This window comes from Pelobates fuscus, chromosome 8 (assembly GCF_036172605.1).
Source record: "Pelobates fuscus isolate aPelFus1 chromosome 8, aPelFus1.pri, whole genome shotgun sequence".
NCBI lineage: Eukaryota > Metazoa > Chordata > Amphibia > Anura > Pelobatidae > Pelobates > Pelobates fuscus.
In genome coordinates, this window is record NC_086324.1 from 178,278,129 (window position 1) to 178,331,340 (window position 53,212).

General features: G+C 46.0%; 1 protein-coding gene across 1 annotated transcript; it reads right to left on the reverse strand.

Moving 5' to 3' along the window:
- Positions 1-11,299: 11,299 nt before the first annotated feature.
- On the reverse strand, positions 11,300-41,223 carry BICDL2 (BICD family like cargo adaptor 2). Its single transcript, XM_063429118.1, has 10 exons — positions 41,148-41,223; positions 27,729-28,051; positions 24,954-25,169; positions 24,057-24,173; positions 22,197-22,343; positions 19,307-19,483; positions 15,414-15,536; positions 13,814-13,944; positions 13,360-13,480; positions 11,300-12,116 (listed from the first exon to the last, which is right to left on the reverse strand). The coding sequence occupies exons 2-10, from the start codon at positions 28,017-28,019 to the stop codon at positions 11,955-11,957; spliced, it is 1,485 nt and encodes a 494-aa protein (XP_063285188.1). The 5' UTR covers positions 28,020-28,051; positions 41,148-41,223; the 3' UTR covers positions 11,300-11,954.
- Between the last annotated feature and the right edge of the window lie 11,989 nt (positions 41,224-53,212).

The following is a 53,212-nucleotide window of genomic DNA, read 5'->3' on the forward strand; positions in this document are numbered from 1 at the left end:
GTTAGAGGACGGACAGATGGCTGGGGATTTAGGAGCAGTTGTACTGGGGGATCGGTTAAGCCCACAGGAGCGTATCGAGGTACAACAACTACTGCAAGAAAAGCAGGAGACCTTTTCTAATGTACCTGGATACACCCCTCTGGCTACCCACCGAGTAGAAACCCCTGGCCAACTTCCCATGCGCCAGACTCCGTACCGCATCCCTGAAGCGGTACGGGAGAATATGCGCAAGGAAATTGAAGAGATGATTCAGTTAGGAGTCATTGAGCCCTCCGATAGCCCCTGGGCCTCTCCAGTAGTCCTCGTACCAAAGCGGGACGGCACGACCCGCTTTTGCGTGGACTACAGGAAATTGAATGAGAAAACCGTATCCGACGCATACCCGATGCCTAGGATAGATGAGTTGCTGGACCGGATGGCCAGGGGTCAATACCTTACCACTATTGATTTGTGTAAAGGGTATTGGCAGATTCCCTTGGCCCCGGACGCCATCCCTAAGTCCGCCTTTGTCACCCCATTCGGCTTGTACCAATTTAAGGTCATGCCGTTTGGGATGAAAAACGCGCCGGCTACCTTCCAACGGATGGTGGACCGCCTCCTAGATGGGTTCCAAGACTATACCTGCGCGTATCTCGATGATATTGCCATATTTAGCGATACCTGGCAGGAACACTTGGCCCATATAGGAGCGGTTCTAGACAGGATCAGGGAGGCTGGCTTGACCTTAAAACCAGCGAAATGTAGCATTGGGATGGCCGAGGTACAGTACCTGGGCCACAGAGTGGGCTGTGGTAAACAAAAGCCGGAACCAGCCAAAGTAGAGGCAGTAGCACAGTGGCCTACCCCGAAAACTAAAACCCAGGTATTAGCCTTCCTAGGGACAGCAGGGTATTACCGGAAGTTTGTGCCCAATTATAGTGCCCTGGCCAAACCCCTCACTGACCTGACCCGTAAAAACCTTCCCCGCCAAGTAACCTGGACCCCGGAGTGTGAGCAGGCATTCCAACACTTGAAAGATGCACTTGTTAATGCCCCTGTCTTGGCCGCTCCCAATCCAACTAAACGTTTTCTTGTTCACACAGACGCTTCTATGTTTGGATTGGGGGCAGTACTGAGCCAAGTCGGGGCCGATGGCGGAGAACACCCCGTGGCTTACATCAGTCGCAAACTTTTACCTCGGGAAGTAAGCTACGCCGCCATCGAGAAGGAATGCCTGGCTGTGGTGTGGGCCTTGAAGAAATTACAACCCTATTTGTATGGACAGGCTTTTTCTTTGCTCACGGATCACAACCCGTTGGTCTGGCTGAACCGGGTGGCTGGGGACAATGCCAGGCTGCTGCGCTGGAGTTTGGCGCTGCAGCCCTTTGACTTTAACATTCAATACCGCCCGGGTAAGCAAAATGGGAACGCCGACGGGTTGTCACGACAAACTGATCTGGAGAAATAATCCGTGAGCACCCCGGTCATCCCCAAGCCGATCCGTGTGGGATCAGACTGTGTATGCCGGCTTGTGGGCAAGGGGGAGCAGTGTAGCGGAACGCAGTAAGCCTGTCCTGCAAAATGCCTGTGTGACTGTAATTGTTATATTTTTACCTATGTTGAAATTGCTATTCGCCTATGTAATATGTGAATTGTATGTTATTCGGTAGTTTCCATCCGTACTATATACTTCTGGAAACTACCGAACGGAGAGACCACCCCGGAGAGAAGTGTGCCAGCAATTAAGGTTCACATTCTCTCCAAACCGCAAGTTAACAGGCTCATTAACAGTGTGTCTGGGTGGCCGCCATTCGGCATGCGTACACGTGGCGGCGGCCATCTTACGCATGAAAATCTCAGCGGTGTTTTGTCGTCGAGTGTCTGGAACTCAAATCGGACACTCAAACAACCAAACACCGCTGAGACCTCCAAAGCTCCGTAACTGCCGAACGGAGAGAGTTAACGAATCCCCATTCGGTAGTTACAAAGTACCGAATGAGGGAATCACTATCTAGGGGAATTAAAGTATGGATGGCAGTTATAAATGTCTGTTTTAACTGCCGAACGGAGACCGACCGCAGGGCCCATTCTCATGGAACCCTTTTCGGATACCAACTCGTGTGCGGTCGGTCAAACTTCACCTTCCTGGAACTGCCGAACCACTGGTCCGATCTGGGTGAATTTTGGATATTATATTCACCCAGATCAGGGCTACCTAGCGGTACCCTAATATTAAAGATATGTGATGGTTTAGGGGTACATCCAAGTTGGGGGTAAAGTACTGTACAAGTTAAGGGGATTATGACGCTCTCTGAGGGGAGGAGATGTGTGGGAGGTAACAAGCACTGCATTGGTTACTGTCATAATTACTGTAGTTCCCTCCCTTGCATGGGAGCAGGCTTTATAAGAAACCTTGGAATAAACGATTGTCAGTTCTACTCCTGAAACTGTGTGTCGTCCAGTTATTGGGAGTGCTGTGGGGATATGTCTGTACCTTTTTACCTGCTGGAAACTCTGCTGTGGATTTACTAATGACTTGTTCCTGAGTCTTCCTTGGATCTAAAGTGGAGAATAGCTGCGAGAAATCAGCTCTCCGCTACATTCTGCTTACTGTATTCTGCCCTCATTCGGATATGGTGAGTGACTAGAATCGATTGAGACACATTTTATGAGATCAAGAGTATTTTATTTATGTTGTAAGGATGAAATACATGCATAGTTGCACTTTGAAAACTGTTGTACTGTTGAATACATATAAATTCCGTGATGGTTCTTTTGGCACTTCAACATCCGCTTCTGACCTCACTGAAACGCAATATGCGTTCCACTGAAGCCGATCCTGACAGACACAGAATCGGACGCAACCGGATATGACGCGGAGAACTTGGAAGTAGGAGGTGGAACGCAGGATGTGTTCCACCAAGAAAGACCGCGAAAATTGGAATCAAAATACAGTATTTAAGAAACCAAAGGACACAACAACATTATCCACGCCAACTGAGGAAGCCACATATCGGCGAAACGTGTTTTGGCAATACTTTGGACACTAGTAGACTTTTATTTGCATTTCTTGTTGATCCAGTATTTTATTCAATAAATTTATCTAAGCGTGAGTTGGCTGTACGGGTGTGAGCAATGGACAGGAGAAGGTCACAGGCAGAGTGGAGAGACCGAGAAGGGGCATACCTATGGATCTGTGAGGAGATATGAAGGGCTAAAGTTCAGTGCTTTGGATAGTATGGGCAGGCCCGGACTGGCCATCGGGCACACATCACCCTCACACACATCACGTTCACACACCACCCTCATACACACACACACAACCCTCACACACACAGCTCCCTCTCACACACACACACAACCATCACACTCACAGCTCCCTCTTACACACACAACACCCTCACACACACCCACTGCACCCTTCACTCACACACACTGCACCCCTCAAACACGGCACACAGAGATAGGAACTATCCATTAAATAGTAACGGGGGAGGTGAGATATACAGATCAATCAAAGAAGAATGGCGGGGGGGGGCATGTAGGAGGGTATTTTATCCTTCTTGAGGTTTAAAATTATTATAACAAGGAATAATTGTGCATATTTATAATCTTATTATGTAATACTCACTTAGTTCCACTCAAGTTTTATATTACTATACACAAGTAAAAAAAAAAATAATGAAAAATAATTATTGGGGCAATATTTTGATATTTGTCTGCACCAACACTTATAATACATTCAAATTTGGTTGAAGGTATTTTACTATAACACAGACTGTATAATATATAAAATAATACAAATAAAATTTGCACTATGAATTTAAGACAAGATATTGCGGAATTATAAAAAAAGAAGCAGATATTCTTGGAAATGGATATGAGATAAATACACTATAAGGAGGACATAGGAATGGGTAAGATGATATATGTATACAAAGTCACTATCCCCCCCCCCCTACTTGGAGAAGGGAGTGGCGACCGGAGAGATAATAAGGGAGAAAGACGACAGAGAGAAACAGATAGGGAGAAGAGGATCAGAATATAAGCATTTTGCAAATCTTGTCAATGCGTTTCTATGAAGGATCTAGTCTGAATTCTATATGTACTTAGAAATGATATATATATACAAACTATTGAGATCTCCCCTTCCTTAGAAATGTCACACGGGCCGCTTCCTTGTTAGAGGTTGTAGACCGGTTTTTCTTCACTATGCATTTTAGAAAAATGAGGGTCAATGCAGTAGCCAATATCTCTTGGGGATATGGACATTTGGCTTTTTATGTTAAATGTTTTTTGTTGTTCGCTATCGATGGTAAAATAAAATTGTTAATTTTGAATAATGTAAATGATGGTACGGAGCGGGAGGAGAAGAGAGAGATGTGGGGGGTATATGAGAGATATGGTTACATTTTTATCTATGAACGTTCAGGGATTGAATAAAAGATCACTTCTTACCAATTTATTATGGAAAGAGAAAATAGATAAATGTATGATCCAAGAGACGCATTGGTTAGTAAAAGATCTATATGAAATGACATTTCAGGGTTATAAAGTCTTGACAAATGCTTAAAGGGTAGATGGGGAAAAAGAGGATTATCCATCTTAGCCGGTAAACACATTAGTAGTGGAACTACTATACCAACAAAATACAATATCCTTATATGTAGTATAAATCAAACAATAGTGACTTTAATATATGTATACGCTGAGGCGGGAGTACAGATAACCACCTTGAATAAGATTATAGAGATAATGGATAGAGTCAGAAAAGGACCAGTTATCTGGGCGGGAGATTTTAATATGGTGATGGAACCCAGCCTAGATAAAATGTTACCAAGGGGCTCTGAACTATCACGAGAGGTAGTTAAACAGGCACAAAGCCTCAATAGATTTGTTAGAAGAAATGGTCTCCACGATGTATGGCGCACTTTCCATCCAGATTAAAGAGATTTCACACATTGGTCGAGGGTCCATAATTCATACTCCCGGATAGATCTGGTCCTTCGTGAACCTATATCCACACAAAAGATAAATAAGGTTGGCCTTATCGAAATAACATGGTCAGATCATAATGCTATTTACTGGGATTTAAAGATCCAAGGAGAGACTAGGTCCCGTACATCTTGGAGACTCAATGAGACCCTCTTGGAGTCAGATGATAACTGTAAATATATGAAAGAAAAATCTAAACTTCTTCTCAATGAAAACATGACCCCAGATATCTCGCTTGAAAAAATATGGTGTCCATATAAATGTGTGTCAAGGGGTCATCTGATCCAAATGGGTTCTAAAGCAAAACGAGAAAAAGGTTCAACCATAGCAGATCTGCACATAGCCCTTTCAGTAGAGAAGAAGGAAAATAAGGAAAATCCCTTTGGAGAATCAGCTTCTCGTATTGGTAACATTGGAGAAGAAATAAACCAAAGATTATTAGATAATAACAAAGTTCAATCAGACGTATCTTAAAGGAAACAAAACAGATAAAATCTTGAAACATAGAAACATAGAATGTGACGGCAGATAAGAACCATTCGGCCCATCTAGTCTGCCCAATTTTCTAAATACTTTCATTAGTCCCTGGCCTTATCTTATAGTTAGGATAGCCTTATGCCTATACCACGCATGCTTAAACTCCTTTACTGTGTTAACCTCTACCACTTCAGCTGGAAGGCTATTCCATGCATCCACTACCCTCTCAGTAAAGTAATACTTCCTGATATTATTTTTAAACCTTTGTCCCTGTAATTTAAGACTATGTCCTCTTGTTGTGGTAGTTTTTCTTCTTTTAAATATAGTCTCCTCCTTTACTGTGTTGATTCCCTTTATGTACAAAGCTAACAGCATATATTGGCCATGTGTGAACTCGTGAGGCGGTATTGTTGGTAGGGTGTAACAGAGGCTACATTAAGTAACACAGTTACAGACCCGCTTTGAAACTTGACCAGTAGCCAAGCTTGTGAGCAGTGGTGGCTGGCAAAACAAGCCGTCGAGCTGTATCCCTTTAGGAGGTAGGAGGGCTGCAAATAGCTTGCAAAGAATATGGGGCAGTTCGGCTCTGACACTGTGTCAGAGAGGCCGCAGATTGACGCTGTGTCAGAGAGGCCGCAGATTGACGCTGTGTCAGAGAGGCCGCAGATTGACGCTGTGTCAGAGAGGCCGCAGATTGACGCTGTGTCAGAGAGGCCGCAGATTGACGCTGTGTCAGAGAGGCCGCAGATTGACGCTGTGTCAGAGAGGCCGCAGATTGACGCTGTGTCAGAGAGGCCGCAGATTGACGCTGTGTCAGAGAGGCCGCAGATTGACGCTGTGTCAGAGAGGCCGCAGATTGACGCTGTGTCAGAGAGGCCGCAGATTGACGCTGTGTCAGAGAGGCCGCAGATTGACGCTGTGTCAGAGAGGCCGCAGATTGACGCTGTGTCAGAGAGGCCGCAGATTGACGCTGTGTCAGAGAGGCCGCAGATTGACGCTGTGTCAGAGAGGCCGCAGATTGACGCTGTGTCAGAGAGGCCGCAGATTGACGCTGTGTCAGAGAGGCCGCAGATTGACGCTGTGTCAGAGAGGCCGCAGATTGACGCTGTGTCAGAGAGGCCGCAGATTGACACTGTGTCAGAGAGGCCGCAGATTGACCCTGTGTCAGAGAGGCCGCAGATTGACACTGTGTCAGAGAGGCCGCAGATTGACACTGTGTCAGAGAGGCCGCAGATTGACACTGTGTCAGAGAGGCCGCAGATTGACACTGTGTCAGAGAGGCCGCAGATTGTCACTGTGTCAGAGAGGCCGCAGATTGACACTGTGTCAGAGAGGCCGCAGATTGACACTGTGTCAGAGAGGCCGCAGATTGACACTGTGTCAGAGAGGCCGCAGATTGACACTGTGTCAGAGAGGCCGCAGATTGACACTGTGTCAGAGAGGCCGCAGATTGACGCTGTGTCAGAGAGGCCGCAGATTGACGCTGTGTCAGAGAGGCCGCAGATTGACGCTGTGTCAGAGAGGCCGCAGATTGACGCTGTGTCAGAGAGGCCGCAGATTGACACTGCGTCAGAGAGGCCGCAGATTGACACTGCGTCAGAGAGGCCGCAGATTGACATGCTTCCACTGCCGCTTGTTCTCCAAGGTAAGGTCTATGACCTGCTTCTGGAGCTCTATGAAATAAATTAAAAAAGCGTACTGCCACTCAAAGAATCTATAAAATATCAAATAAAGGGGAAACCATCTATTCTCCATCAGAAATTGTCGAGGCCCTTGGATCCCATATCAGAATATCAGAATATGTATAATCTAAAAACTCTTAAAACAAATTCTGAGATCCAAGAACATCTAGAGAAATGTGGCTTATCTCCCCTTACAGAGGATCAAATTAGAGATCTAAACCAACCAATACTGGAAGAAGAAGTGGGTCTAGCTATAGATAAAATGTAAAAAAATAAAGCCCCTGGTCCTGATGGGTTTCCCGGAATATTTTATGAAACCATAACAGATGATTTATGTAAACATCTTGCAAAATGATTTCATTTATTTTCAGATGGAAGCGAAATTGGGGCTGAACTACTTCAGGCAAATATAATACCTATATTAAAAAATAATAAAGCTCCCTCCCAGATTGAAAATTATCGCCCCATCTCACTCATTAATGCGGATATAAAATTATACTCTGCTATTATAGAAGATAGACTGAAATCTACAATTCTATCTCTAATCCATCCTTAGCAGACAGGTTTTAACTAACAGAAGGACCGGTCAGACCGGAAGATCCTATCGCTCGATGCGAATAAAGCCTTCGATAGAGTAAGTTGGACCTTTATGTTCCAAACATTAATTAACAGAGGCTTTAACAGCTGGATCCTCCAGGCAGTATCTGCTCTCTATACCAATCCCTCAGCTAGGATAATAGGTTCGGGTATCACTTCTTCTCGGTTTAGGGTTCCTTACTTTGAAGCCCCTCTCCCAATATATTAGAATCCAATTTGATCACAGAGAGACAAAATGAAGTCTATATGCCGATGATGTCATAATGACATTAACAGATCCTGAAAATTCTATAAATTGTCTCCTTAAAGAATTAGAAATATTTGGTAATATGTCAAACTATAAGCTTAATACATCTAAATCAATTATTATGAGCTGGGACCTAGATAAGGATACCAAAGATATACTCAAGAGAGAATATGCCTTTAAATAGGAAACAGACAGTACTGAGTATCTAGGTATAATGCTCACTTCTCAGGCAAAACATTAATCAAGGCTAGTTGGGAGGCACTGTTAAATCAGCCTTTGGAACTTTCATGGCTGTGACGAATTAACGTCATCAAATCTTATGTGCTTCCAATCTGGAACTCTCTCTTTGGGGTGATCCCCACATGTTTACATAGATCGAATTTACTTAAAATACAGAGAACATTTTCTGATTATATATCTAAAGGGAAAAAGCCAAGAATAAAAAGATAGATATTGGAGAAAAGCATAGATAAATGCGGACCAGCCATCCCCAATATCAATAAATACCATGATGCTATTCTTTAACATATTTCTAAATGATTTAAAACAGAATTTAAAGATTCTTGGCATGATATTAAAAAATTTATGCTGGAAATATCGGACCTTTCCCTTTTATTGTGGATTGATCCCAAACGATTGGCCATTGACAGGATTTCAGACACTATTTTACTTCTCAAATTCTAAAGTTCTGGTCCAGATTCAAGACAGAATCCAATTTATCATGGGATAATAGTATCAGAGCTAAGAGCAGTATACGCCTTCTAGAATATAATATGGAAGAAATCAATTTATCTACATGGAAAAAGAATGGTATCAATGTTTTAATGGATATTTTAAATGGTCCTCATATTAAAGCTTTCCATCAAACAATTCTTGAATTCCATCTTCTCCCCAAAGACGTCTTCTGCTTTTCACAGAATGAAGTTATTTGAGAAATTTTACATGCAAAAAAGATAATGAAATCATAGGACTGGAATCCTCATTGAAATACGGAGATAATGTTAGAACTTTGATGAAAAGTTACATTTTTGATGATGAAGATCCGTTTATAACAGACCCAGTATTATAAATAATTGGAAAAGTGATCTTGAAATAGAGACTCAGATTTTGGACTGGTATAAAATCATACCAAAAGTCAAGAAATCTATACATTGTCTTAATCTCATAGAGCTACAGTACAAGATATTAACCAAATACGATGTTCCCCACATATTCCTCTCTTTGCTGGCGCTGTAACCATCTAGAAGGTTCTTATATCCATTTCTGGTGGAACTGTCAGAAATTCAAACCTTTTTGGGAGTTAACATTTAACATATTAGAGAACCTCACAGGTACCCATATCATGTTCTCTCCCAAAATTGCCCTACTACATCTTGACTGGCCTAAACTGTCGCAAAAAGATGGATATATAGCAACTCATATTCTGATAGCAGCAAAAATGGATTGTACAATTTGGAGTCCCCAACGTGGGCAATATTAAAGACACAAATCTCCTTCCAATTAAAGATGGAGAGAGAGCCCCTGCCTATAATTAAACATGGATGGAATATATGGAACAACTTCACCCAAGAAGTTTAAGTATATATATATATCTTAAAAATACAATCTGAGAGAATCCCCTGAATGGATCTATATTAGTCTTAGTATCTTGGGGTACCCCCAATTGTGAACCCTTTGCATTTCTTAATGACTAGAGACCATCGTGTTTTGTTTTGAAGTCTGTCAATGTTTTAGATTTATTGAATCTTAATATTGTTGGATAAATGTTTCCAATTATTTTTTCAACATAGTAATTTATCAAAATATTACTAAATTAAAACGTTTTTCATACTTGTAAATTATTTTAAAAGTTTATCCAAAAATATTAAATCATTTGGAAATCTTGCCCAGCAATATTCAATTGGGGATTGATTAGGACTATCCAAGGAGCTGTGAACATGGGACATTTGTAATAAGTGAATAATATGTTTATTGATATGTTAAAGGAACACTATAGCATCAGGCTTTCCTTACACGATAGTGACCTAGTCAGCGTTCCGCTATCTCTGCCGTGTAGCTCCGCCTCTTTGGCTGAGATCATCACTTTATCATCACGTTGGTGATCTCTACCAATCCAATGAGCATATGTGGCAATCAGACGGTGGCTAAAATAAGTGTGAGAGCGACTAGAAGCAGGGTAACCTCTCAATGTAAGCACGGTCCTGCAGAATTGGCCATGTGACCAGCTGCAGGGTTTAAACAGGGGGCACATATCACTACGTGGAGATACATCATGGAGCTGAGGGGGTCTTGGTGTTCTTTACTGTGTACCCGACCATTATAGAATGAGAGTGATTGGGGCCTATTAACTAAACTGTGCGTGGATAATAATATTCACACCACAAAGATTAGAAAAATCCAATTGGATATTGTCTTCATTTTAATGTGAAATATGTTCAATTGTCCCGTTGTGTGATAGCGAGTGTGTTATTAGTGTTACAATGTATTGAGTAAACCTGATTCATACATTGTGGGTCACCACTGGTCCCTACTATATACTCAGATTGGCGTCACCCCTTATTTATTGTTTGATATCTGTTTGTTGGATTTCTGTTGGACATTAAGGGGCAAGTTACTGTAAATATTTATTTATATACATGTAGTAAGTACACAAAATATAATACACAATATAATACACAATATATAATACACAAATAGTAGAACCTGTCATGTACACCCAGAGGGACAGCACTGAGTATAAAGTCTGCTCCACCCACCGCAGGGTGACACAGAGTCTGCTCCGCCCACCGCAGGGTGACACAGAGTCTGCTCCACCCACCGCAGGGTGACACAGAGTCTGCTCCACCCACCGCAGGGTGACACAGAGTCTGCTCCACCCACCGCAGGGTGACACAGAGTCTGCTCCACCCACCGCAGGGTGACACAGAGTCTGCTCCACCCACCGCAGGGTGACACAGAGTCTGCTCCACCCACCGCAGGGTGACAGAGTCTGCTCCACCCACCACAGGGTGACACAGAGTCTGCTCCTCCCACTGCACGGTGACACAGAATCTGCTCCTCCCATCGCAGGGTGACTGAAAGTCTGCTCCTCCCACTGCAGGGTGACACAGAGTCTGCTCCGCCCACCGCAGGGTGACACAGATTCTGCACCTCCAACCGCAGGGTGACACAGAGTCTGCTCCTCCCACCGCAGAGTGACACAGAGTCTGCTCCGCCCACCGCAGGGTGACACAGAGTCTGCTCCTCCCACCGCAGAGTGACATAGAGTCTGCTCCTCCCACCGCAGAGTGACACAGAGTCTGCTCCTCCCACTGCAGGGTAACACGGAGTCTGCTGTGCCCACTGTAGGGTGACACAGTCTGCTCCTCCCACCACAGTGTGACACAGAGTTGCTCCACCCACCGCAGGGTGACAGTCTGCTCTTCCCACCGCAGGGTGACAGAGTCTGCTCCGCCCACAGCAGGGTGACACAGAGTCTGTTCCGCCCACAGAAGGATGACACAGATTTTTCCCACCGCAGGGTGTCATAGTCTTCTCAACCTACTGCTGGGTGATACACATTGCTCCTCCCACTGCTAGGTGATACACATTGCTCCTCCCACTGCTGGGTGATACACTCTGTTCCTCCCACTGCTGGGTGATACACTCTGTTCCTCCCACTGCTGGGTGATACACATTGCTCCTCCCACTGCTGGATGATACACATTGCTCCTCCCACTGCTGGGTGATACACATTGCTCCTCCTACTGCTGGGTGATACACATTGCTCCTCCCACTGCTGGGTGATACACTCTGTTCCTCTCACTGCTGGGTGATACACATTGCTCCTCCCACTGCTGGGTGATACACTCTGTTCCTCTCACTGCTGGGTGATACACTCTGTTCCTCCCACTGCTGGGTGATGAGGAGTCTGCCCCTCCCATTACAGGGCAAAGTCCTGATATTGTCTCATTTGGGGCAGATATTTCTTCCTCCCATTACATCCTCTTTAAGAATGAAAATATTCCGCCTCCGGAGTCCCGGGGTCGCCTTGTACTCTCTCTTCGCCCTGGGGTCAGTGGAGATGCTTCAGTGTCGCGCTGGGCCTCTTGTACGCGCTGGATCTTCAGCTGCTGGTTAATTACCAGTTGCATGTCATCCTATGGGGACATCAGACATTAGAGCTATGGAAACATCTCCCAACATGACTGCTGTGTCTACCAACACCCTATCTGAACGTGCTTATCATTCTATGACTGTATGCTCCCCCTTTACTTTCTTTCCATTCCCCCCCCCCCCTCCACCCAAGCCATACCCACAGGAAATACCCTCCTTTGCAGTACCTACCCCCCAGCTATACCCACAGGAACTACCCTCCTTTTTCACAGTACCTACCCCCAGCCATACCCACAGGAACTACCCTCCTTTTTCAGTACCTACCCCCAGCTATACCCACAGGAACTACCCTCCTTTTTCAGTACCTACCCCCAGCCATACCCACAGGAACTACCCTCCTTTGCAGTACCTACCCCCAGCTATACCTGCAGGAACTACCCTCCTTTTTCAGTACCTACCCCCAGCCATACCCACAGGAACTACCCTCCTTTTTCAGTACCTACCCCCCAGCTATACCCGCAGGAACTACCCTCCTTTTCAGTACCTACCCCCAGCCACACTTACAGTGGCTGGGGGTACCTACAGGAACTACCCTTCCTTTTTCAGTACCTACCCCCCAGCTATACCCACAGGAACTACCCTCCTTTTTCAGCACCTACCCCCAGCCATACCCACAGGAATACCCTCCTTTTCAGTACCTACCCCCAGCCATACCCACAGGAACTACCCTCCTTTTCAGTACCTACCCCTAGCCACACTCACAGTGGCTGGGGGTACCTACAGAAACTACCCTCCCTTTTCAGTATCTACCCCCAGCTATACCCACAGGAACTACCCTCCTTTTTCAGTACCTACCCCCAGCCATACCCACAGGAATACCCTCCTTTTCAGTACCTACCCCCCAGCTATACCCACAGGAACTACCCTCCTTTTTCAGCACCTACCCCCCAGCCATACCCACAGGAATACCCTCCTTTTTCAGTACCTACCCCCCAGCCATACCCACAGGAATACCCTCCTTTTCAGTACCTACCCCCAGCCACACACACAGTGGCTGGGGGTACCTACAGGAACTACCCTCCCTTTTCAGTACCTACCCCCAGCTATACCCACAGGAACTACCCTCCTTTTTCCATACCTACCCAGAGCTATAGCCACGGGAACTACCCCAAATTATACCGCAGGAACTACCCACCAGCCTTACCTACCCCCAGCTTTTCCTTTTCCGTGCACTCCACCCACAGACCCCAGATTGACATATCCCCCTTTCCATACGTCCCACCTCACCTGCCATGCCTCCAACTCCTGGCTCAGCATTACTTTCTGTTGAACGGCGCTTAGTAACTGGCGGCTCAGGGACTCCTTCTCCTGACAACACTTTGCCAATTCCATCTCCAGCTCCCCCTTCCTGCCACGAAAGATAGAGCATTTAAAGATTTACGTCATGCTGATTACAAAACATCGAATCTGTTAAAAAGATACCAAACCTTTAATTCTCCACTCCCCAGGCCTGAGCCACACTATCCTAGTCTCACACTTTGACCATCCCACAGAACACATCAGAAATTGTGCAACGAGCCACACAAAGCAGCCAAACAAGATCTTACTTTATTTCAGATTCTGGCCTGTCTTCTACAAATTTGGCAAATGCCACCAGGAGTGTGGATTGCTAGGTCCCTGCTTCAGACTCACACTGCGGAACCCCTTGTCCATATTTAGCGTGTGTCTAATCATCACTCACTTCAGTATGGCTTCATCACGGTCACACACCGCCTGCCTTACAACCGCATCAGTGTCAGTCTGCTGGGATCCATCTCGGAGCCGATGCAGCTCCTCACGGAGTGATTCAAGTTCTGCATATTGTAAAATCACCTAAGAGAAAATACAACTCTTTATATTGTGTGTCCCCTGGGAAATAGGACTCTTTATATTGTGTGTCCCCTGGGAAAGAGGACTCTTTATATTGTGTGTCCCCTGGGAAAGAGGACTCTTTATATTGTGTGTCCCCTGGGAAAGAGGACTCTTTATATTGTGTGTCCCCTGGGAAATAGGACTCTTTATATTGTGTGTCCCCTGAGAAAGAGGACTCTTTATATAATGTGTGCCCTGGGGAAGAGGACTGTTTATATTGTGTGTCCCCTGGGAAAGAGGACTCTTTATATTGTGTGTCCCCTGGGAAAGAGGACTCTTTATATTGTGTTTCCCCTGGGAAAGAGGACTCTTTATATTGTGTGTCCCCTGGGAAAGAGGACTCTTTATATTGTGTTTCCCCTGGGAAAGAGGACTCTTTATATTGTGTGTCCCCTGGGAAAGAGGACTCTTTATATTGTGTGTCCCCTGGGAAAGAGGACTCTTTATATTGTGTTTCCCCTGGGAAAGAGGACTCTTTATATTGTGTGTCCCCTGGGAAAGAGGACTCTTTATATTGTGTGTCCCCTGGGAAAGAGGACTCTTTATATTGTGAGTCCCCTGGGAAAGAGGACTCTTTTTATAATGTGTGTCCCCTGGGAAAGAGGACTCTTTATATTGTGTTTCCCCTGGGAAAGAGGACTCTTTATATTGCGTGTCCCCTGGGAAAGAGGACTCTTTATATTGTGTTTCCCCTGGGAAAGAGGACTCTTTATATTGTGTGTCCCCTGGGAAAGAGGACTCTTTATATTGTGTGTCCCCTGGGAAAGAGGACTGTTTATATTGTGTGTCCCCTGGGAAAGAGGACTCCTTATATTGTGTGTCCCCTGGGAAAGAGGACTCTTTATATTGTGTGTCCCCTGGGAAAGAGGACTCTTTATATTGTGTGTCCCCTGGGAAAGAGGACTCTTTTTATAATGTGTGTCCCCTGGGAAAGAGGACTCTTTATATTGTGTGTCCCCTGGGAAAGAGGACTCTTTATATTGTGTGTCCCCTGGGAAAGAGGACTCTTTATATTGTGTGTCCCCTGGGAAAGAGGACTCTTTATACTGTGTGTCCCCTGGGAAAGAGGACTCTTTTTATAATGTGTGTCCCCTGGGAAAGAGGACTCTTTATATTGTGTTTCCCCTGGGAAAGAGGACTCTTTATATTGTGTGTCCCCTGGGAAAGAGGACTCTTTATATTGTGTGTCCCCTGGGAAAGAGGACTGTTTATATTGTGTGTCCCCTGGGAAAGAGGACTTTTTATATTGTGTGTCCCCTGGGAAAGAGGACTTTTTATATTGTGTGTCCCCTGGGAAAGAGGACTGTTTATATTGTGTGTCCCCTGGGAAAGAGGACTCCTTATATTGTTCACCTGGAACTCATGATGTTTAGGAGTGATGGTTTGAAAAGGAGATGGTGTGTGATTGTATATGAATGTATGGTCCTCACCTGATTCTGTAGTTGAGCGACCTCTTCCTCTCGTTCTTTAACTATGTCTCCTTCTCTTTGGACGAGATACATCTCCAGTTGACCATCCGTAGAGGTAGAGATCCCATCAGGGGAATCCCCAAACTAGAGTGGTTTAGTTAAAGAATGAGATGCTGTAGTTAGAGACTCTCTCCAGATGAAAAACAAAACATTCATTTCAATTCATTTCACTACATATTAGAGTTTAATGAATAGAACTTTGCAGACTCATTACGGAGAAATACCGACTCATTATGAAGAAATACCGACTCACTACAGAGAAATACCGACTCATTACGGAGAAATACTGACTCACTACGGAGAAATACCGACTCATTACGGAGAAATACCGACTCATTACGGAGAAATACCGACTCACTACGGAGAAATACAGACTCATTACGGAGAAATACCGACTCATTACGGAGAAATACCGACTCATTACGGAGAAATACCGACTCATTACGGAGAAATACAGACTCACTGCGGAGAAATACAGACTCATTACGGAGAAATACCGACTCACTATGGAGAAATACCGACTCATTACGGAGAAATACAGACTCACTGCTGAGAAATACAGACTCATTGCGGAGAAATACAGACTCATTACGGAGAAATACCGACTCACTATGGAGAAATACCGACTCATTACGGAGAAATACAGACTCACTGCGGAGAAATACAGACTCATTACGGAGAAATACCGACTCACTATGGAGAAATACCGACTCATTACGGAGAAATACAGACTCACTGCTGAGAAATACAGACTCATTGAGGAGAAATACCGACTCATTACGGAGAAATACCGACTCATTACGGAGAAATACAGACTCATTACGGAGAAATACAGACTCATTATGGAGAAATACAGACTCATTGCGGAGAAATACAGACTCATTATGGAGAAATACAGACTCATTACGGAGAAATACAGACTCATTGCGGAGAAATACAGACTCATTGCGGAGAAATACAGACTCATTACGGAGAAATACCGACTCATTACGGAGAAATACAGACTCACTGCGGAGAAATACAGACTCATTACGGAGAAATACAGACTCATTACGGAGAAATACCGACTCATTACGGAGAAATACAGACTCATTACGGAGAAATACAGACTCATTACGGAGAAATACAGACTCATTATGGAGAAATACAGACTCATTGCGGAGAAATACCGACTCATTACGGAGAAATACCGACTCATTACGGAGAAATACAGACTCATTACGGAGAAATACTGACTCATTACGGAGAAATACCGACTCACTATGGAGAAATACAGACTCATTACGGAGAAATACCGACTCATTATGGAGAAATACAGACTCATTACGGAGAAATACAGACTCACTGCGGAGAAATACCGACTCATTGCGGAGAAATACAGACTCATTACGGAGAAATACAGACTCATTACGGAGAAATACAGACTCATTGCGGAGAAATACCGACTCATTACGGAGAAATACAGACTCATTACGGAGAAATACAGACTCATTACGGAGAAATACAGACTCATTACGGAGAAATACAGACTCATTACGGAGAAATACAGACTCATTACGGAGAAATACAGACTCATTACGGAGAAATACCGACTCATTGCGGAGAAATACCGACTCATTACGTAAAAATACCGACTCACTACGGAGAAATGCCATTTACAGTTTATTGAATAACCCCTTGTTATACAGCCCCTTGGTTTAATGAATAGCCCCTTGGTTTATTGAATAGCCCCTTGTGTTATACAGCCCCTTGGATTGCGCTTACAGAAATCAGGCTTTTACCGTAGGCTGGAGGATCACAAAGAGCAGATTGTGTTTCAGGGCAGGCTGGCAGAAAGGATTCGTGTTTTTTCTAAGGGGGAGTGCTGGGGGGGGGGGGGCATATTAAGGAATTTTCTGCATGTTTGTACAATTAACTGAGAGAATAACTTGCTACAAGACTGACAGTCATACCATCCAAGAGATGCCTTCGGGGCTAAAACCAGAGATAGAACTAACAAAGACGGCTGCTGGCAGGCAGCGCTCAGATCTACTACTACACAAGTAATCACCAGTCAGGCAGGTTCTCTCCATTCTGTTTATACAGAATTCAAGCCCTTACTGCGGGGATACTCTCCCTCTCACATCTCGAAAGCCAGGACCCATTTACTTACATCGCAGCCATGGATAGAAGGGGTTAATAATATGGCTGGGGTAATTAATGCCTGCATTAGGGAGGGGGTATCACCGGAATCCCTGTGAGCTCAGATACCAACACAGAGTTACCCCAATAAACAGGTGGGATAGAGGCCCAGGAGACCTGACCACTAGGGGGCAGTGCAGCTGTTTTTGGATTGCGCTTACAGAAATCAGGCTTTTACCGTAGGCTGGAGGATCACAAAGAGCAGATTGTGTTTCAGGGCAGGCTGGCAGAAAGGATTCGTGTTTTTTCTAAGGGGGAGTGCTAGGGGGGGGGGGGGGGGGGCATATTAAGGAATTTTCTGCATGTTTGTACAATTAACTGAGAGAATAACTTGCTACAAGACTGACAGTCATACCATCCAAGAGATGCCTTCGGGGCTAAAACCAGAGATAGAACTAACAAAGACGGCTGCTGGCAGGCAGCGCTCAGATCTACTACTACACAAGTAATCACCAGTCAGGCAGGTTCTCTCCATTCTGTTTATACAGAATTCAAGCCCTTACTGCGGGGATACTCTCCCTCTCACATCTCGAAAGCCAGGACCCATTTACTTACATCGCAGCCATGGATAGAAGGGGTTAATAATATGGCTGGGGTAATTAATGCCTGCATTAGGGAGGGGGTATCACCGGAATCACTGTGAGCTCAGATACCAACACAGAGTTACCCCAATAAACAGGTGGGATAGAGGCCCAGGAGACCTGACCACTAGGGGGCAGTGCAGCTGTTTTCCCTGTGCATTACAGCTGTCCTAACTTGCTTGGATCGATAAAGGGAGGAACTCCCAAATGCTCGTCACTACAAATTTCTGTCATCTCAATAAAAACGGCTTTAGAATATACTGCAATGCTACACTACTTTACCTAATCTGACAGCTCCGATATCATCAGGGACGGATTAAGAGCCCAGTGGGCCTGGTGCTGACAATTATTATGGGCCTAATTACGGAATCTTATCGACCAAAAACACTAAAACAGTCATACCTCCCAAGCGTCATGTATCTGATGGAGATGGTGCTGGAGAGAAACTCATAGGATGCAGCTAGAAGAAGACACATACTCTATGCTAATCTCTCTCTAACTTATGTTTTCATCTTTCAAGTAAATCCATACCCCCTAACAGCAGTGTCCAGTGAAGCAGGAAGTTAATGTGCGGGGTAAAAGAGTGTGCCACTGGTGCGAATCACGTGACCAGACCTGCCAAAAGGGGGTGAACATGCCCAAAAAGGGGGCATGTCTGTCCAAAGAATTGGAAGGTCAGCCTGGCATGAATGCATGTCAGGCTGCCTGCCAATCATGCAGGCTGTCCAACTAAGGGCATACTATGCAGGCAGCACCCTGAGCTTGACATAAATACCATACCAATTGGGGGACAGAGAGAGACCTTTCATCGGTTGGGGAGGTTGAGCAGGTTGAGCAGACAGTGAGTAAGAGATGCCATACCATTTAGGGGAGGAGAGAGGGATACTATACAGGGGGACATGCTATACAAAGGGGTGAGGGAAAGACAATATTAGGAGACAAAGAGACAGGTAATGTATAGAAAAGAAGAGACACACACACTAGTGATAAGAGACACATTAGTTGTGAGAAGAAACAGAGGATGTTCCAATGAGAAGAGACATACACTGTAGTTGTGTGAAGAGACAGATGCTCTCGCTATTAAAGAGTCACCTCATGGTCGTGGTCTGCCGTACTCTGCTGGATCTCGGAGTGCAGAGAGTAATGACTGTCTTCCATAGAGTGCTGACAGTCTCTTATGTGCTGCTCATCTTGCAGCTCTCTCAGCTGAATCTGCAATGTTCTCTGACTGTCTCTGAGTTCCTGCAGCTGATGCTGTAACTGCTGCATCTGAGGAGACATTCAGTGACTATTAGCAACTACTGTAAGTACTCTAATGATCACTCTTATTTTCCCCTGGTCTCTCTTTCTCACAGTTACTATCCCATGGTCTCTCTTTCTCACAGTTACTATCCCATGGTCTCTCTTTCTCACAGTTACTATCCCATGGTCTCTCTTTCTCACAGTTACTATCCCATGGTCTCTCTTTCTCACAGTTACTATCCCATGGTCTCTCTTTCTCACAGTTACTATCCCATGGTCTCTCTCTCTCACAGTTACTATCCCATGTTCTCTCTTTCTCACAGTTACTATCCCATGGTCTCTCTTTCTCATCGTTACTATCCCATGGTCTCTCTTTCTCACAGTTACTATCCCATGATCTCTCTTTCTCACAGTTACTATCCCATGGTCTCTCTTTCTCACAGTTACTATCCCATGGTCTCTCTTTCTCACAGTTACTATCCCATGGTCTCTCTTTCTCACAGTTACTATCCCATGGTCTCTCTTTCTCACAGTTACTATCCCATGGTCTCTCTTTCTCACAGTTACTATCCCATGGTCTCTCTTTCTCACAGTTACTATCCCATGGTCTCTCTTTCTCACAGTTACTATCCCATGGTCTCTCTTTCTTACAGTTACTATCCCATGGTCTCTCTTTCTCACAGTTACTATCCCATGGTCTCTCTTTCTCATCGTTACTATCCCATGGTCTCTCTTTCTCACAGTTACTATCCCATGGTCTCTCTTTCTCACAGTTACTATCCCATGGTCTCTCTTTCTCACAGTTACTATCCCATGGTCTCTCTTTCTCACAGTTACTATCCCATGGTCTCTCTTTCTCACAGTTACTATCCCATGGTCTCTCTTTCTCACAGTTACTATCCCATGGTCTCTCTTTCTCACAGTTACTATCCCATGGTCTCTCTTTCTCACAGTTACTATCCCATGGTCTCTCTTTCTCACAGTTACTATCCCATGGTCTCTCTTTCTCACAGTTACTATCCCATGGTCTCTCTTTCTCACAGTTACTATCCCATGGTCTCTCTTTCTCACAGTTACTATCCCATGGTCTCTCTTTCTCACAGTTACTATCCCATGGTCTCTCTTTCTCATCGTTACTATCCCATGGTCTCTCTTTCTCACAGTTACTATCCCATGGTCTCTCTTTCTCACAGTTACTATCCCATGGTCTCTCTTTCTCACAGTTACTATCCCATGGTCTCTCTTTCTCACAGTTACTATCCCATGGTCTCTCTTTATCATCATTACTATCCCATGGTCTCTCTTTCTCACAGTTACTATCCCATGGTCTCTCTTTCTCACAGTTACTATCCCATGGTCTCTCTTTCTCACAGTTACTATCCCATGGTCTCTCTTTCTCATCGTTACTATCCCATGGTCTCTCTTTCTCACAGTTACTATCCCATGGTCTCTCTTTCTCACAGTTACTATCCCATGGTCTCTCTTTCTCACAGTTACTATCCCATGGTCTCTCTTTCTCACAGTTACTATCCCATGGTCTCTCTTTCTCACAGTTACTATCCCATGGTCTCTCTTTCTCACAGTTACTATCCCATGGTCTCTCTTTCTCACAGTTACTATCCCATGGTCTCTCTTTCTCATCGTTACTATCCCATGGTCTCTCTTTCTCACAGTTACTATCCCATGGTCTCTCTTTCTCACAGTTACTATCCCATGGTCTCTCTTTCTCACAGTTACTATCCCATGGTCTCTCTTTCTCATCGTTACTATCCCATGGTCTCTCTTTCTCATCGTTACTATCCCATGGTCTCTCTTTCTCACAGTTACTATCCCATGGTCTCTCTTTCTCACAGTTACTATCCCATGGTCTCTCTTTCTCACAGTTACTATCCCATGGTCTCTCTTTCTCACAGTTACTATCCCATGGTCTCTCTTTCTCACAGTTACTATCCCATGGTCTCTCTTTCTCACAGTTACTATCCCATGGTCTCTCTTTCTCATCGTTACTATCCCATGGTCTCTCTTTCTCACAGTTACTATCCCATGGTCTCTCTTTCTCACAGTTACTATCCCATGGTCTCTCTTTCTCATCGTTACTATCCCATGGTCTCTCTTTCTCATCGTTACTATCCCATGGTCTCTCTTTCTCACAGTTACTATCCCATGGTCTCTCTTTCTCACAGTTACTATCCCATGGTCTCTCTTTCTCACAGTTACTATCCCATGGTCTCTCTTTCTCACAGTTACTATCCCATGGTCTCTCTTTCTCACAGTTACTATCCCATGGTCTCTCTTTCTCACAGTTACTATCCCATGGTCACTCTTGCTCATCGTTACTATCCCATGGTCTCTCTTTCTCACAGTTACTATCCCATGGTCTCTCTTTCTCACAGTTACTATCCCATGGTCTCTCTTTCTCACAGTTACTATCCCATGGTCTCTCTTTCTCACAGTTACTATCCCATGTTCTCTCTTTCTCACAGTTACTATCCCATGGTCTCTCTTTCTCATCGTTACTATCCCATGGTCTCTCTTTCTCACAGTTACTATCCCATGGTCTCTCTTTCTCATTGTTACTATCCCATGGTCACTCTTGCTCATCATTACTATCTCAGAGTCTCTCTCGTAGTGACTATCTCATGGTCCCTGTCACCAAGGATATCTGAGTTTCTCTCTCTCATCGTCTCTCATTGCTCCCTTTTTCAAGCTTTCTATCTGTCTCAGCAGATATTTCTCTTACCTTCATTTCATTTTCTCTTTTCTCTCTCTCCAAATGCAGGGTTGTTTCTTTGAGGGTAAACACTGTATTTTGGGCATTCTCATACTGCTCTCGTAGCTGTTTAATCTGAGACTCCAGCTCTCTCTTCTTGTCCACCAGCAGAGCATTCTGTATGTATGGAAGGACAGCATGTCTCACTCACACAGACAGACAGATAGCTTATCTCACACAAGCAGCATATGGGGAATGGAGTTATTTCCCCTTTCATCGTCTGCTCTGCCACCTCCCCCCCTCTCATTACTCCACATGTTCTGCCCCCCCCTCTCTCTTTACTCCACATGTTCTGCCCCTCTCTCTTTACTCCACATGTTCTGCCCCCCCCTCTTTACTCCACATGTTCTGCCCCCCTCTCTCTTTACTCCACATGTTCTGCCCCCCTCTCTCTTTACTCCACATGTTCTGCCCCCCCTCTCTTTACTCCACATGTTCTGCCCCCCCCCCTCTCTTTACTCCACAGGTTCTGCCCCCCCCTCTCTTTACTCCACAGGTTCTGCCCCCCCTCTCTTTACTCCACATGTTCTGTCCCCTCTCTTTACTCCACATGTTCTGCCCCCTCTCTTTACTCCACATGTTCTGCCCCCCCCTCTCTTTACTCAGCAGGCCCTGCCCCCCTCCTCTCTTTACTCTGCAGGTTCTGCCCCCCCCTCTCTTTACTCTGCAGGTTCTGCCCCCCCCTCTCTTTACTCCACATGTTCTGCCCCCCCTTCTCTTTACTCAGCAGGTCCCCCCCCCCTCTCTTTACTCCATATGTTCTGCCCCCCTCTCTTTACTCCACATGTTCTGCCCCCCTCTCTTTACTCTGCAGGTTCTGCCCCCCCTCTCTTTACTCCACATGTTCTGCCCCCCCTTCTCTTTACTCAGCAGGTTCTCCCCCCTCTCTTTACTGCACATGTTCTGCCCCCCTCTCTTTACTCCACATGTACTGCCCCCCCTCTGTTTACTCCACATGTTCTGCCCCACCCCCTCTCTTTACTCCACAGGTTCTGCCCCACCCCCCCTCTCTTTACTCTGCAGGTTCCGCCCCCCCTCTCTTTACTCCACATGTTCTGCCCCCCTCTCTTTACTCCACATGTTCTGCACCCCCCTCTCTTTACTCCACATGTTCTGCACCCCCCTCTCTTTACTCCACATGTTCTGCCCCCCCTGTCTTTACTCCACATGTTCTGCCCCCCTCTCTTTACTCAGCAGGTTCTGCCCCCCTCTCTTTACTCCACATGTACTGCCGGGCTCTCTTTACTCCACATGTTCTGCCCCCCTCTCTTTACTCAGCAGGTTCTGCCCCCCCCTCTTTACTCCACATGTTCTGCCCCCCCTCTTTACTCAGCAGGTTCTGCCCCCCTTCTCTCTACTCCACATGTTCTGCCCCCCCCTCTCTACTCCACATATTCTGCCCCCCCTCTCTACTCCACATGTTCTGCCCCCCCTCTCTTTACTCCACATGTTCTGCCCCCCCTCTTTTTACTCCACATGTTCTGCCCCCCCCTCTCTTTACTCCACATGTTCTGCCCCCTCTCTCTTTACTCCACATGTTCTGGCCCCCCTTTCTTTACTCCACAGGTTCTGGCCCCCCTTTCTTTACTCTGCAGGTACTGCCCCCCTCTCTTTACTCTGCAGGTACTGCCCCCCTTTCTTTACTCTGCAGGTACTGCCCCCCCTTTCTTTACTCTGCAGGTACTGCCCCCCCTCTCTTTACTCTGCAGGTTCTGCCCCCCCCCCCTTGAGTCTGCGGGTACTGCCCCACCCCCCCTCTTTACTCTGCAGGTTCTGCCCCCTCCCCCTTCCCTTCCTTACTGCATTATGTAGGTTCTTCTCCCCACTTACCTCACTCTGTAGGCTCTGCAAACAGGGAGTGAAGTGTCCTCGGCTCAGAGTTAATTCTCGGTTCTCGTTTCTTAAAGACTGAATCTCAGCTGTTAGAGACTGCTCCAAATGTGAAGCCTAAAGAGACATTAATGGAATGAGATAGACTGCTCCAAATGTGAAGCCTAAAGAGACAGTAATAGTGTGAGAGAGACTGCTCCAAATGTGAAGCCTAAAGAGACAGTAATGGTGTGAGAGAGACTGCTCCAAATGTGAAGCCTAAAGAGACAGTAATGGAGTGAGAGAGACTGCTCCAACTGTGAAGAATAAAGAGACAGTAACTGTCTGAGAGTCTGTTGCAAATGATACAAACATAGAATGTGGGTTCACATCCCACCGCTGCCACCAGAGAGACAGCAAGATAATAAGAGACTGCTTCAAACCTAAAAGAGGCAGTTAGTAGAGTGGGAGAGATCCAAGGATTCCCTATATAGTTGATACAGTATAACGATTCCTGATATAATATTAATTCTGAGATGTATTAATGATTCCTGATTTACTATTAAATCTATTATGTAATACTGATTGCATGACGTAATATTACGTTGGATGACTTTACTGCAGCGTCACGGAGTCCCATTCCATCATGGTCTGAAAAGGGGAGTATGGAGACCTCTTGGATGCTTATTCTCCCCGAAATCGGGGACCTCTGGGGATTGCGTGAACCCATTCTATGCATGAGCGCCTGACTTGGAGAAGCTCTGGAACTGTTTGCCAGATTGAGACTGTGCTGTGACCCGGTGAATCTTTGTTCAGGTATCTCTCGGCCCCCTGACCACCAATCGCGTAGCTATTTTCCCAGTATGGATGCTCCATAGATGTCCTAATGACCTCTCAAAGTGTGTCTGTCTCACTTACCTGTGCTATCTGCTCCAGCAGTCTCTGGTTTTGATCTGAAAGCTCGTGCACTGCACTGGCTGTTTCTCGGCCACACTCTCGTTGTTCTGTCATGAACTGTCTCATCTGCATTCTGGATTCAGCAAGGTCTGTCTCGAGATCTGTGATTTGTGCTCTCCATTCACTCTCCTGAACGTCCATTTTCAGACGCATTGCGTGTTTTTCTTGTTCCAATCGCTGTAAGACAGAACTCATCATAATCTACCTGTGATACCCCTTCAATACCCAAACGAGTATTTCCATAAAGCATCACTCACCTTCATTTATACCCTGGTTATTATTACCAGTCTGTAGAGGAACGCATTTTTCTCCCAGACAATGTCTACTGATTTAATATCTGTAAAGCGGCTGAAAATGTCAGCTCACCGCTTGTTTTCAACCTGGAAGATATGTTTTAATGGGTCATACCCAGTCTCGGAACTACCGCTAGTGCTGGTGGTGCGACTGCATTGGGGCCTGCTCACTGAAGGGACCCACCAGGTGGTCCATGCACTTAGAGATACCCAATGATCATGTGGACCTTTAAGAGCAGAACCGGCCCACAAATATCAGCAGTGCTGGGAGGAAGTGAGAGCATCTGTGTGTATGCTTACCTGTGTGTATGTGCATCTCTATGTGTGTCAGTGTTTGTTTCTCTGTGTCTGTGTGTCTGCATGTGTCAGTGTTTGTATTTAAGTGTCTGTGTATCTGCAGGTGTCAGTGTTTGTATTTAGGTGTCTGTGTATCTGCATGTATCAATGTTTGTATATGTGTGTCTTTGTATCTGCAAGTGTCAGTATTTGTATCTGTCTGTGTATCTTCATGTGTCAGTGTTTGTATCTATGTGTCTGCATGTGTCAGTGTTTGTATATGTGTGTCTGTGTATCTGCAGGTGTCAGTGTTTGTATTTAGGTGTCTGTGTATCTGCATGTGTCAGTGTTTGTATCTAGGTGTCTGTATATCTGCAGGTGTCAGTGTTTGTATTTAGGTGTCTGTGTATCTGCATGTATCAATGTTTGTATATGTGTGTCTGTGTATCTTCATGTGTCAGTGTTTGTATCTGTGTATCTGCATGTGTCAGTGTTTGTATCTGTGTATCTGCATGTGTCAGTGTTTGTATCTAGGTGACTGTATATCTGCAGGTGTCAGTGTTTGTATATGTGTGTCTGTGTATCTGCAGGTGTCAGTATTTGTATCTATGTGTCTGTGTATCTTCATGTGTCAGTTTAGGTATCTGTATATCTGCAGGCGTCAGTGTTTGTATCTAGGTGTCTGTGTATCTGCATGTATCAATGTTTGTATATGTGTGTCTGTGTATCTGCACACACAACTGCATTCACATACCAACAGTAAACAAAAAGACACACTTACATTCACACACACATACTCCATACATTCAAGCTTACATACAAACACTTCTCCCTGCTAAACACAATCCTGCAAGCATAGGCGTGCGCACGGGATGTGCCGGGTGTGCCTGGGCGCACCCTAATCCCCGCGGCACGCCTTTGGAGTGAGACCGGCAGGGGAGATCTCAGGATCCCCCCTGTCGGCTCATGCAGAGCCTGCGCTATCCGAGTGCCGGCTCTGGTCTAAGCCTCCCCTCACTGACCCACAGGAAGCGAGGGAGGCAGGAGAGGACCCGGGGAGCTCTTGCCAGCAGCTCCGCCGGGTTCCTCTCGCGAGATCTGTGCGTTGCAACGCTTAGATCTCGCAAGAGTGAACTCTAGCCCCGCAGGCTAGAGGCACATAGGTGAAGATGTTATTTTGGGGGAGTGGGGGGAGTGAGTGAATGATCAAAAAACCTCAATGAATACATTCACCTCACCATGAATGATCAATAAACCTCAATGAATACATTCACCTCACCATGAATGATCAATAAACCTCAATTAATAAATTCACCTCACCATGAATGATCAATAAACCTCAATTAATAAATTCACCTCACCATGAATGATCAATAAACCTCAATGAATAAATTCACCTGACCAAGAATGATCAATAAACCTCAATGAATAAATTCACCTCACCATGAATGATCAATAAACCTCAATGAATAAATTCACCTCACCATGAATGATCAATAAACCTCAATGAATGCATTCACCTCACCAACAACCATTAATGGACCTCAATGAATACATTCACCTCACCATGAATGATCAATAAACCTCAATTAATAAATTCACCTCACCATGAATGATCAATAAACCTCAATTAATAAATTCACCTCACCATGAATGATCAATAAACCTCAATGAATACATTCACCTCACCATGAATGATCAATAAACCTCAATGAATAAATTCACCTGACCAAGAATGATCAATAAACCTCAATGAATGCATTCACCTCACCAACAACCATTAATGGACCTCAATGAATACATTCACCTCACCATGAATGATCAATAAACCTCTAAGAATAAATTCACCTCACCATGAATGATCAATTAACCGCAATGAATAAATTCACCTCACCATGAATGATCAATAAACCTCAATGAATGCATTCACTTCAGCAACAACCATCAATGGACCTCAATGAATAAACTCTGATGTCACCGTGACCCAGTGGTCAGTCTGGATGAATAAACTCTGATCTCACAATAAAGCACCACTAGAACTAAATAAATAAACTAGAATCTATATATATATTTTCATGTTACATCTCAAAATAAATGATCTCCACATAAGCCATAAACATGGCTTCCTTCCTCATACCATTTTCTACTAATTATCTTACTCTCTCACCTCTTGCGTCTCCCTCAATTCCTCCTCGATTGCCTCTCTCTCCCGCTCCAGTTGATCATTTCGCTCCAGTAGGGCCTTGCCCAACTCCGCGGCCAGCAGAAGGTCCTTGTCCTTTCTTTCCAGGGCCAGGCTCAAGTCCTCTTCTCCTTGCTCTTCCTCTTCCTCTCCAATGTAGGAGGTACGTCGCTCCAATAAGAAAGGATAGAAATTTTCCTCCATGCTAGGAGAGGTAAATCCACCGTTCCAGCCTCGAGGAACACCTCCACCAGACTCTGTTCCTCCTGAATTCATTTGGGAGCTTGTTGAGGAGCCTAACAGAGTGCCTGTCAGTCAAACAGAGATATCAAATGACAGTCACACATACAGAGAAATGAAACACTAATACAAGCTAATATACAATTTCTACATATATTACATGCACTCCAATTCCCATTACCCTGACACTGTGTATAATAAATCAATTAATACTTGTTACCCTGACATTGTGTATAATAAATCAATTAATACTTGTTACCCTGACATTGTGTATAATAAATCAATTAATACTTGTTACCCTGACATTGTGTATAATAAATCAATTAATACACGTTACTCTGACACTGTGTATAATAAATCAATTAATACTTGTTACCCTGACATTGTGTATAATAAATCAATTAATACTTGTTACCCTGACATTGTGTATAATAAATCAATTAATACACGTTACCCTGACACTGTGTATAATAAATCGATTAATACACGTTATGCTGACACTGTGTATAATAAATCAATTAATACACGTTACGCTGACACTGTGTATAATAAATCAATTAATACACGTTACCCTGACATTGTGTATAATAAATCAATTAATACACGTTACCCTGACACTGTGTATAATAAATCGATTAATACACGTTATGCTGACACTATGTATAATAAATCAATTAATACACGTTACGCTGACACTGTTTATAATAAATCAATGAATACAGGTCAGGTGGACAACAGAAACACAATATCTGTATAATCCACTACGCTAAGTGTGAAAGGTTTTCATTTGCTAATAATTAGTCTCTGCTCGCTAAACACATCTCTCTAAATGGTCTAAACGTCTGCTAAGGATGGACTGAGGAATGAGCAATGTGAGTAAAGGATATCACTGATACCTGCTGTCTAATCCATTCAAGATATAATTAGCCAGTTTTCATGAAGGAATAACAGTACCGCCTAGACGTGTGCATTCAGTTTCAAACCAATTAGAATTCATCCGAAACTGGGATGATTGGCGGTTCGTCCAACTTCAAAGTAACATGATACAAACAAAACGAGCAGCGACAAACAGTTTTGTTTTGATTCACGATTCGTTATTCCACCCATGGCGCCACAAACAGAGATGAACGATGACTTTATTCACAGACGGGGATGGAGGAGGAGTGAAAATGCTATATCTATACATGATGTATTTAGTAAATAATAGAGAAATAGCGATTTGCTGTTCCTCCACTTTATTCCCTCTATCGGTCACTTCTTCTCACTTGATTTATGAACCAAACGATGGGAAATGCTCCTCACTTTATATATCTATATGGATGTATTTATTTTGCAGTAAACTGATTGGCCCGTTTTCGCACCTGTTTGGTTATTCCAAATTGCCTTTCCTGAAATGATATCATAGTTCAAATTCTTCCGAACCAACATGCCACTTGGCCAAATTTCACACCACCCAAAGATAAAGGTTTTTTGGGACAAATCGGTTTGGCCGAACTGCATTTTTTTGTTATACAAGAGTCTAATAAGGAGTCTATTAACTTAAATTAGGAATTGTTGTGAGCTGACGAGGCCAAAATAGCTGAATTGTAGAAATTCTTCCAGCTTAATATTAAGCAATGCTGCCTCTTTCTAATTTCCCATAACTGCTGGTCTAAAACAAAATATCGAACCAAAGTGTTTAGATTGATTTCCCTGAATATCAAGCTTTAGAAATAGTCTAGAAATGCGAGGTTCTCCGTGGGTTAGATCTGCAGCTGTGAATTACTGAGATAATAAAGAGAAAGCAGCAGATCGGAGTACGGTCCACATTTCATTCCATTTTATGATTTTTGTACGTACTGCTTGTGGTACATCATTTATTTCTTACGGTCAGTTAATATGGGCAGGATGGCTCTGTTCTGCCTTGTTTCTAATTAATTATTGGATGTATGAGCTCCTCTTCCTGATGACAGTCAGTGCATTCAGCAAACTGTGGATTAATTCCATGGGGCGTCACATTGCCTTGGCACAGGGAGTCATCCTTTCTCTAAGCCATAATGTGAGCGTTCACAATCTGTTAGAGTAACATAGCTCTGCCTGTGTATTACACAGCATTAACACTGCGTTCGAGCAGCGATGAGCCGTGACAGCTCAGTAAATAAGCAGATACACCCACACTCCCAGCCGGTCTTGCAGGCCTGGGCTGCCATTTATATTTATTCCCATTTATCTGACGTACCAAAACCAGAAAGTTCCTCTGATGCAATCCTCTCCCTGATTCACTCATTACAGCAATACATTATTACTCTTGTTACGCCCCATATTTTTGTCCTAGCAGTTAAGCCACGCTCACTGAAACCGGGGAGCAGGACAGAGGGAGTATCCCTCTCTGAACCCTCAATTAAGGACTAATCAGACTGCAGAATTTACTGCAGTAATGATTCTCCTGAAGAGCTTGCAATCTATCTCCTGCATAATATCCACACCTGTTTTCTGTCCCAGTCACCACTGTGAGCTAGGTGGTGTGCCGACCCTACCCCTCCCCACACCTTGATTTTGACATTAGAATCCTTTTTGGGGGAATGGGTGTTCCACAAACATCCCAATTATCCCTCTTTTCTATCATAACGTCCCTCTTTTTCTAGGAGCTCCATATTGTTTGGGAGTCGGAGTGTATAACAGAGCTCCACAGCAATAATACTCCCAGTAATGTGTCTGAGTGTATAACAGAGCTCCACAGCAATAATACTCCCAGTAATGTGTCTGTGTGTGTAACAGAGCTCCACAGCAATAATACTCCCAGTAATGTGTCTGAGTGTATAACAGAGCTCCACAGCAATAATACTCCCAGTAATGTGTCTGAGTGTATAACAGAGCTCCACAGCAATAATACTCCCAGTAATGTGTCTGAGTGTATAACAGAGCTCCACAGCAATAATACTCCCAGTAATGTGTCTGAGTGTATAACAGAGCTCCACAGCAATAATACTCCCAGTAATGTGTCTGAGTGTATAACAGAGCTCCACAGCAATAATACTCCCAGTAATGTGTCTGTGTGTGTAACAGAGCTCCACAGCAATAATACTCCCAGTAATGTGTCTGAGTGTATAACAGAGCCCCACAGCAATAATACTCCAAGTAATGTGTCTGAGTGTATAACAGAGCTCCACAGCAATAATACTCCCAGTAATGTATCTGAATGTATAACAGAGCTCCACAGCAATAATACTCCCAGTAATGTGTCTGTGTGTATAACAGAGCTCCACAGCAATAATACTCCCAGTAATGTGTCTGAGTGTATAACAGAGCTCCACAGCAATAATACTCCCAGTAATGTGTCTGAGTGTATAACAGAGCTCCACAGCAATAATACTCCCAGTAATGTATCTGAATGTATAACAGAGCTCCACAGTAATAATACTCCCAGTAATGTGTCTGAGTGTATAACAGAGCTCCACAGCAATAATACTCCCAGTAATGTGTCTGAGTGTATAACAGAGCTCCACAGCAATAATACTCCCAGTAATGTGTCTGAGTGTATAACAGAGCTCCACAGCAATAATACTCCCAGTAATGTGTCTGAGTGTATAACAGAGCTCCACAGCAATAATACTCCCAGTAATGTGTCTGAGTGTATAACAGAGCTCCACAGCAATAATACTCCCAGTAATGTGTCTGAGTGTATAACAGAGCCCCACAGCAATAATACTCCCAGTAATGTGTCTGAGTGCATAACAGAGCTCCACAGCAATAATACTCCCAGTAATGTGTCTTTAAACTCCAATAAATGTGTTTAGAAATCAGTCTGTGTAAATAGGATACATTGTTTTTAGTAAGAAGAGCCCCGCCTCTGGCCACACCCCCACTCGCACCCCTACAATTAAAGGGTCCCTCAGTGCCCATATGAAACGTTGGAGGTACGATATAGTCAGCTCAATGAGTCCATGAAGCAGATAAAACAATCTGAGGACTAAGAAGACGTAGGGCTTCTTTAATATGAGATTTCTTTGATTACAGTCAGTCTAGAGCAGTGATGGCTTTTAGAGTGATAAACGCTAGCTGAGCATCATGGGAAATGTAGTCCAGAAACAATTTATGGTGTCAAGGTTAGCCATCACTGGTCTAGAGGCATCCCATAAAAAGCATCTTGAAATGTGTTTTCCCTAAATTAAAAGAAACTCTTGTCGTACATCAGAAGGCGTTCAATCTTCATTACACTTGGACGGGTTTTAAACTCTCTTTATTTCCGACAGTTTTAGGACACAAAGAATGAGCAAGCCATTAATGTGTAGTGCCAATTAAAGGTGAGTATATGAAGATCATGGGTGGTGTGAAAGTACAGATATACATTCCCCATGGAGGAACCTGGGCGCTGCTCGGAATATCTCTCCAACATTGCTGGAGCGCAGCACAGCATGGCCGTGAGAGCCAGAGTTTGATTTTGTAACAAGTTATTCATGTGCTAGATAAGAAGAGGTTGCTTTTACTATGGAGAGAAGATACATGGAAGACATCCTCGGAGACGGCACTTTGTTTTATTTATTATTTTATGCTCGAGAGACAGGAGTTGCTTGGATACCTCCGGGGTCAGACAAAAACAGCAAAATTAAGTCTTCCTTCCAAGTCCTAAATTCCTTTTAGATGCCCCTGAGACTCTCCTCTCCCAAAACTAAATGAACCAGTGGTTAAGAGGCTCCAATAAAAATAAAGTAAAAGGGACTACCTTGCCGGGTCCCACATCTCATGAGCTTTTTTTAAGAGTGACCCAGAACTCCGGGCCATGCCAAGTGCCCTGAAACAATTGTAAGGGGTCCCTGACACGGGATGGTATTTTAAGACCTTCTAATGATACTCCCAGGTCTACATCATATCTAATAACCAGATCATCCCCATGATTATGGCCCAGGCTCTCAAGAAGGGGCTCCTAATAAAACCAGTCTATGCTGGGCTAATCAACCTCACCGGTAATGTCTGAATATATTGGGAGATATTTATCAAGGTGTTCTGAAAATCGACAGTTAAATTCTGTCATTATTCTGACTGCAGTAAAAGTGACCTAGTAAATCATGGTTTTTGACATAAAAAGTCCCGCCGGTCTTTGCGGAAAATTCCATTTCAAATGAATTTCACATTTAGAATGGTGGAAATAGTGACGGAAAGATTAATTTGGGTCTCCAAAAAATACTATATATTCAAAAATTTGTTAGAAGGCAAAAGGAGAAACAGATTTTTTTAAAAATAAAAATACAACAGATTCTGTCAAAATTAGGCTTAAAAGTGTGAGCAACACTTTGTGATATCCCCTCCCCTGTCCATGAGTTTAGCTAATAGACAAGAAGGATGCTCCTTAAATAATGACACCGGCCGGTAAGTAGAGAGAAACCCCCCAAAAACCATCATGCGGAGCTGAGTAAAGTCTCTCTGGGGGGAACTGACCGTATTTTGTTGTAGAGTTGGAGTTTGGGGTAATCAGGACGACGGCATAGCTAACTCTCCCACCGATTGCTGTAGGAGAACTGCAAACTTCACTCAAAGGTTTGTTTCCCCCCCCAACAGATGGCTTAACTGAATGTCCAACGTTTTAGATAAAAGAACAAGACCGATCGCAGCCCGTGTGTCATGTTTAGGGCATGGGGCTACCGTGACAATCTGTGTACACTCCTAGTTACCATTAGTGGGAAATCCCATGTTTAGGTAAAGTTTAGATGGTATTATCAGTGCAATGTGCTGCACACGCCTTTAACTAAGGTCCAGTTTAGAAACGTGCACAATGTGACTCTACGCAAACATTCTATTTTTACTTGTATTGTTCCAGGAAGTCTGAGTTTCATGTCACTCAATTGACAGCCATTTATTTGTTTTTTATGCTCCAATGCTGCCTGATTGGCTAAAATACCAACAAACCAATCACAATCCAGCTCTGATTTCCAAACTGTCTCCTTAATTCTCCTGTGCCTTGTTTTACTCTCCTTCCATCCGTGGCTAAAATTCCAGATTCTGCAGAGTTAAATGTCAGAAAGGACAAACCCTGGATTTAAACATTTTAACCTTGAAACGCCCTGCACCAAGGTAACTATCCTAAATTATTCCCGAATCCCTGATTTCCACACGTCCGTCAAACAGAGCCATTCCATTATTTGTGGATGGTTAACGTTCTGATTTACACAGGATTCTCATTCCATGTCAAACAGAATAAACCGAATGCTGAAAGATTTACGTGTTTCTGTGAGATATCGGCAGCTTGGGGGAAAATAAATACTCAGATTGGGGAGCAAACTGTGTGACATCAGACAAACTGGGGAGCAAACTGTGTGACATCAGACAAACTGGGGAGCAAACTGTGTGACATCAGACAAACTGGGGAGCAAACTGTGACATCAGATAAACTGGGGAGCAAACTGTGTGACATCAGACAAACTGGGGAGCAAACTGTGACATCAGACAAACTGGGGAGCAAACTGTGTGACATCAGATAAACTGGGGAGCAAACTGTGACATCAGATAAACTGGGGAGCAAACTGTGTGACATCAGACAAACTGGGGAGCAACCTGTGACATCAGATAAACAGGGGAGCAAACTGTGTGACATCAGACAAACTGGGGAGGAAACTGTGACATCAGATAAACTGGGGAGCAAACTGTGTGACATCAGACAAACTGGGGAGCAAACTGTGTGACATCATACAAACTGGGGAGCAAACTGTGACATCAGATAAACAGGGGAGCAAACTGTGTGACATCAGACAAACTGGGGAGCAAACTGTGTGACATCAGACAAACTGGGGAGCAAACTGTGTGACATCAGACAAACTGGGGAGCAAACTGTGTGACATCAGACAAACTGGGGAGCAAACTGTGTGACATCAGACAAACTGGGGAGCAAACTGTGTGACATCAGACAAACTGGGGAGCAAACTGTGACATCAGATAAACTGGGGAGCAAACTGTGTGACATCATACAAACTGGGGAGCAAACTGTGACATCAGATAAACGGGAGCAAACTGTGACATCAGACAAACTGGGGAGCAAACTGTGACATCAGATAAACAGGGGAGCAAACTGTGTGACATCAGACAAACTGGGGAGCAAACTGTGACATCAGACAAACTGGGGAGCAAACTGTGTGACATCAGACAAACTGGGGAGCAAACTGTGTGACATCAGACAAACTGGGGAGGAAACTGTGACATCAGATAAACGGGAGCAAACTGTGACATCAGATAAACTGGGGAGCAAACTGTGTGACATCAGACAAACTGGGGAGCAAACTGTGTGACATCAGACAAACTGGGGAGCAAACTGTGACATCAGACAAACTGGGGAGCAAACTGTGACATCAGACAAACTGGGGAGCAAACTGTGACATCAGATAAACAGGGGAGCAAACTGTGACATCAGACAAACTGGGGAGCAGACTGTGTGACATCAGACAAACTGGGGAGCAGACTGTGTGACATCAGACAAACTGGGGAGCAAACTGTGACATCAGATAAACAGGGGAGCAAACTATTTGACATCAGACAAACTGGGGATCAAACTGTGACATCAGACAAACTGGGGAGCAAACTGTGACATCAGACAAACTGGGGAGCAAACTGTGACATCAGACAAAGTGGGGAGCAAACTGTGACATCAGATAAACAGGGGAGCAAACTGTGTGACATCAGACAAACTGGGGAGCAAACTGTGACATCAGACAAACCGGGGAGCAAACTGTGTGACATCAGATAAACAGGGGAGCAAACTGTGTGACATCAGACAAACTGGGGAGCAAACTGTGACATCAGACAAACTGGGGAGCAAACTGTGACATCAGACAAACTGGGGAGCAAACTGTGTGACATCAGACAAACTGGGGAGCAAACTGTGACATCAGATAAACAGGGGAGCAAACTGTGACATCAGACAAACTGGGGAGCAAACTGTGACATCAGACAAACTGGGGAGCAAACTGTGTGACATCAGACAAACTGGGGAGCAAACTGTGTGACATCAGACAAACTGGGGAGCAAACTGTGACATCAGACAAACTGGGGAGCAAACTGTGACATCAGACAAACTGGGGAGCAAACTGTGTGACATCAGACAAACTGGGGAGCAAACTGTGACATCAGACAAACTGGGGAGCAAACTGTGACATCAGATAAACTGGGGAGCAAACTGTGTGACATCAGACAATCCGGGGAGCAAACTGTGTGACATCAGATAAACAGGGGAGCAAACTGTGTGACATCAGACAAACTGGGGAGCAAACTGTGTGACATCAGACAAACTGGGGAGCAAACTGTGACATCAGACAAACTGGGGAGCAAACTGTGACATCAGACAAACTGGGGAGCAAACTGTGTGACATCAGACAAACTGGGGAGCAAACTGTGACATCAGACAAACTGGGGAGCAAACTGTGACATCAGACAAACTGGGGAGCAAACTGTGTGACATCAGACAAACTGGGGAGCAAACTGTGACATCAGACAAACTGGGCAGCAGGCTGTGTGAGCAGACAACGTTGGGTGATTTGGGGGGGGAAACACTGAATGACGTCGGGTGATTTGGGGGGCAGACTGTATGACGTTGGGTGATTTGGAGAGCAGACGACGTTGGGTGAATTGGGGGGCAGACTATGTGACGTTGGGTGATTTGGGGAGCAGTCGACGTTGGGAGATTGGATGGGCAGACTATGACGTTGGGTGAATTGGGGGTCCGACTGTGTGACGTTGGGTGATTTGGGGAGCAGGCGACGTTGGGTGATTGGGGGAGGGGGGCAGACTCTATGATGTTGGGTGAATTGGGGGGCAGACTGTATGACGTTGGGTGATTTGGGGAGCAGATTGTATGACGTTGGGTGATTTGGGGGGCATTTATACCTGATGTTGGGCCCTAGCAGCACATACTACATATTAATAAAATGGGAGACATTTCTATATAAGAAATGAACATGAAAGAGACTTTAGGGAAACACATGTCAGCCTCCATATACTTCCTACAAGGACCGTTCCTCCCTAGTATTTCAGAGATACGTGGATATACATTGTTATGACAGGGACCAAGAGATGCATTTTTGTAGTAACACATCTGAAGAACTCCAGGCATCTGCTGGTCTGATGTCCCTCAGGAAATGAGTTGAGATCCACACAAGCACATCAGACACCAAATTCCCAGATTTATTGCGATTGATGGTTCCCCCCGGCATTCTAGTAAGAGCAAGTTAAAGAACACACAGAGCAGCTGACAGAAGAACAAGTCTCAGCCTGTGATAGAAGTTCTCTTTATGTTCAGATCAGTCCATGACTTCCACACACGGGCCAGATAACGGACCACCAATGTCGAAACCGCAATGTAACCAAATACTCTACCAGAGATGAGAGCCCAGAATGCAATGATAATAACATTCCACATATGGCCAATGTCACAGTATATTAACCCTTACAATGCTGGTACAGTATATCAGGATTTACAGAGGTTATTACAGCCGCTCAGCCAGTCTCTGCTAAAGTACTCAGATCAAGCTGCCACAGTGATGTCTGAGCCCCCCCCCCCCCCCCCCCCCCAGCGGATGGCAGTTCACCAGATATCAGAAGAGTAGAGGTTCATCCTAGAGACATAGATAATTCTAGAGAAGCAGATATCCGTCTAGAAGAGCGGGATAATTCTAGATAAGCAGATATCAGTCTAGCAGAGCGGGATAATTCTAGATAAGCAGATATCCGTCTAGCAGAGTGGGATAATTCTAGAGAAGCAGATATCAGTCTAGCAGAGCGGGATAATTCTAGATAAGCAGATATCCGTCTAGCAGAGTGGGATAATTCTAGAGAAGCAGATATCCGTCTAGAAGAGCGGGATCGTTCTGGAGAAGCAGATATCAGTCTAGAAGAGCGGGATCGTTCTGGAGAAGCAGATATCAGTCTAGAAGAGCGGGATAATTCTGGAGAAGCAGATATCAGTCTAGAAGAGCGGGATCATTCTGGAGAAGCAGATATCAGTCTAGAAGAGCGGGATCGTTCTGGAGAACCAGATATCAGTCTAGAAGAGTGGGATAATTCTAGAGAAGCAGATATCCGTCTAGAAGAGCGGGATAATTCTAGAGAAGCAGATATCCGTCTAGAAGAGCAGGATCGTTCTGGAGAACCAGATATCAGTCTAGAAGAGCAGGATCGTTCTGGAGAACCAGATATCAGTCTAGAAGAGTGGGATAATTCTAGATAAGCAGATATCCGTCTAGCAGAGTGGGATAATTCTAGAGAAGCAGATATCAGTCTAGCAGAGCGGGATAATTCTAGATAAGCAGATATCCGTCTAGCAGAGTGGGATAATTCTAGAGAAGCAGATATCCGTCTAGAAGAGCGGGATCGTTCTGGAGAAGCAGATATCAATCTAGAAGAGTGGGATAATTCTGGAGAAGCAGATATCAGTCTAGAAGAGCGGGATAATTCTGGAGAAGCAGATATCAGTCTAGAAGAGCGGGATCGTTCTGGAGAACCAGATATCAGTCTAGAAGAGTGGGATAATTCTAGAGAAGCAGATATCCGTCTAGAAGAGCGGGATAATTCTAGAGAAGCAGATATCCGTCTAGAAGAGCAGGATCGTTCTGGAGAACCAGATATCAGTCTAGAAGAGTGGGATAATTCTGGAGAAGCAGATATCAGTCTAGAAGAGCGGGATAATTCTGGAGAAGCAGATATCAGTCTAGAAGAGCGAGATCGTTCTGGAGAAGCAGATATCAGTCTAGAAGAGCGGGATCGTTCTGGAGAAGCAGATATCAGTCTAGAAGAGCAGGATAATTCTGGAGAAGCAGATATCAGTCTAGAAGAGCGGGATCGTTCTGGAGAAGCAGATAGTCTAGAAGAGCGGGATCGTTCTGGAGAACCAGATATCAGTCTAGAAGAGTGGGATAATTCTAGAGAAGCAGATATCCGTCTAGAAGAGCGGGATAATTCTAGAGAAGCAGATATCCGTCTAGAAGAGCGGGATAATTCTAGAGAAGCAGATATCCGTCTAGAAGAGCGGGATTGTTCTGGAGAAGCAGATATCAGTCTAGAAGAGTGGAGGGGATTCTAGAGAGGCAGAAATAAGTCTAAAGTGGGGTAATGTGCCCTTGGTGCATGATCCTACCTGCAGGGCGACTGGTTAGACAGCATTGTGATGGAAAACTTGTGAGAACTAATTGTGACGCATTTAATTACTGCACAGAGAGAATGTTTGTATCTGTGTGACTGTTTAAGCAGCCGGTCTTCCCCACATTCTCTCTGTCTGTATGTCTCTTTCTGAAAGTTTCTGAGTTACCAAATATAACCAGAACAAATTGTCCTGTCCTAGAGGTGTCAGACTGTGTATTACGCTCAGTCCTAGAGGTGTCAGACTATGTATTACGCTCAGTCCTAGAGGTGTCAGACTATGTATTACGCTCAGTCCTAGAGGTGTCAGACTATGTATTACGCTCAGTCCTAGAGGTGTCAGACTATGTATTACACTCAGTCCTAGAGGTGTCAGACTATGTATTACGCTCAGTCCTAGAGGTGTCAGACTGTGTATTACACTCAGTCCTAGAGGTGTCAGACTGTGTATTATGCTCAGTCCTAGAGGTGTCAGACTGTGTATTACACTCAGTCCTAGAGGTGTCAGACTGTGTATTACGCTCAGTCCTAGAGGTGTCAAACTGTGTATTACGTTCAGTCCTAGAGGTGTCAGCCTGTGTATTACGTTCAGTCCTAGAGGTGTCAGACTGTGTATTACACTCAGTCCTAGAGGTGTCAGACTATGTATTACGCTCAGTCCTAGAGGTGTCAGGCTGTGTATTACACTCGGTCCTAGAGGTGTCAGGCTGTGAAGCCCAGACTAGTGACGTGAATAACTGCAGGCGAGTTAAACCAGAAGAACAAGTGAAACATTGTGACACACACAGCTATCTACCACACACTGTAACAGACACAGCTATCTGTCACTGTAACACACAGGGCTATCTACCACACACTGTAACAGACACAGCTATCTGTCACTGTAACACACAGGGCTATCTGACACAGTAACACACAGGGCTATCTGTCACTGTAACACACAGGGCTATCTGTCACTGTAACACACAGGGCTATCTGTCTCTAAAACACACAGGGCTATCTGTCTCTGTAACACACAGGGCTATCTGTCTCTGTAACACACAGGGCTATCTGTCACTGTAACACACAGGGCTATCTGTCTCTGTAACACACAGGGCTATCTGTCTCTGTAACACACAGGGCTATCTGTCTCTGTAACACACAGGGCTGTCTCTGTAACACACAGGGCTATCTGTCACTGTAACACACAGGGCTATCTGTCTCTGTAACACACAGGGCTATCTGTCTCTGTAACACACAGGGCTATCTGTCACTGTAACACACAGGGCTGTCACTGTAACACACAGGGCTATCTGACACAGTAACACACAGGGCTATCTGACACAGTAACACACAGGGCTATCTGTCTCTGTAACACACAGGGCTATCTGTCACTGTAACACACAGGGCTATCTGACACAGTAACACACAGGGCTGTCTCTGTAACACACAGGGCTATCTGTCACTGTAACACACAGGGCTATCTGACACAGTAACACACAGGGCTATCTGACACAGTAACACACAGGGCTATCTGACACAGTAACACACAGGGCTATCGGACACAGTAACACACAGGGCTATATGTCACTGTAACACACAGGGCTATCTGTCACTGTAACACACAGGGCTATCTGTCACTGTAACACACAGGGCTATCTGTCACTGTAACACACAGGGCTATCTGTCACTGTAACACACAGGGCTATCTGTCACTGTAACACACAGGGCTATCTGTCACTGTAACACACAGGGCTATCTGTCTCTGTAACACACAGGGCTGTCACTGTAACACACAGGGCTGTCACTGTAACACACAGGGCTGTCACTGTAACACACAGGGCTATCTGTCACTGTAACACACAGAGCTATCTGTCTCTGTAACACACAGGGCTATCTGTCACTGTAACACACAGGGCTGTCTCTGTAACACACAGGGCTGTCACTGTAACACACAGGGCTGTCACTGTAACACACAGGGCTGTCACTGTAACACACAGGGCTGTCACTGTAACACACAGGGCTGTCACTGTAACACACAGGGCTGTCACTGTAACACACAGGGCTATCTGACATTGTGAGGCTTCTCACCTGCTCAGTGCAAATCCCTCATTGTCCGGAGTCCAGGTGACTGCAGAGCTAAGTGTCCCCTCTCCCACTCTCTAACCTGGAAACATACATAGGACAGGTGTGGCTCTAATGGGAGGGGCCCACATCACCTTGCTTCCTTACTGTACAGAGCCTAGCAGGAAAAACAACTCACTGCATAGCTACCTGACAATGCATGGCTACCTCCTCACACTGCATGGCTACCTGACACTGCATGGCTACCTCCTCACACTGCATGGCTACCTGACACTGCATGGCTAGTAGCTGACACTGCATGGCTAGTAGCTGACACTGCATGGCTACCTGCTCACATTGGATGGCTAGCTGACACTGCATGGCTACCTGCTCACACTGCATGGCTAGCTGACACTGCATGGCTACCTGAAACAACTGCATGGCTAGTAGCTGACACTGCATGGCTACCTACTCACACTGCATGGCTAGCTGACAATGCATGGCTACCTGCTCACATTGGATGGCTAGCTGACAATGCATGGCTACCTGCTCACATTGGATGGCTAGCTGACAATGCATGGCTACCTGATCACACTGCATGGGTAGCTGACAATGCATGGCTACCTGCTCACACTGCATGGCTAGCTGACAATGCATGGCTACCTGCTCACACTGCATGGCTAGCTGACACTGCATGGCTACCTCCTCACACTGCATGGCTACCTGACACTGCATGGCTAGTAGCTGACACTGCATGGCTAGTAGCTGACACTGCATGGCTACCTGCTCACATTGGATGGCTAGCTGACACTGCATGGCTACCTGCTCACACTGCATGGCTAGCTGACACTGCATGGCTACCTGAAACAACTGCATGGCTAGTAGCTGACACTGCATGGCTACCTACTCACACTGCATGGCTAGCTGACAATGCATGGCTACCTGCTCACATTGGATGGCTAGCTGACAATGCATGGCTACCTGCTCACATTGGATGGCTAGCTGACAATGCATGGCTACCTGCTCACACTACATGGGTAGCTGACACTGCATGGCTACCTGATCACACTGCATGGCTAGCTGACAATGCATGGCTACCTGCTCACACTGCATGGCTAGCTGACAATGCATGGCTACCTGCTCACACTGCATGGCTAGCTGACAATGCATGGCTACCTGCTCACACTACATGGGTAGCTGACACTGCATGGCTACCTGATCACACTGCATGGCTAGCTGACAATGCATGGCTACCTGCTCACACTGCATGGCTAGCTGACAATGCATGGCTACCTGCTCACACTGCATGGCTAGCTGACAATGCATGGCTACCTGCTCACATTGGATGGCTAGCTGACACTGCATGGCTACCTGCTCACACTGCATGGCTAGCTGACACTGCATGGCTACCTGAAACAACTGCATGGCTAGTAGCTGACACTGCATGGCTACCTACTCACACTGCATGGCTAGCTGACAATGCATGGCTACCTGCTCACATTGGATGGCTAGCTGACACTGCATGGCTACCTGCTCACATTGGATGGCTACCTGATCACACTGCATGGGTAGCTGACAATGCATGGCTACCTGCTCACACTGCATGGCTAGCTGACAATGCATGGCTACCTGCTCACATTGGATGGCTAGCTGACAATGCATGGCTACCTGCTCACACTGCATGGGTAGCTGACACTGCATGGCTACCTGATCACACTGCATGGCTAGCTGACAATGCATGGCTACCTGCTCACACTGCATGGCTAGCTGACAATGCATGGCTACCTGCTCACACTGCATGGCTAGCTGACAATGCATGGCTACCTGCTCACATTGGATGGCTAGCTGACAATGAATGGCTACCTGCTCACATTGGATGGCAAGCTGACACTGCATGGCTAGCTGACAATGCATGGCTACCTGCTCACACTGCATGGCTAGCTGACAATGCATGGTTACCTGCTCACATTGGATGGCTAGCTGACAATGCATGGCTAGCTGACAATGCATGGCTAGCTGACAATGCATGGCTACCTGCTCACACTGCATGGCTAGCAGCTGTCTTAATATAAGGGAAATAGGCTTTACAGTCAAAATGACACGTTTGGAGGAAAGAAAGTGAAGCGAGCTAGTGAGATGAGGGACCAAGAGGGAGGGAAAGCCGTTCCCAGTTTAATTGATACGCATTTGAACTTTCAATGATTTTTGAATGAGTGCAGATTGGGTGAGTCTAATGGAAAAGGGAAGGGAGTTCCACAGGAACGGTGCAGCCCTGGAGAAGTCTTGAAGGTGAGCATCAGAGGTGGGAGTACGGACAGAGGATAGAAGTAGGTCTCCGTCAGAGCGCAGGGGCCTAGATGGGACATACCGTGTATTAGGGAGGATAGGTAGGGGGGAGCTGCATTACGTAGGGACTTGTAAGCAAGCACCAGAATCTTAAATTGAGCCCCATACCTTATGGGAAGTGTAAGTGATACCGGAGAAACTGACGGAAGCCAAGCACAGAGAGATGGACACAGGTTTCTTCAGGAAGGAAGAGATCTTTAATCGATTCACCGACCGGGACTCAGAGGGACTAATGTCACCAAAAAACAGCAAGGTCTGAGCCCCGAACATACAGTGTAGGTCCCTTATATAGGCATATAACTCCTCCCATAATAAGCTCCACCCACACGTACTCTTACCCAATCAACAGAACAAAGACTAACTTCATGTTTGACCACATGGCTTGCCCAGCACAATGGAGGAGGGGAATTCTCTATATCCTGTATTTCTGCACATGCTCCGTACACTACTGATTGTATCGTTGCCACGTGCAACCAACCGACCGATACATCAGTATATGCACGTACACATACCACGTGGCAATCTAAAGCCTAAAAAATTAGCCTACTAAATTTATTTTTACCGAGATTCCACCACATAAGGACTGACCGAGGGAGGCCTGGGAGGACGGGAAGATGAGTCTGGCTGTGGAATGCGATATAGACTGTGGCTGGGAGTGTGTAAGGACTGACAGAGGGAGGCCCGGGAGGACGGGGAGATGAGTCTGGCTGTGGAATGCGATATAGACTGTGGCTGGGAGTGTGTAAGGACTGACAGAGGGAGGCCCAGGAGGACGGGGAGATGAGTCTGGCTGTGGAATGCGATATAGACTGTGGCTGGGAGTGTGTAAGGACTGACAGAGGGAGGCCCGGGAGGACAGGGAGATGAGTCTGGCTGTGGAATGCGATATAGACTGTGGCTGGGAGTGTGTAAGGACTGACAGAGGGAGGCCTGGGAGGACGGGATGATGAGTCTGGCTGTGGAATGCGATATAGACTGTGGCTGGGAGTGTGTAAGGACTGACAGAGGGAGGCCTGGGAGGACGGGATGATGAGTCTGGCTGTGGAATGCGATATAGACTGTGGCTGGGAGTGTGTAAGGACTGACAGAGGGAGGCCTGGGAGGACGGGATGATGAGTCTGGCTGTGGAATGCGATATAGACTGTGGCTGGGAGTGTGTAAGGACTGACAGAGGGAGGCCTGGGAGGACGGGATGATGAGTCTGGCTGTGGAATGCGATATAGACTGTGGCTGGGAGTGTGTAAGGACTGACAGAGGGAGGCCCGGGAGGACAGGGAGATGAGTCTGGCTGTGGAATGCGATATAGACTGTGGCTGGGAGTGTGTAAGGACTGACAGAGGGAGGCCTGGGAGGACGGGATGATGAGTCTGGCTGTGGAATGCGATATAGACTGTGGCTGGGAGTGTGTGAGGACTGACAGAGGGAGGCCCGGGAGGACGAGTCTGGCTGTGGAATGCGATATAGACTGTGGCTGGGAGTGTGTAAGGACTGACAGAGGGAGGCTCGGGAGGACAGGATGATGAGTCTGGCTGTGGAATGCGATATAGACTGTGGCTGGGAGTGTGTAAGGACTGACAGAGGGAGGCCTGGGAGGACGGGGAGATGAGTCTGGCTATGGAATGCGATATAGACTGTGGCTGGGAGTGTGTAAGGACTGACAGAGGGAGGCCCAGGAGGACGGGGAGATGAGTCTGGCTGTGGAATGCGATATAGACTGTGGCTGGGAGTGTGTAAGGACTGACAGAGGGAGGCCCAGGAGGACGGGGAGATGAGTCTGGCTGTGGAATGCGATATAGACTGTGGCTGGGAGTGTGTAAGGACTGACAGAGGGAGGCCCAGGAGGACGGGGAGATGAGTCTGGCTGTGGAATGCGATATAGACTGTGGCTGGGAGTGTGTAAGGACTGACAGAGGGAGGCTCGGGAGGACAGGATGATGAGTCTGGCTGTGGAATGCGATATAGACTGTGGCTGGGAGTGTGTAAGGACTGACAGAGGGAGGCCTGGGAGGATGGGGAGATGAGTCTGGCTATGGAATGCGATATAGACTGTGGCTGGGAGTGTGTAAGGACTGACAGAGGGAGGCCCAGGAGGACGGGGAGATGAGTCTGGCTGTGGAATGCGATATAGACTGTGGCTGGGAGTGTGTAAGGACTGACAGAGGGAGGCCCGGGAGGACGGGGAGATGAGTCTGGCTGTGGAATGCGATATAGACTGTGGCTGGGAGTGTGTAAGGACTGACAGAGGGAGGCCTGGGGGACGGGAAGATGAGTCTGGCTGTGGAATGCGATATAGACTGTGGCTGGGAGTGTGTAAGGACTGACAGAGGGAGGCCTGGGAGGACGGGATGATGAGTCTGGCTGTGGAATGCGATATAGACTGTGGCTGGGAGTGTGTAAGGACTGACAGAGGGAGGCCCAGGAGGACGGGGAGATGAGTCTGGCTGTGGAATGCGATATAGACTGTGGCTGGGAGTGTGTAAGGACTGACAGAGGGAGGCCCAGGAGGACGGGGAGATGAGTCTGGCTGTGGAATGCGATATAGACTGTGGCTGGGAGTGTGTAAGGACTGACAGAGGGAGGCCTGGGAGGACGGGATGATGAGTCTGGCTGTGGAATGCGATATAGACTGTGGCTGGGAGTGTGTAAGGACTGACAGAGGGAGGCCTGGGAGGACGGGGAGATGAGTCTGGCTGTGGAATGCGATATAGACTGTGGCTGGGAGTGTGTAAGGACTGACAGAGGGAGGCCCGGGAGGACGGGAAGATGAGTCTGGCTGTGGAATGCGATATAGACTGTGGCTGGGAGTGTGTAAGGACTGACAGAGGGAGGCCTGGGAGGACGGGATGATGAGTCTGGCTGTGGAATGCGATATAGACTGTGGCTGGGAGTGTGTAAGGACTGACAGAGGGAGGCCTGGGAGGACGGGGAGATGAGTCTGGCTGTGGAATGCGATATAGACTGTGGCTGGGAGTGTGTAAGGACTGACAGAGGGAGGCCCGGGAGGACGGGAAGATGAGTCTGGCTGTGGAATGCGATATAGACTGTGGCTGGGAGTGTGTAAGGACTGACAGAGGGAGGCCCAGGAGGACGGGGAGATGAGTCTGGCTGTGGAATGCGATATAGACTGTGGCTGGGAGTGTGTAAGGACTGACAGAGGGAGGCCTGGGAGGACGGGAAGATGAGTCTGGCTGTGGAATGCGATATAGACTGTGGCTGGGAGTGTGTAAGGACTGACAGAGGGAGGCCTGGGAGGACGGGGAGATGAGTCTGGCTGTGGAATGCGATATAGACTGTGGCTGGGAGTGTGTAAGGACTGACAGAGGGAGGCCTGGGAGGACGGGATGATGAGTCTGGCTGTGGAATGCGATATAGACTGTGGCTGGGAGTGTGTAAGGACTGACAGAGGGAGGCCTGGGAGGACGGGGAGATGAGTCTGGCTGTGGAATGCGATATAGACTGTGGCTGGGAGTGTGTAAGGACTGACAGAGGGAGGCCCGGGAGGACGAGTCTGGCTGTGGAATGCGATATAGACTGTGGCTGGGAGTGTGTAAGGACTGACAGAGGGAGGCTCGGGAGGACAGGGAGATGAGTCTGGCTGTGGAATGCGATATAGACTGTGGCTGGGAGTGTGTAAGGACTGACAGAGGGAGGCCTGGGAGGATGGGGAGATGAGTCTGGCTATGGAATGCGATATAGACTGTGGCTGGGAGTGTGTGAGGACTGACAGAGGGAGGCCTGGGAGGACAGGGAGATGAGTCTGGCTATGGAATGCGATATAGACTGTGGCTGGGAGTGTGTAAGGACTGACAGAGGGAGGCCCGGGAGGACAGGGAGATGAGTCTGGCTGTGGAATGCGATATAGACTGTGGCTGGGAGTGTGTAAGGACTGACAGAGGGAGGCCCGGGAGGACGGGGAGATGAGTCTGGCTGTGGAATGCGATATAGACTGTGGCTGGGAGTGTGTAAGGACTGACAGAGGGAGGCCCGGGAGGACGGGGAGATGAGTCTGGCTGTGGAATGCGATATAGACTGTGGCTGGGAGTGTGTAAGGACTGACAGAGGGAGGCCCGGGAGGACGGGGAGATGAGTCTGGCTGTGGAATGCGATATAGACTGTGGCTGGGAGTGTGTAAGGACTGACAGAGGGAGGCCCGGGAGGACGGGGAGATGAGTCTGACTGTGGAATGCGATATAGACTGTGGCTGGGAGTGTGTAAGGACTGACAGAGGGAGGCCCAGGAGGACGGGGAGATGAGTCTGGCTGTGGAATGCGATATAGACTGTGGCTGGGAGTGTGTAAGGACTGACAGAGGGAGGCCCGGGAGGACAGGGAGATGAGTCTGGCTGTGGAATGCGATATAGACTGTGGCTGGGAGTGTGTAAGGACTGACAGAGGGAGGCCTGGGAGGACGGGGAGATGAGATTAGATATAACTCTCACAGTGCATTATGGGTAATATCTGGATAGAACTCTCACAGTGCACTATGGGTAATATCCAGATAGAACTCTCACAGTGCTTTATGGGTAACATCTAGATAGAACTCTCACAGTGCATTATGGGTAATATCTCGATCTAACCCTCACAGTGCTTTATGGGTAACATCTAGATATAACTCTCACAGTGCATTATGGGTAATATCTGGATATAACTCTCACAGTGCATTATGGGTAATACCTGGATATAACTCTCACAGTGCATTATGGGTAACATCTAGATATAACTCTCACAGTGCATTATGGGTAATATCTGGATAGAACTCTCACAGTGCATTATGGGTAATATCTGGATATAACTCTCACAGTGCACTATGGGTAATATCTAGATATAACTCTCACAGTGCATTATGGGTAATATCTGGATATAACTCTCACAGTGCATTATGGGTAACATTGAGATATAACTCTCACAGTGCATTATGGGTAATATCTGGATATAACTCTCACAGTGCATTATGGGTAATATCTAGATATAACTCTCACAGTGCATTATGGGTAATATCTGGATATAACTCTCACAGTGCATTATGGGTAACATCTAGATATAACTCTCACAGTGCATTATGGGTAATATCTGGATAGAACTCCCACAGTGCATTATGGGTAATATCTGGATATAACTCTCACAGTGCACTATGGGTAATATCTAGATATAACTCTCACAGTGCATTATGGGCAATATCTGGATATAACTTTCACAGTGCATTATGGGTAACATCGAGATATAACTCTCACAGTGCATTATGGGTAATATCTAGATAGAACTCTCACAGTGCATTATGGGTAATATCTAGATAGAACTCTCACAGTGCATTGTGCAGAGACTAGACCGGCCCTGGATAATTTCACCTACGAATGCTTTTACATAGAGAAACTATACATAAAAGTCATGCCTCCCGACACCCTTTCCCCAGCCCCTCTGTTCCTATTAGCTTCCAGCATCTTTGTGGATCACTTTCTCCTCACCTGTACCAGCTTACCTTCCTCACGAACATGGCTGAGCCGTTCATCACTCACTGGGAGCACTTCCTGTCAGTCCCGGTAAAGGGTTACAGAAGCTCCTCTACCAAGGTCTGCAGCTCGGCCACGCGCCCCCAGGCGGGGTAAAGGGTTACAGAAGCTCCTCTACCAAGGTCTGCAGCTCGGCCACGGCGCCCCCCAGGCCGGGTAAAGGGTTACAGAAGCTCCTCTACCAAGGTCTGCAGCTCGGTCACGGCGCCGCCCAGGCCGGGTAAAGGGTTACAGAAGCTCCTCTACCAAGGTCTGCAGCTCGGCCACGGCGCCCCCCAGGTCGGGTAAAGGGTTACAGAAGCTCCTCTACCAAGGTCTGCAGCTCGGTCACGGCGCCGCCCAGGCCGGGTAAAGGGTTACAGAAGCTCCTCTACCAAGGTCTGCAGCTCGGCCACGGCGCCGCCCAGGCCGGGTAAAGGGTTACAGAAGCTCCTCTACCAAGGTCTGCAGCTCGGCCACGGCGCCCCCCAGGTCGGGTAAAGGGTTACAGAAGCTCCTCTACCAAGGTCTGCAGCTCGGCCACGGCGCCCCCCAGGTCGGGTAAAGGGTTACAGAAGCTCCTCTACCAAGGTCTGCAGCTCGGTCACGGCGCCGCCCAGGCCGGGTAAAGGGTTACAGAAGCTCCTCTACCAAGGTCTGCAGCTCGGCCACGGCGCCGCCCAGGCCGGGTAAAGGGTTACAGAAGCTCCTCTACCAAGGTCTGCAGCTCGGCCACGGCGCCCCCCAGGTCGGGTAAAGGGTTACAGAAGCTCCTCTACCAAGGTCTGCAGCTCGGCCACGGCGCCCCCCAGGCGGGGTAAAGGGTTACAGAAGCTCCTCTACCAAGGTCTGCAGCTCGGCCACGGCGCCCCCCAGGCCGGGTAAAGGGTTACAGAAGCTCCTCTACCAAGGTCTGCAGCTCGGCCACGGCGCCCCCCAGGCCGGGTAAAGGGTTACAGAAGCTCCTCTACCAAGGTCTGCAGCTCGGTCACGGCGCCGCCCAGGCCGGGTAAAGGGTTACAGAAGCTCCTCTACCAAGGTCTGCAGCTCGGCCACGGCGCCCCCCAGGCGGGGTAAAGGGTTACAGAAGCTCCTCTACCAAGGTCTGCAGCTCGGCCACGGCGCCCCCCAGGCCGGGTAAAGGGTTACAGAAGCTCCTCTACCAAGGTCTGCAGCTCGGCCACGGCGCCCCCCAGGCCGGGTAAAGGGTTACAGAAGCTCCTCTACCAAGGTCTGCAGCTCGGCCACGGCGCCCCCCAGGCCGGGTAAAGGGTTACAGAAGCTCCTCTACCAAGGTCTGCAGCTCGGCCACGGCGCCCCCCAGGCCGGGTAAAAGGTTACAGAAGCTCCTCTACCAAGGTCTGCAGCTCGGCCACAGCGCCCCCCAGGCCGGGTAAAGGGTTACAGAAGCTCCTCTACCAAGGTCTGCAGCTCGGCCACGGCGCCCCCCAGGCCGATGCATCCTAGGTGAGTGCCCTGCACTTATCAAATGAAAGGGAATAAATGAAGATTTGGGTTTTAAATCCATATTTAAGAAAGGGGGAAATATTTTACTCCTCGAACCTTTGTATTATAAAAATAAAATACAAATTGAAGTCAATGCTCTTTAAAAAAAACTTTGTAAATCTAAAATGTTTTAAAAGAATTATTCCCATTTGTAGGGGGAGATTTCAGCCCTTTATTAGGGGAACGTTATCCAAATAAATAATAATTTCCTTTCTCTCTTTTCTCTTCGGAACTCTCCGACCTTCTGTCCATTCTACGTCTTGAGATGGGTCAAGGGCTCTTGAAAGGCCAACGTGTTTCCCACCTTCTTTCTTTTCCATAAAAATGAAAACATTTTGTATTATTGACTTTTTCTCCACTTCTGTATCCTCAAGAGGTTTAAACCTATTTTTGGTAATGAACCCGAATTTGTGAGCTCCCCTTATATTCTCTCTTCTATTACTTTGAGCAGTGTAGATATACCCTTTTACGTCAACCCTCTGTTTGGGATGACATTTTTTAATAACTTCCCTCCACTCTCCCCCTGCAGTGGTAGCGACTTTATAATTAATATGCCTCACCACTTCACAGTAATAAGGAGCACAACAATTCTCCCGCTATTTTACCCTCTTGATTCCTCCTGTGGGGGTGGGGAGAACCTTTCCTTCAATGTTTGGGTCAGTTTACTATCAGTATAGCTCTTTCAGTTCTTGTTTTGATGTTTCTGTCTAAAATGTATCACTTTATCATCTTTAAAATCATTAAGATTTCGTCATTTCCTTCTGGGTCACATTGCACATTCCTGGTCTTCCACTATAATGTTACTCCCAGAGTCCTGAAGACTTTAAGAGAGAGACCAGATCAAACAGAGCCCAACATGGAAGGTCTTCAGGCACCCAGCACAACAGAGAGCAGCAAGCTTTGGTGTGTGGGCCGTGCCCCTGCGGTTTCAGTGCCCAGTTCTGTCATTTGGGAGTTTGATTACTTGTGTTTTAACAGCCCTGGTCACGTGTCTTGCACAGCCTTCCTGGACACTTCCTGTGGGGTGTGGTTTGATGTTTGCGCTTCCTTTATTGCTAATGGTTTGATTTGAAATTTCAAAGAATAAATGGAAGATACATTGTTAGCATTTCTGTAGATCATCTTTTCATGCTGTGGAATGTTTAGAATAAGAACAATATATATAGTGCTATAAAAGTTGCCACTGAGAACTCTGTATTTGTCCAGATACCCTTTTCAAGCGTTTCCGTGTAGCTCTGTTGGTAGCTGTAATTGTATCCATTGCCAAATGCGCTGCTTTAGGGAAGGTCAGTATACAGATTATTGCCTAAACTTTGACATTTTGGTTTTCAATCCAATCTGCTTTAGTGAATAACTCCTAAGACTTACGATGTCCAGAAATAAAGGGACTTGGGGGTGCACTCGGAACATGCACGTTTCATCAGTGGTGCTGCCGTCAAGCCCAAACTTTATACAATGTATTTATATATTTTTGGTATAAATTTATGGTGCCCACTTACAGCTTTATACTAAAGTTCTATAAAATTGGCCAGAACTATGTCTGTGTTTCTTTGTGCCCATATGAAGTACCAGAATTGGGTCAAGGTCTCCAAGTTAGCCAGCACCACTTTTAAAGGGACACTAAGGCACCTAAAGCACTTAGCTTGCTGAAATGCGTTGTGTGAAAAGTGGGTTGTGTTTTTTTTTTCTTTTTTTACAAAATCTATTTTTTTCCTTTTTCTTTTCTATTAAATCAAATTATATCTTATCCAGTTGTTTTTTTGTTTTTTTCCCAATCATTGTCATAAGGTCTTTACATTCCTATCCAATTTGGAAGATTCTTCTATGTGGAATTGGAATGCTGATTCCCTATGAGAGATACATTGATGAGGATTTCTTGTGTTTGAAAGGAACCAGAGAACCAACTTATTACATTTTTAAAGTACATCAATGACAATCATGTAAAGTATATGTAAATAATAGAATTAGCTTGGACAGTTGCCATTACCCCCCCTTGGTTAACTAATGTTCCTTATGGTCAATTAAAATTAATTAGAAAACTGCACTGAATTGGAGGTGTTCATGGAACAGGATCAGAGATTGAAAAATTAACGGTTAGTGAAAAATATGATTGGGCTTTATTACAAGATAATCTACTCCAACAAAGAAGTAAATCTTCACAACGTTTCAATCCTGTGTGCCCATTGATTTCACAATATAATAGCGTCAATGTTAGTTGCCCCACATATGGGAGAACACTTTTAAATCCATTACTACACAATGAGAATATAGAATCCAATTATCTCATTATGTCTCATAAAAAGAGAGTTTTCAACTTATTGAATTGTCCATGTAATTGGTCTAAAAGATGTTTAAAGTCAGATTATCAGAACATGTAGGTAATATTACAAGAGTTTTAAAAAACCACTATGTCTGAACATACTTCAAAAATACAACCAGGGGAGTCTAACCGAGTGTTAGCCATCTAATTACGATGAGACATTAGGGTTGAACCAAATTGTATTGTAAGGAAACCGTGTCATGTTGGATCAAAGTCCAGCCGAATTTCAACCAAATGAGCCGAACGTTGACTGAAATACAACCACGCTGACACGCTGAATGTCACCGAACAAAGTTAAACTTCTGGCTGGCTATGCTGACACTCCCTCGAGTGAACAGAGCAACTCTGCTGAATGGATAGTCCTTCGGTTTAGCAATTCCAAGAGGGCTTAATGCTGGAGAATGGATTTTTGCAGTAACAGCAAACCGCGTGAAA

Excerpts from the sequence above, each read along its gene's own strand:
- BICDL2 (XM_063429118.1), bottom strand. The coding sequence starts at position 28,019 with ATGAATTCAGGAGGAACAGAGTCTGGTGGAGGTGTTCCTCGAGGCTGG. Across the intron at positions 24,174-24,953 it reads TGCTGGAGCAGATAGCACAG|GCTTCACATTTGGAGCAGTC; the intron begins GTAAGTGAGACA and ends ATGTCTCTTTAG. Across the intron at positions 22,344-24,056 it reads TGCAGAGCCTACAGAGTGAG|AATGCTCTGCTGGTGGACAA; the intron begins GTAAGTGGGGAG and ends CCATACATACAG.